At 43.2% G+C, this 72,089-nt stretch overlaps 3 long non-coding RNA genes across 3 annotated transcripts in view; 1 reads left to right on the top strand and 2 right to left on the bottom strand.

The window, feature by feature from the left end:
- LOC144989157 (uncharacterized) overlaps window positions 1-2,212 on the bottom strand; it is a 2,327-nt gene extending 115 nt beyond the window's left edge. The window contains exons 1-2 of the long non-coding RNA XR_013653306.1: window positions 1,999-2,212; window positions 1-1,740 (exon numbers count right to left, since the gene is read on the bottom strand). The exon at window positions 1-1,740 is cut by the window's left edge and continues 115 nt beyond it. This is a non-coding gene — a long non-coding RNA (uncharacterized LOC144989157). The remainder of the gene's footprint in view (window positions 1,741-1,998) is intronic.
- Window positions 2,213-43,239: 41,027 nt separating this feature from the next.
- On the bottom strand, window positions 43,240-43,870 carry LOC111946876 (uncharacterized). Its single transcript, XR_002872691.2, has 3 exons — window positions 43,747-43,870; window positions 43,488-43,643; window positions 43,240-43,381 (listed from the first exon to the last, which is right to left on the bottom strand). It is a non-coding gene; the product is annotated as an uncharacterized LOC111946876 (long non-coding RNA).
- A 15,943-nt stretch (window positions 43,871-59,813) lies between these two features.
- Window positions 59,814-61,394, top strand: LOC144988953 (uncharacterized). Its single transcript, XR_013653059.1, has 2 exons — window positions 59,814-60,557; window positions 60,631-61,394. It is a non-coding gene; the product is annotated as an uncharacterized LOC144988953 (long non-coding RNA).
- The last annotated feature ends 10,695 nt before the right edge of the window (window positions 61,395-72,089 follow it).

Below are 72,089 nucleotides of genomic sequence, written 5' to 3'. Positions count from 1 at the left end.
TCTCGCCCCGCTGGTTCTTCACCTCTCTTTCACCCCTCACGAGGGAGCTGCGGGGGGAATGCATGCCCACTGACGTCTGGACCCGGCACCCGAGCTCTGCGTTCGGGCAGCAGTGCCAGTGGACCGAGTGAACCTCTCTGAGCAGAGAAGCCGGATGTGTTTGAGGGGAGGGTGCTTTGTTACATGTGCGTTTTGTTGTTTTGTTATGTTTGAGCCAAACCGCCGCTCTGGGTTAGCGGCTGCGGTCCTGGGGCAGTGTGTGAGCTTTCCAGAGCAGAAATGCCGCTCAGTCCTTAGAAACTGTTCAAAATATCACATGGAATTGTGTTTCCAGTTGTGCCCCGACAAAATAAAGGCCGATGTCATTCCCACATATTTACGTGCAGCCAAGCTGCAGATTGCAGCATGCAGCATGGTCCTGGATTTTGTGTCCATCAAAAGGCTAATGTTGTTAAACACGTGTTGGTAGCCTCTCCTAACACTGGGTTCTAGTACCAGCTCCGTTCTTCCACAAAAAAGCACTGACCACTCGGATTAAATATAAGGTGATGAGCAAACAGGCGCTTCATAATGTTCAGAACATTCATAAAAGCCCGTTTGGAAGATCGCCTCGTATATTACCGAGCTGCTGCATAAATATATGTGACAGCAAAGGTTTGTTTAGAACGGGACACATCTCCCTTCCGGGTTTTGGACACTACTGTGCATGCCCAAATGATTTATTCCGACCCAAAGTGTGACCCATGTGAACGTTTCTTCTAATCGGAAAAAGGTTTTCTGTGCCCATGTGCACGGGTGAATTGTAACCCGACCATTGATCCGATCAAGATATTTTGCCCATGTAACCGCGGCTAGTGTGTGTATGTGTGTGGGTGTGTGCTTGTGTGTGTGTGATTGTGAGGATGTGCAGACTTCCGTCTTGCTGGTCCTTGGCATGAAGAGTCCATCAGCGTCTTCATCACTGCAGCTTCTGCTTTCCATCACCGGATGTAGAAAAGAGAACTCCTTTTAGAACAGAGCAGGAATTTTATCTGTTCAATGAGTTCACATCAGGGTTCCTGGAAGTTTCTTCAAGTTCAATTGAAGACTTTGAGAACTTTTTAAAAAATTCAGACCAATGTCTCAGCCTGTTTCCCAGGACCTTTGACAAAGAAAATGAAATCCTTCAATGTCCCATCAGGCAATTCTTCAACAAACAAAACCACAGCACTTGTGAAAGAGTCACAAAATCCATATAGTTGGTCAACAGCATGTTTGTAGTCCAGCCAGGGGTCAGACCTGGGTACCACCTCCATGTTGTATGATGTCATCACGATCAGCTCATCACTGTCATTATTTCTTCATGTCAGGTGTGTTTGAGAGATTCTTGAGTGTTATTTTTTAAATGACTTTTTATCTATTCCTGACAAGAGCTTTAATATGCAGAACTTCCAGGCTCGGCCATCACATTTTCAGACTTTAGAAGGCTTTTTCAGGTATAATGTCCACATACCTATATGTAATGTTTTTCAGACGTTTCAGGATCCCACAGGAACCCTGCTACACACTCACATCCACACATAACACAACCATGCTGAAAGTCTGCACTGCATGACTTTGGAGTGACCTGGTTCAGGAGTGCACACCTCACTGCTGTCCCCGTGTCACTGACACACGACTGTCCACAGGTGAAGGCCTGGGCTGAGGTCCGTGTGCTATTGGGTATAGGAGGGATCCATGTTCATTGTTAGATGGACAGATCTGAAGAAAAAGAATGGATAGAAATGACATCCATGTCCCACCACAATATTTCTGAGATGACAACAACAATTTCTATAAAAAATACAAAAGTGTTGAACAAGTACATCAGTAAATGAGATATTTAGCAAGTGTGAATTAAATGTTAGTAATATTTGGAAACAATGAATCTAAACTGTAAATGACAAAAAAGAGCAGTTTCAACATGAAATTGGTTTCTGCTTTTAAAAATTCTGCAACATGAGATATTTTGTTACATACTCTATGTTAATAAAGGGAGCCGGTTTAGCTCGTGCTGGTTTGCAGCACCTTCCGTCCGTGAAACCAGGGTTCGACTTCGGGCTGCTCCCTGTTCCCCTCTCTACCTCTGTGCCGGTTCCAAGCCCGGTTGCTTTGAGAGGGTTGCGTCAGGAAGGGCATCCAGCGTAAAACATTGCCAAGTTTACCATGTGACTCGTTCGCTGTGGCGACCCCTGATGGGAAAAAGCCAAAAGAGAAACAACAACACTCTATGTTAATATAGAAATTAGATTTGTTTATTAATCCCACAAATGAGAAATTTCCTTTTCACAGTAGCATGGAGTTTGGTACAAGTATGTACAGACAGTAATGACGAGTTAGACAGACACACATTTGAAAGAATATATACAAAAGTAAGAGTGTACTGATAAATAAACAGGGAAAGAGATGTGCAGGTATATAGAGGTCATCTGTATATACAGTTTTGTACAGTGAATAAAAAACAAAAACTATAAAAACTATTTACTTAGGCTGGCATTGAACAGCCTGATAGCAGCTGGGATGAAGGACCTGCGGTAGCGTTCCTTCTTGCATCGTGGGTGCAGCAGTCTGCCACTGCTGAGGTCTGAAACAGTCTGGTACAGCGGGTGAGAGGGGTTGTCCATGATTGATGTCAGCTTGGCTAACATCCTCCTCTCACCCACCTTCTCGATGGAGTCCAGGGAGCAGTCCAGGACAGAGCCGGCCCGTCTGATCAGCTTGTTCAGTCTCTTCCTTTCTCTCTTCCTTTCTCCCACTGCCCCAGCAGACCACTGCATAAAGGATGGATGAAGACACCGCAGAGTCATAAAAAGTTCTTAGCAGTGTCCTGCACACCCCAAAGGACCTCAGTCGTCTGAGCAGGTGGAGACGACTTTGGCCCTTCTTGTACAGGGCATTTGTGTTGTGTGTCCAGTCCAGTTTATTGTTTAGGTGAACACCCAGGTATTTATAGTCCTGCACGACCTCGATGTCCAAGCCCTGGATGTTCACCGGTGCAGTCAGATGTGGTTTCCTGCTGAAGTCGATCATCACCTCCTTTGTCTTGCTGGCGTTGATGTGCAGGTGGTTCAGGGCACACCAGTCCACAAAGTTGGTGATCAAGGTACTCCAGATCGTTTCCCTGAGATATCCGCCCGACAATGGCTGTATCATCAGAGAAGTTCTGGAGGTGGCAGCTGTCAGTGTTGTGTGTGAAGTCTGATGTATACAGGGTGAAGAGGTAAGGAGAGAGCACAGTACCCTGTGGTACCCCAGTGCTGCAGACTACCACATCAGACACACAGTCATGAAGCCTCACATACTGCGACCTGTTGGAGAGGTAGTCGATGGTCCATGCAGCCAGGCTACTGTTGACTCCAGCTCCCTCCAGCTTCCCCCTGAGCAGTGATGGTTTGATGGTGTTGAAAGCACTGGAGAAGTCAAAGAACATGACTCTCACAGTGCTGCCAGTATCGTCTAGGTGGGAAAAGCATCTGTTCAGCAGGTAGATGACAGCGTCTTCCACACCTATTCCTGGACGATAGGCGAACTGCAGCGGGTCCATGTTGTCGTTCACCAGATGATGGAGGTGGTCCAGGATGATCCTCTCCATGGTCTTCATCAGATGAGAAGTTAGGACTACTGGCCTGAAGTGGTTCGGCCCACAGGGATGTGCAGTCTTTGGAACTGGGACCACGCAGGATGTTTTCCACAGGGTCGGAACTCTCTCCAGACTGATGCTCATGTTGAAGATGTGCAGAAAAATCCCACAGAGTTGATCTGCACAGTCCTTGAGGAGTCTGGAGCTGATGCCATCTGGGCCAGTAGCCTTCCTTGGTTTGATCCTCCTCAGCTCCCTCCTCACCTGGTTCGTGGTTATGGAGAAGTTGGAGGGGTGATGTGAAGGGAGCCCTGTTATGTTGGGTGGGGGTTGGGGTGAATGGATCCCCCCAGCAGATTGTGGTGGAAGGAGGTGTGTTTCTGGTGACAGTTCAGCGGTGTTCTCGGGGGTGGGGGTGTCGTGGGGGGTTGAGGATAGGGGGTGGTTAATGGGTGCCGTTTGGTCAGGGCTGTGGGGGGTGGGGGAGGAAGCAGGAGCACAGTCAAATCTATTGAAGAACAGGTTAAGTTCATTGGCCCATTCACGGTTTCCCGCTTCCGGGCCCCTTCCGCTGTCCCTCCCGTGTCCAGAGATAGTTTTCAGACCTCTCCAGACCTCTCTGGTGTTGTTATTCTGGAGGCACTCCTCCAGCTTCCTCCTGTAGCTGTCCTTACCCCTCCTTATCTCTCTCTTCAGCTCTTTCTGGGTCCTCCTCAGCTCTTCTTTGTTACCAGTCTTGAAAAGCCTCTTCTTCTCTTTCAGCAGAGTTTTTAATTCTGGGGTCACCCAGGGTTTGTTGTTGGAGAAGCACCGTACCCTCTTCATAGGTACGGTGTTCTCCACGCAGAAATTTATATAGTCTGTGATGCAGGTTGTCAGGCTGTCGATGTCCTCCCCGTGTGGCCTGCATAGCACATCCCAATCTGTGGTGTCGAAACAGTCCCTCAGCGCCGCACTATTAGTTACTATAGTATACTATATACTTACTATAGTTACTATTTATGTTGATATAACAAAGATTAACACATTTTATTTACAAATACATTTACTTTTACTTATATAAAGATTTACATATTTATTTGCTCATAAGTTAAATAGAAATAATGTTTTCTGTCCCACAATTATCATTTGCTTTTTTTACTCTGAGTGTAGTACATTTTCTTGTCCACTAGATGGTGCCAAAGAGCAAACGAAGCTCAGATATTTTAAATATGCTTTTATAATTAGATTAGATTAGATTAGATTTTGTTTATTAATCCCACGAATGGGAAATTTCCTTGTCACAGTAGCATGGAGTTTGGCACAAGTATGTACAGACAGTAATGACAAGTTAGACAGACACACATTTGAAAGAATATATACAAAAGTAAGAGTGTTCTGATAAATAAACAGGGAAATAATGTCTTTGTGAGCACTGTAAATAAAAATATACAATAAACATGCATACATTTTAATCTTCACAAAACTTACCTTGGATTGCACATTTTTTCCAAGAATATTGAACGGAAATAACCGTGTTTGACGTCACGTGATGTTGTGTGTTACACCTAAACATTTCCTACGAGAAACTAACAGAGGTTCCTATTATCATATTGAAAAAATTCAGACACAAGTTTGGCTAAATAAATGTGGGGCTAACGTGGTTTAATGCATGTTTCAGATCAATTTGGCTTCAAGGCGGTTTTTAGGACAACTACTGAACCCAGAATTAGAAAGGATACGGAAAGGAAGTGGAGATTCGGAATGAATTAACCAGCGCAAGCCTTTGGTCACGGCAGACAGTCCCTGTGTCCGAATTACCGCCCTAACCCCTATATAGTGCACTATATAGTGCGGTCGCCATTTTGTAGTGCTGTCCGAATCTATAATTCAAAAATCTTGTGCACTAGAAATTTCCCAGAAGTCTGTACGAAAAACCAGTGTGGATCGATGCTCACCCGATTGGCGAATATTGACCAGAATGCACTGTGTTCGGATCAGAATGCACTGCGTATGAGCCACAATGCATTGCGTTTGAATTATTCGAAAATGGCAGCCGGTTGGGCAAGGAAAACAACCGAAACATTTAAGTATATTTAAAAGTATCTAGTATCTGTTGTAAAATACATTTGTAAATACGTAAGATGATGTGTTTAATATGTTATATTCCTCGATCGACAACCTACATTGTTTTGAAGCTCATCAATTTCGGTAATGCTAAGCTAACGCTAGCGCGAATTAGCGCCGATTCCGAAGGGTAAAAACAAATGCTAGCTATTACATCAAAAAGCAGTGACTTCTAACCGTATTCATAAGTTATTAACAGGTTTTAAATGTGTTTATATATGTAGGGACAGACGAGGATGAGGAAAATTTGATCCATCTGCGGATGGAGAAAGATAGCCTGTTTGTTTTCAGGCAAGCTCGTGCCGGATGGGAGTAAGAGACAATCGATGATCAGATTTGTCTGCATTTGTTAATAAACGGTTAATTGTTGTCATATTGGGGTAAATTTTTTTGTTGAAAGAGCCAGAAGAGAGGGGGAAAGACAAAGAGCAAGAAGGGAGGTACAGTGACAGGAGAGTCTGTTAAGCTTACTTGAGTTGAAAATATTATTCAAAAAATGTAATGTTGCCGTTGTTTTTCCAATTTGTTTAATAAATGCATGAACAAAGATAAATAATTTACATGTTTTATTTAAATCTGAGCCATTTTAAACAATCTCAAAAGGATTTTCATATAAATATCAAATGTACACATTCACAATTTCGTTTTATATGTTAACATTTATTTTTACACATGTTAACAATAATTGTGGTCCTCCAGAGTCATGTGTGGCCCAGTTGGAGCTGAAAGGAAAGCAGAGATTTGTCCTCGCAGACGGACGCTACTTTGCTCGTCCTGCTGGTTCCTGGTGTCATTCCTGCTGTGGCTCCAAGCAGTCTCCTTTGTTGATGCACAGATTGTGCAGAATTGAACTTCAGGCAATGATTTTCATTGCAAAGGTTGGTTTTATTCCCAGTGCCCCCAGAAATATTGCTCTCCTCCTCATCTTTATCATGCCAAATGCTCTCTCCACCACAGAGCGTGTTCTGGAGTGGTGCTGGTTGTAATGGGCCTCAACCCCATTCCTCATGGGTTCCCTGTAGGGTGTCAGCAGCATGATGGGATGTGCAATGCAGGGATACCCACCATCACCCAAAAGGATCCTTCAGGTGGGTAATGTTTTATTTACATAAATTGGGCTTTTACGTAGAACCTGTGAATTATGGATTAATCCTGGAGTCCCAACAAAAATATCTATAAATTTGGCATTAGAGTCACATACAGCATGCATTTGAATGGAATAAAAAAGCTTCCTGTTAAAATAACAAGCTGCATTTTCTTTTAGGGGCTTTATTCTAATGTGGCAGCCATCAATGCTCCCCACGACCTTTTGGAAGGTGGAAGACCAAGCAAGCTGCTAAAAAACCAGAGGTGACTAATGGCAGTTCATTCCCACTGGATGCTGGGTGACCCTGCTCATCAGCTGGAGGATGCGGTCTGCCGTCCTTTGGACAACGTCGCTCACAGTGGACCGTGGCATGTCAAAGGCCTTGGCTACCACACTGTAAGATGTGCCACACGCCAGCCAGAAAAGAAACACCAGGACCTCAGTCTCCTGTGACCCCACCAGAGTGTGAGGAACCCGAAGCTGCTCCACCAGATGCTCGATGGTCCTGCGGGTCAACCGAAAATCCGGTCTTGTGTCGGGCTGACTGTCAGCGTAAAGGGGCCAGGACAGAAACCTTTATGTTTGCACAGCAGGAGAGACGTGGAAGACCCTGTAAAATGGAACATTAATATATTTCATTTTTTGAATGTTTCTATTTATTTTTGATGTCTTACCTTTTAGTTTACGAAGTATTTTTTAATGCTGAAAAATCTCGTGTTTTTTTACTGGGTGAAAAATAAAAGTATTTGAAAAATGAAAGTATTTTTGTTTTAAACAAGTGATATGGATTGACTCTGAATAAAAAATACTAAACTTTGAATTCACAAGTGTTTCATGTAGTTAGACTATACACCTCCATAATCCAATGTTGAAAAAGAATGTTTAAGTCTTACCCAGCAGATTGTGTAACCTTGAGCACAATTAGTGACAAATGCTTAAGTTTAACTAAAAAAAAAACTTTAAGTTTAACTCCTCACTGTGCAGCTCCTTCAGCGTCAGACTGAGACATCCTAAGTGTCTGAAGGAGCGACACCGCAGGTCGTTTCTACCTTCTGCCATCAGACTTTACAACCTTAGCTGCTCCTAGTGAACCAACGTAATCAACGTCGTCGACTCTGTCGTATCTTACCCTGTGCAATAACCGATCATATGATCATCCTGTGCAATATTTTGGAATGTATGTGTGCATATTGTGTATATAGGTGTTTATACTTACTCCATAGACTTTTTCTTTTATATACTGCTCTCTGTTCCTGTACTGCTGCCGCAATAAAGAAATTTCCCCATCGTGGGACTAATAAAGGAATATCTTATCTTATCTTATCTTAACTCACAAGTTGTTCATGTCTGGTCAGGGGCATCCAGAGGAAATCTTCTGAGACGTCTGTTCCTCCTCCTTGCTGTCCTGTGATGCTGCATATCTGCTCGTTTACGGTTTGATCTCACGAAAAACGGTTGAATTATTGCCAGGAACACGGGAAAATTCATATTCAAAGCTATTTTCATTAAGGTAGAAGAGAAAACTGCTGAAAAAAATGCCTCCTCGCAAGAGCCTGTAAATCGTTCAGCGGCTAAAAAATAAATATTGCCATGGACTAATGACTTGAGGGTTTATTTCTGAACAAATACATTAAATCAACACAAATATGTTTGTAATTTTATTATTATAAATTTATTATTTATAAATCAGCCACGTTTTCCATGATCAGAACACAGCAGATTCATAAATAGTCTTTGTAAAAATATTCATATTTATTATGTTTTTACTTTGACAAATAGGTGTCAGTCTCCGAGTTAAATAGAAGTAGTTCGCCCCCAGACCAGGTGGTGGCGGTAATGCGCCACTTTGTTTCCGTGTCAAGCGCCACATGAAAACACCCGAAAGAGAAAAGTAGTGAGCATGGGTGTCCGAATTGCTTTGAAAATTCAGAGAACTATATAGAGAACTATATAGTGCCGCACTATATAGGGTTTTAGTAGTTAGGGGTTAGGGTAGGAATTCGGACACAGCCAGTGTGAGTTTTACAAACTAATTTTGCTATATTTGTCACCTTTAACAGTTTGTAACTGTAAGCTGTAGAGTTACTTTAAATTTATACAAAACTGTGAGTCACCAGAGATGCCGAGGTCAATGGTTTTTAATGACTATTATATTGAAATGCTATTACTTTAGCATTAGCATGTTATCCCGTAAGAAGATCTCCTAGTGGCTGTGTCCGAATTACCGCCCTAACCCCTAACTACTAAAACCCTATATAGTGCGGCACTATATAGCTCTCTATATAGTTCTCTGAATTTTCAAAGCAATTCGGACACCCGTGCTCACTAGTTTTCTCTTTCGGGTGTTTTCAAATGGCGCTCGGCACGAAAACAAAGTGGCGCATTATCGCCACCACCTGGTCTGGAGGGGAACTACTTCTATTTAACGCCGAGAATGACACCCATTTGTCAAAGTAAAAATATAATAAATATAAACATTTTATGAAGACTATTTACGAATCTGCTGTGTTCTGATCATGGAAAATGTGGCTGATTTATAAATAATAAAATTACAAACACATTGATGTAGATTTTATGTATTAGTTGATAAATAAACCCTCAAGTCATTAGTCCATGGCAATATTTATTTTTGTACCAGGGGGAAAATCTTACGTATTTACAAATATATTTTACAACAGATACTTGATACTTTTAAATATACTTAAATTTTTAAGTCCTCTTTCTCGCGCAACCGTCCGCCATCTTCGAATAATTCAAGCGCAGTGTATTGTGGGTCACACGCAATGCATTCTGGTATGAACGCAGTGCATTCTGGGCAATATTCGCCGATCGAGTGAGCATCGATCCACACTGGTTTTTCGTAGAGAATTCTGGGAAATTTCTAGTGCACATGATTTTTGAACTGTAGATTCGGACAGGATGGGAGGAGCTAAGATGGCGGTCCGTGCGGTCAACTTTTTGTGAGCTGCTACGGTCCGGTCCCAAAATATCCCTTTTGACCTCATTTTCAAACTGCTGAACTAGTTTTGCTTTATTTTTTCTGTATTACTCTCAAGTCTTACCACTGTAAAGAGACAAGAACGAAGTGAGAAAAACAACAACAGCAATATTAAGAGCTCCTAGAATGCCACGGGAAAAGCCTGCATCGGAGAAGCCGACTCCCGCATCCAAAAACCCAGAGATGACAACACATGACCACGAATACGCCATGGAAGTATCCTCGCTGTCTACTAAAAGAAAAACCCCGGTTACACCCACTAAACCCTCCGTTCCACCTAACAAGGTAGTCGTTTCTAACAAAAGTGATGCCGAGTTGTCAGCATTAACTGCCGCCATAGAAAAACTGACGGCGAGATTTGACGATTTTGACGGCAGACTTCGGGAAAACTCTGTGATTCTGGCTAATCTGACGAAGATCACTGAGGTAAACGCTGCTGATATAAAGGACTGTAAATCCAAAGTGCACAATTTGGGAAAAGAAGTTTCTGTGCTGAGGAAAGAAAATGATGACTTAAAAGAGAGGGTGGTGGAGCGATATAAACGGCGCTGGAACCTGAAGTTACAAGGTTTGAAAGAAAAAAGCGAGGAAAACACCCGCAAAGAAGTCCTGGGGATCCTGGCAAAGATGGCGCCACAGCTCACATCGGTGTTGGAAATGGTTGTGGATACAGTACATCGGCTGGGGAGGAGAGAAACCGGGAGGCACCGGCAAATCATCATCCAGTTCTCCATGAGGCACTACCGCCACATCTTCTGGAAGGTTTCTAAGGATGCAAAGGTTTGTCAAGAGATGGGAATCTTCTTCAAGCAGGATTTCTGCGAATTTGACCGAGAAGCAAGAGCTGCTGTCTGGCCCAAAATGGAGAAAGCGAGAGCTGCGGGACAGAACGTGTACTATCGGGGCCACATCGGGAACGCTAATGGAGTCCGTTTGTCTCCAGACTAGCTGTGTTTTATTTTATTCTTCTTTATACGTTTGGAGTTAATTATCATAAATGCTTTGTTATTTAAAGCATAAACCTCATTTGCTCCGTTTTTTCCACACCTTAAGTTCACAGAGGAAAGTGAAACTCTGTTGTTGTTATCTTGAAAGTTATACGTTTTAAAGTATTTTTTTCTAAAAGTTTGAGGTCTAGTTTTGCATTACAATGTTGTTTGGGATCTGAATTCCAACCGCTCACTTTCACCTTCAGTAACTAGCTAAGTCTTCTTTCTCTTTCGGCTTTTCCCATCAGGGGTCGCCACAGCGAATCATCCTTTTCCACCTCACTCTATCATGAACATCTTCTACCCTAACGTTAGCCAACTTCATGTCCTCTGTTAAGACATCCATATATCTCCTCTTTGGCCGTCCTCTTGCCCTCCTGCCAGGCAGCTCCATCTCCAACATCCTTCTACCAATATATCCACTATCCCTCCTCTGAACATGTCCAAACCATCTCAGTCTGGCTTCTCTGACTTTGTCGCTAACACAGGCAACATGAGCCGTCCCTCTGATGTACTCGTTCCTTATCCTGTCTAACCTGGTCACTCCTAAGGAGAACCTCAACATCTTCATCTCCGCTACCTCCATCTCAGCCTCTTGTCTCTGTCTCACTGCTACCGTCTCTAACCCATAGAGCAGAGCTGGTCTCACCACTGTCTTGTACACCTTTCCTTTGAGTCTTGCTGGCACTCTTCTGTCACACAACACTCCTGAAACTTTCCTTCACCCGCTCCAACCTGCCTGCACTCGCCTCTTCACCTCTTTTCCACACTCCCCATCACACTGAACTGTTGACCCCAAGTACTTAAACTCCTGCACCTTCTTCACCTCAGCCCCCTGTAACCTAACGCTTCTACCTTGATCCCTCTCGTTCAGACACATGTATTCTGTCTTACTACGACTGACCTTCATGCCTCTTCTTTCCAGAGCAAACCTCCACCTCTCTAGCTGTTCCTCCACCTGCTCTCTACTCTCACTGCAAATTACAATATCATCCGCAAACATCATTGTCCAGGGAGATTCCTGTCTTACCTCGTCTGTCAGCCTGTCCATCAGCATAGCAAACAAAAAAGGACTCAAAGCTGATCCTTGGTGTAGTCCCACCTCCACCTTGAACTCCTCTGTCTGACCTACAGCACATCTCACCACCGTCATACTTCTCTCATACATGTCCTGAACTACTCTGACATACTTCTCTGCCACTCCAGACGACCTCATACAGTACCACAGCTCCTGTCATACGCCTTCTCTAAATCTACGAACACACAATGCAGCTCCTTCTGACCTTCTCTGTACTTTTCCATCAACATTCTCAAAGCAAAAATGGCATCAGTGGTGCTCTTACGGGGCATGAAACCATACTGCTGCTCACAAATCTCCACCTTCTTCCTAAGCCTGGCTTCCACTACTCTTTCCCACAGCTTCATTGTGTGGCTCATCAACTTTATTCCTCTATAGTTGCTGCAGTTCTGCGTGTCACCCTTGTTCTTAAAGATCGGAACCAGAACGCTTCTCCTCCATTCCTCAGGCATCTTCTCACTCTCTAAAATCCTATTGAAAAAACTCGTTAGAAATTCCACTGCTGTCTCTCCTAAGCACTTCCATACCTCCACAGGTACGTCATCAGGACCAACGGCCTTTCCGCTCTTCATCCTTTTCAGAGCCTTCCTAACCTCATCCTTTCCAATCTCTGCTACTTCCTGCTCCACAACAACCACATCTTCCTCCCTTCTTTCCCTGTCATTTTCCACGTTCATCAGCTCCTCAAAATACTCCTTCCATCTTTTCTGTACACTCTCCTGGGTTGTTAGCACCTTTCCGTCTCTGTCCTTAATCACCCCTTATCTGTTGCACATCCTTCCCATCTCTGTCTCTCTGTCTGGCTAGCCTGAACAAGTCCTTTTCTCCTTCCTTTGTGTCTAACCTGTCATATAGTTCATCGTAAGCTTTCTGTTTGGCCACCTCTCTCTTCACTCTACGCTGCGCTTCCTTGTACTCCTGTCTACCTTCCTCAGTCCTTTCTACATCCCACTTCCTTTTAGCCAACCTCTTCCTCTGGACGCATTCCTGTACTTCCTCATTCCACCACCAAGTCTCTTTACCGTCTTTCCTCTTTCCAGATGACACACCTAGCACTTTCCTACCTGTTTCCCTGATAATCTCTGCTGTAGTTTCCCAGTCATCTGGAAGCTCATCCTGACCACCCAGACCCTGTCTCAACTTCTGCCTAAATTCCTCACAAGTTTCTTCATTCTGTAGCTTCCACCACTTGGTCTTCTTTTCTGTTTTCCCTCTCTTCTTCTTCCTGACCTCCAGAGTCATCTTACACACCACCATGCGGTGCTGTTTGGCTACACTCTCTCCTACCACCACTTTGCAGTCATTAACCTCTCTCAAATGACCTCGTCTACACAGGATGTAGTCCACCTGAGTACTCCTACCTCCACTTCTGTATGTCACTCTATGTTCCTCTCTCTTCTGGAAGTAAGTGTTGACTACAGCCATTTCCATCCTCTTCGCAAAGTCCACCACCATCTGTCCCTCCAGATTCCTTTCCTTCACACCAAACCTGCCCATCACCCCCTCATCACCTCTGTTGCCCTCACCAACATGGCCATTAAAGTCTGCTCCAATAACAACTCTCTCTCCTCTGGGGATACTCTCGATGACCTCATCCAACTCACTCCAGAATCTCTCCTTCACTTCTAACTCACAGCCAACCTGTGGCGCATACCCACTGACTACATTCACCATCACCCCTTCAATTTCTAACTTTAGGCTCATCATCCTGTCTGAGACTCTTTTCACCTCTAGAACACTGTTTACAAACTCCCCCTTCAGAATCACTCCTACCCCATTTCTCTTCCTATCAACACCATGATAGAACAGTTTGTATCCTCCTCCAATACTACGTGCCTTGCTGCCCTTCCACCTTGTCTCCTGCACACACAGTACATCTACCTTCCTTCTCTCCATCATGTCTGCCAGCTCTCTGCCTTTCCCTGTCATTGTGCCAACGTTAAGAGTCCCTATTCTCAAACTTATGTTCCTGCCTTTTCCCTTCTCTCTCTGGCCACGGACCCTTCTGCCTCCCCTCTTTCTTCCACCAACAGTAGTCAAATTTCCACCGACACCCTGTAGGTTAACAGCATCGGTGGCGGTCGTTGTTAACCCGGGCCTCGACCGATCCGGTATGTCTAAAGTGTTGTGGATGATTCGCATGGTTATTTTGGCAATTTTTACGCCGGATGCCCTTCCTGACGCAACCCTCTCTATTTATCCGGGCTTGGGACCGGCACAGAGGCAACTGGCTTGCAACCCCTGTGGCTAGATTTCAGTAACTAGCTAAGTAAGTAACTTTTTGTTCATTTTTGTGTTATTGTTTTTTTGTGTTTCATGTCTAATTTTAACTTTGTTTCTTTAAATGTTAGGGGTTTACGAGACAACGTAAAAAGAAAATCTATTTTCCTATTCTGTAAAAATGTGAAAGCCAGCTGCATTCTACTGCAGGAAACTCATTCTGTTAAAGCAGACCAACAGTTTTGCTCTAATCAATGGGGAGACAAAATCCTATTCTGTCACGGTACAAACAAATCTTCTGGAGTTGCTTTGCTCTTTAAAAACTGTCCATCAAAGTGATTACCCGGATCTCTGATGATGACGGCCACTGGTTCATCTGTGTTCTTAAAACTGATGATGGTTTTCTGATCCTTTGCAATGTCTATGGCTATAATATTCCTAGTCATAACAAGTCATTATTAACAGAAATTGCAAAACATATCAAACTTCTCAATCATAAGTAATGTACAAATACTGTAGTAATTGGTGGTGATTATAACATGGTTCTAGATGAATGGCTGGATAGAGGACCCTCAAAGTTCAATAGCCATCATATTAATCCAACTTTACGGGACTTTTGTCTTGATGTTAATGTTTCTGACCCCTGGAGGATCAAAAATCCTCTCAGTCAAACATTCTCTTGGTTCAAGCCTAATGGATCTTCAAAATCTCGGATTGACTTCTGGCTAGTCTCAAATAACCTTCTACAAAACAAAATAGACGATAACATCTCAGCAGCTCCCCTGACTGATCACTGTTTGATTGAACTTAATGTCAGCTCTCAAATCCAAAAGTCCTTTGGAAGAGGCGATTGGAAATTTAATTCTTCACTTCTCACTAATGAAACTTTCTGTAATGCTGTTATTGAATTATTAGAAACACTAAATAGTGATTCAACCCTAAAATCTTACACTAATAAGTGGGAATTCTTTAAATTCAAAGTACGTCAAACTGCCATTAAACATAGCAAATTAATTGCAAAACACTATAAGCAAAAAGAAACTGAAATTTTGACTGAGTTAAATCAGATTTGTTCCAAGCCTGTTTTCAATGAGGATGATAAACAACGCAGAAGCATTTGACAGTGTTCTCTTGACGATATTTATATTAAAAAAGCCAAAGGAGCCTTCATCAGATCCTGAGCAAAATGGGTGGAGCTTGGTGAAAAGAGTACTTCTTATTTCTGTAATGTAGAAAAGAAGAGGCAAGAGAAGAATGCTATAAAGAAACTTCATATTAATATTCAATTATGCTCTGATCCTCAAATGATCTCTAAAGAAATAAGTTCATTTTATAGTAATTTGTACTCGTCATCTTATTCCGAATCCCACAATAATACATTTTTCCAGACGATTAAAGATTTCATTCCCAAGATTGATGACAATTTTAGAAATTCTTGTGATTCAGAAATAACTTTGCAGGAATCAGAGAAGGCTTTAAGCTGTCTGTCCAAGGATAAAGCTCCAGGATGTGATGGACTGACCAGTAACTTTTATAAATTCTTTTGGGAGCATATCAAAGATTTAATTTTTGAAATGTTTAACGAAATTATTCAAAATGGGTCTCTAACACATACAATGAAACAGGGTGTAATCACCCTTATTCCCAAGCCGGGTAAAGACCCAACATTTCTAGATAATTTAAGGCCTAGAACTCTTTTAAATACTGACTATAAACTTCTAACGCATATGTTTGCAAACAGACTCAAGTCAGACATAATCTCTGAAACGCAGTCCGGTTTTATTAAAGGTCGCTCAATTCATAATAACTTACGGCTTGTTCTGGATATGATTGACTATGAACATCTCATAGATACAGACGGTTTTATTCTATTCTTAGATTTTTACAAGGCCTTTGATATGATTGAGCATAATTTCATGTTTCAAACTCTGCAATTCTTTGGTTTTGGTAACAAATTTATTAATACATCCCCAAGATTCTTAAAACTATTGACATCTTTTCAAAAGCTTCAGGCCTCAAATTGAACCTAAACAAATGTGAGATCTTACCCATTAAACCATGTACATTATTGAATGCTTATTATATTCCTATTAAATTCACAGTTAAATACCTCGGAATGCATATAACTAAAAACAAAACAGACTTGGAAAAACTGAATGTTTGGGACAAACTAGAGAAATGTTCGACTCTGCTGAATAACTGGGCACAGAGAGATCTTTCTGTTTTTGGTAGAATTCTCCACCAAAATTGAAAGCATATCCAGATTCATATATCCCACCTATTCTATAGGTGTCCCTAAACAAGCCATTAAATCTATTAATCAAGTCAATTTTAACTTCATATTGAAAAGGAAAACACACTGTGTTAAACAAGGTACGCTGAATAAAAAATATGAAGATGGAGGTCTTCAAGCCATAGACTTTAACAGCCTTAATGGCACCTTAGAAATAAACTGGTTAAAATCATTTATTAGGAATCAAAATAGTATTTGGTTCATTGTTCCTAATAAAATATTTTCCAATTTTTACTCAGTTGTGATTTTGACAATAAGAAACTTCCCATTCAACTTTCGTCTTTTCATCAGCAAGTTCTCATGTATTGGAAGCTCATTTATAAACACAATTCCAGTCCACACAACACTCCTCTATGGAACTGCAGATACATCACTATCAGAAACAAATCTATCTTTGTTCCAACATGGTTTCAAAATGGAATTTGGTCTTTAATGCATCTTCTTAATGACAATTCCACTCTCATGTCTGTTGATGATTTCACAGTTAAATATGGTTCACTAACGAATAGAAAAGATTTTGAAAAAATTATCAAGGCCATTCCTCAAAATGTTGTGAGCTCAGTTTCTGATCTGTCTCATGATGACATCTACAGACGTCCTACTGTCCCCAAGCTTCTGATTAATGGACACAATATAGCAACGTCCAAACTCCCAAACCATCAAATCAGAGAATATTTGAATGAAACGTCCTTTCCCTACATCTCAAATCCAAATTATATAACCCAATATTTTAATAATTCAAAAAAGAAACAAATACGAACTAAATACTTAAAACCCCCCATTCCTCCTAAAGCCAAGGAAGTCCACTTTAAAACTTTTTCAGGTATTTACCCGTCCAAGGAATTATTAAGAAAACGGTTTGGAATTCCTGAAAACTGTTGTTCTTTTTGTCATGTGGAGATTGAAACAACTGAGCATCTTTTCTTTGAATGTTTTTATTCTGATGTCTTTTGGAATAGTTTACATTATTCGCTTTTCCCCAAGATTCCACTTTTAACATACTTTTCTATTAAGGATATCATTTTTGGGTTTATTTTAGAAAACAAAAGCACAGAACTTATTCTGAATGTTGTAATTATTTTGGGTAAATTCTATATACATAAATGTCGTTTCCTTAAAATCAAACCTTTTTTTTCTACGTTTCACAAAGAACTCTGCTCTTTTTTTTCATCTGTAAATTTCATGGAAAACCAACTTGCTATGGAACTTCAAAGTTTCATATGTAAATTGCAGCTTTTTGATAGCCCCCTAAACTAAGAATCATTACAGTGTCTATGTAAACCCCTTCCCCCCCTTTTTTTTTTAAATTTACTTTTAATTTATTTTTTATTTTATTTTGATGTCTTGTATTTATTTTATTTTATTTTTCTGTATCATTGAAAAAAAAATTATATTGTTTTATTCTGCATTTGTTGTTTGTACATGTCCAGTATTTTTTCGATGTTTCTATACTTTGCATAATTGTATACAATTGTCTCAAACTGTTAACCTCAATTGTCTTTTTCAATAAAAAAAAAAAAAAAAAAAAAAAAAAAAGATTCGGACAGCACTACAAAATGGCGACCGCACTATATAGTGCACTATATAGTGCACTATATAGTGGTTAGGGCGGTAATTCGGACACAGCCCTTACCTAAAATGCTAATTATGCTAGCTATGCTAAAGTGGCTAAAAGTGCTAGCATAGCGATCAGCATCATCAACTGACTCAGAAAAACACATTGCTCCATTGGTGAGAGCTATATATCATAAGTTAGTAAAAAAAAAAACACTTTTTTCAATTGGCGGCTTTTCTGTTGATTTTATCTCCATAGCAACCATTTTGTGTTTTGGTCGCCTTTTGATGACGAACAGATCGATGTCAGCTTCAGACGAATCGGATAAAGTAAACTTTTTGTTGTCGTTAGCAACAGTGGTTTTATGCTAACCACGCCCACATTCCTTATATGTCCATTTCCAGTCTTTTTCAATGTATTCAGTTTCAGGCATGAATGCATGCATTCAATTTTCACTGTATTGTATTTAAAGGCATGAGAGTAGAATCGCTCCTTGCTTCTACGCACCCCCCCCCCCTCCTCCCCTGCCTCTACACTCCACCCGCCCCTGCTGCCCTGGTGTAGGCACCACCAGTGCTCTCACCACCCACCATTAACCAGACCCCACTTGCTAAGCAGCCACTTCATACCCCTGACTCCCCCTTCTCTTCCTGTAAGTCTGATTGCATGTGCATGTGATATAAGTGAAGTCCAGGGTGTAGCCTTAGCCCAAAAGTAGCCAGACTCTTGCAGCTCTCTGTCCCCACAAAGGATCAAACTGGTGAAGAAAAATGGATGGCTGGAGAGAAACTTGACTTTCTAGGTTAAACATCCTCAGCAGGTCACATTTTTCTTGTGTTGTCGCATCTTTTGACTGTAAACGTGGTAACTCCAGTATGAAAGTATGAAGAGTTTGTTTGAATTTATGAACCCATTTTTCATTATGTGTTACTGTCCAACAGTGAAAGTTTTCACATATTTGACAAGAATGTGTCTTTGAGTCAAAGCTTTTAAAATGAAGGGCCAGAACTTGAGTGAAGAGATGAATGCATGAATCTTCCATTCAGATAGTAGTTCATTTGGCTATAGCTCATAGAATCAATGTTATTTTAGGTATAATGCTAATTTGTGAAAACTGACATGAAAAACACCTGTTCATTTCTCCAGTGTGAAGAGACTTTTATTTCTGCAACACAGTTATTTACAAGATTTTTACTTTCATGACTGACACAATCTGAAACCACTATGAACAAAAAAGCCTCGTAAACACAAACGTCAGTGTAAATGTATGTGTGTGTGATTGTGAGGATGTGCAGACTTCCGTCTTGCTGGTCCTTGGCATGAAGAGTCCATCAGCGTCTTCATCACTGCAGCTTCTGCTTTCCATCACCTGATGTAGAAAAGAGAACTCCCTTTAGAACAGATCAGGAATTTTATCTGTTCAATGAGTTCACATCAGGGTTCCTGGAAGTTTCTTCTAGTTCACTTGAACACTTGAGAACTTTTTAAAAAATTCAGACCAATGTCTCAGCCTGTTTCCCAGGACCTCTGACAAAGAGAAGGAAATCCTGCAGTGTCCCATCAATCAATTCTTCAACAAAACCACAGCACTTGTGAAAGAGGAACAAAATCCACTTGGGGGGTCAACAGCATGTTTGTAGTCCAGCCAGGGGTCAGACCTGGGTACCACCTCCATGTTGTATGATGTCATCACGACCAGCTCATATCACCGTCGTCATTTCTTCATGTCAGGTGGGTTTGAGACATTCTTGAGATTTATTTTTTAAATGACTTTTTCCCTTTTCCTGACAAGAGCTGTAATACACAGAACTTCCAGGCTCAGCCATCACATTTTCCGAATTTTGAAGGCTTTTTCAGGTATAATGTCCACATTCCTAAATGTAATGTTTTGAGACATTTTATGAGCCCACAGGAACCCTGCACATAACACACATAACACAACCATGCTGAAAGTCTGCACTGCATGACTTTGGAGTGACCTGGGTCAGTAGTGCACACCTCACTGCTGTCCCTGTGTCACTGACACATGACTGTCCACAGGTGAAGGCCTGGGCTGAGGTCCGTGTGCTATTGGGTATAGGAGGGATCCATGTTCATTGTTAGATGGACAGATCTGAAGAAAAAGAATGGATAGAAATGACATCCATGTCCCACCACAATATTTCTGAGATAACAATGGCAATTTCTAAAGAAAATACACAAGTGTTGAACCATTACTGGCTATTGTTTGAGTCGAGAATTGTGTATTGAGTGTGAATAAAATGTTAGTAATATTTGGGAACAATGAATCTAAACTGTTCTGAAATCTGTACTAAATGACAAAAAAGAGCAGTTTCAACATGAAATCGGTTTCTGCTTTTAACATTCTGCAACATTAGATATTTGTTTAAAGACTCTATGTTAATAAAGTTAACATTTATTTTGATATCACAAAGATTTACATATTTATTCGTTCATTAGTTAAATAGAAATCTTTTCTCTTTGGGTGTAGTACATGTTATTGTCCACTAGATGGACAATGCCAATGAGCACACGAAGCTCAGATATTGTAATTATTGTTCATTGTCTTTGTTAGCATTGTAGATCGTCATACTAGTGATCAAAATATAGAATAAGCACGCACATATTTCATCCTTCATTAAACTTACCTTGGATTGGACATTTTTTCCAAGAATATTGACCGAATCAACCGTGTGTGACGTCACAGGATGTTGTGTGTTACACCTAAACATTTCCTACGAGAGACTAACAGAGGTTCCTATTAGAACATTGAAAAAACAGACACAAGTTTGGGTAAATATATGTGGAGCTAACGTGGTTTAATGCATGTTTTATATCAATTTGGCTTGAAGACGAATTTTAAAACATCTACTGGGCCCGGAAGAAATACAGACAAAAAACAGGAAGTGGATTTCAGGAGTTAATTCGTCAGCGCACGCCGGTGGCTGTGTCCGAATTACCGCCCTAACCCCTATATAGTGCACTATATAGTGCGGTTGCCATTTTGTAGTGCTGTCCGAATCTACAGTTTAAAAATCATGTGCACTAGAAATTTCCCAGAATTCTCTACGAAAAACCAGTGTGGATCGATGTTCACTCGATCTGCGAATATTGCGACCCGGCTGGGATGGCGGACTGAGCGGACGTCTCTCGCTAAGCTCTCGCCTTTTGCCCCGATCTGCATGGTAAATGTCAGAATTTGAAAACTGAGAGAGAACGGTTTAACTGGAGAGCAGTTGCACGTTAACTTTATCTTCGTTTTGGAAAAAAAAACATCTTGGTGAGTTCCCCCTTTTTTCTGCTTAATGACGACGAAAAAAACAAGTCCGAAGCAAGCTCCAACTTTGCAGCCGTCGGCCATGATGAGCGAGCATGACTATTCCCAGATGGACGTCGCTTCTAGTGTGAAAAGGAAACCACCACCTACTCCCACAAAGTCCACGGGACCACCTTTGAAGGTGAAAGCGGGACAGGAGTCTACTTCGAGATCTGAAGATGCTATTTTGGCTGCAATTGAAAGGCTAACGTCCAAAATCTTCTATTTTGGACGTCAGCTGCGTGAAAACACCGTAATGGTGGCAAACATCTCCCGGCTCGTTGAGATGAACGCGGCTGAAATAAAAGACTGCAAAACGAAGATCGCAACGTTGGAAAGAGAAATCCCAAGGATAGTGAAAGAGAACCTAGAACTGAAGGAAAAAGTTGCAGATCTGGAAAGATACAAACGAAGATGGAACTTGAAAATTCATGGACTGAAAGAAAAAGATGACGAGAACATCAGGGAACATGTGGTTGGAATCCTGTCCAAAATCGCACCACAGTGGGCAGACGTGATGGACACGACGGTGGACACGGTTCATCGACTGGGGAGGAGGGAGGAAGGAAGACATCGCCAGGTGATCCTGCAGTTCGTCACGAGGCGCCATAGAGATGCTTTCTGGAAGATCACCAAGAACTGCAGACCTGCAAAGACCTGGGGATCCGCTTCAAGGAGGACTTCAGTAAAGCAGACCGAGAAGCGTGATGCTGTAGTATCGCGACGTGATGCTGTAGTATCGCGAGAGCCGACGAGAGGAGTGTGGTGAGTTTACTTGGCGGCGCGTAAGTTGTGAACAAACATTTTTGATTTATTTAATTACACCGCCATATTTAAATAATCCAGAAAGTTTAAAAAATAAAAATCTGAAAAAGTTTGTCAAGCATTTGCCAGCCTGGATGACCTGGAGGACCTGGAGGATCTGGAGAATTACATCGACGAGTGTTTCAATACCTGCCTCATGAAGAAATCCAACACCGCCACTCCGTCCACCAAACGCAACCGTCCCGAAGACTCCCCCGGGGCTGCCTCCTCCCCAGGCAGCAACATGAGTGATATCCTGGATTCAATTGATAAAAGGCTCTCCAGCCTTGATTGCCGTTTAAATCTGCTGGAGATCCTCCATAAGGAATTCCAAGGTCTGCGAGAGTCTCTGGAGTTCAGCCAACAGCAGGTGCAGGAGCTCGCAGCGGAGAACCAGGCCCTCAGAGAGACCGTCAAGACCTTGGGCCACGACACCGCCCGTCTCTCTGAGGAAAACCGATCCATCAAGGAAACCCTCCTGGATCTTCAGGCGAGGAGCATGAGGGACAATCTAGTGTTCGCAGGGATTCCAGAAGAGGCAGGGGAAGACCCGGAGAACATTGTTAAGTCCTTCATAGAGGTCCACCTGAAACTCCCCAAGGAAGAAGTCCAGAAGATCTCCTTCCACAGGGTTCACCGGCTCGGAGGAAAAAGGCCGGACAATCAGCGTCCCCGTCCTATTGTTGCTAAATTTGAACATTATAAACAAAAGATGCAGGTAAAAAGCAGAGGGCGAGAGCTGAAAGACACACATTACAGCGTGAATGATCAGTTTCCAGGCGAGATCCTCCGCCGGCGGAAAATCCTCTTCCCGCTGAGGAGGAAGCACCTGTCTGCTGGAGCCCGTGCGGTGGTTGCCGTTGATAAACTTTTTGTGAATGGCAAGCTGTTCCGGGACCCAGAGGTAACACCCTGGCTGTGCTGAAGGCTTTCAGAGGCGCACTGACATCTGCGCTGCCCAGAAGAAACCCGCAAACTTATTTAACTAGGAAATAATCGGATCATCAATAATCCACACCTCTCAGGAAAAGTGTTTTTTCTTTCTCTCACATTCATGTTTCTGTTGTTGTTTCGTTGTTTTTGTTTTTTGTTCTTTCTCTTTCCCTCTCTCTTTTCTCTTGTCCCCCCCCCCCTTCCCATGTCCTCATATGTGAATCAGGTAAAGTCAACGCAACCACGGTGAGTATTTATTTATGCACGGAACGGGCGCGCGCGCATACTAACCCTAACCCTAACCCTAACCCATGACCCGGCAAAAATTAATAATGCGTTTAAAGACTTTTATCAAAACTTATACACTCCACAGATCAATCCATCAGAACAAAGCATCAACTCATTTCTCAACAATATAAACCTGCCCAAGTTAAACGAAGATCAAATCACAAATTTAGACTCTCCGCTCTCGTTGTCTGAGCTTCATGAAGCTCTGTTACTTATGCCTAATGGTAAAGCACCAGGGCCTGACGGCTTTCCTGCAGAGTTTTATAAGGAATTCTGGGAACAACTGGCACCAACGTTTTATAAAACGGTAAAATTTATCAATGAAAGCCAATCTCTACCACCTAACATGAACTCTGCCAACATTATCCTTCTTCTAAAACCAGACAAAGACCCCACGAGTCCTTCAAGCTATCGCCCCATTTCTTTAATTAATGCAGATGTAAAAATTATCTGCAAAGCACTAGCACAGAGAATAGAAAAAGTCACTCCTCACATTATTGACTTTGATCAAACTGGATTCATCAAAGGCAGACACTCGGATGACAATGTCCGCAGACTCGTTAACATAATAGACTTTGCCACCATCAAAAACCAGGAAATGACTATACTATCACTGGATGCTGAAAAAACCTTTGATAGAGTAAACTGGAAGTTCCTCATTGCTGCCCTCCATAAGTTTGGGTTTGGAGAATTATTCATCAATTGGATCAAAATATTATATCACAACCCCAATGCATCAGTTAGAACTAATAAACAGACTTCCAACAGGTTTTTTCTTGGAAGAGGAACTAGACAGGGTTGCCCACTCTCCCCCTCTCTTTTTGCAATATTTATCGAGCCTCTAGCTGCAGCAATAAGACAGAATGAGAGTATTAAAGGAATTAAAACCAAACACAGCCATCATGAAATTAGTCTCTATGCAGATGACATATTACTGTTTTTAAGTAATATACATTCTGTAAATGAAACGGCAACAATCATTAATGAATTCTCTTCTATATCAGACTATTCCATTAATTGGAATAAATCTGTTTTATTACCACTGAACAGTAATGCGGAGCAAGGACTCACAATACCAGTTAAATCAGGCAATATAAAATATCTAGGTATTTATTTTTCCCCCAAAATATCAGAACTGGTGCTGCTAAACTACACCCCATTACTGAAAAACATACAGGACGATCTAACACGCTGGACCAACCTGCCTTTGTCCCTTATGGGCAAGGTAGCCACGGTTAAAATGAAAATCTTACCCAAAGTTAATTATCTCTTCTCAATGATTCCCACACAACCGCCATTAAAATGGTTCAAAACATTAGACTCATCCATATCAAGCTTTCTATGGAACAATAAACCTGCAAGAATTAGTCTAAAAACTTTAAAATCTGCAAAAAGCTGTGGAGGATTAGAATTACCTAACTTCCACAATTACTTTCTTGCAAATAGATTACAATACATCTTAAAATGGTTAAAAAATAATCCAGAAACAAACTCATGGTTAGACTTGGAACAGGCGTTATGTGGAAAGATCAACCTGTCAGATCTTCCATTTATTAGTCAAATAGTTAAAAGACAGGATTGTTTCAAAAGTATTAATATAAATGCCACTTTAACAGCCTGGTGGGAATTTCTCAAAATATCAAAATCATCAATTCAACTGTGCAAAATGACACCCATCTGGAACAACCCAGACATCCTCATAAACAAAAAAATTATCCACTTCCCAGCTTGGCAAGCAGGGGGCATAAAACAACTAGAGCACATAATTATTAATAGAAGATTCATAACTCCCCAGGAACTTCAAGACAAACACGGAATATATAACTTCTTGGAATATCAGCAACTTAAATCAATTATTACTAAAAAGTTTAAATACAGAGACAACGATTTAAAGCTACCAGATGTAGTTACCACTCTGATCAATTTCTCAATGAATAAAACTCTCTCCAAAATATACAAACTTTTATGTAATTTAGATAACAATATTTCACTTCCGACAACAAAATGGGATGCGGATTTGAGCATCAGCACAGATGAAAGTTTTTGGTCAGAACTTTGTCTAAACACCTTTAAAATGACAAAAAATCCAAATCTGCAGCTAATCCATTTCAAAACTCTTCACAGAATTTACTACACTGGACAGAGGATGTTCAAGATGGGTCTCAGTAACTCAGACATTTGTCAGCACTGTGACAGTAATCTACCCGACAATTACATGCATGCACTATGGTTCTGCACGCCTGTCCAGGCTCTCTGGCAGCAGGTATGTGCCGATCTATCAGTCTGGCTTAAGGTTTTTTTTTTTTTTTTTTTTTTTTTTTTTTTTAAACTTGTCCTGTCCAACAGCTAGGCAAACAGATGAGAGCTGAGGGCCTCTTGTGTTGGACATATTTTATTTTAACAAGAGGGGTTATTCATCTTCAGACAAACCAAAGGTATGTCTGAATAAACCCCTTTTGTAATTGAGGCCAAAATTTATTAATTTCAATCATGTTTGAAAATCTTTGGTGTTGGACCGGACGGAAAATGAAAGAGGGGAAGAAGAGAGAGGGACGTTAGAGAGAGGGGGGGGTAGGAGGGTGATAATAGGAGGGGAAGGGGGGTAAGACCATGAAGCAGCATAGAGCAGACAGGTTTACTGGTTGTTTATCGTTACGGTACGGTTCAAATGTAGTACAAAAAGGGCGGGGCCTGTTCACACACACTCAAATATTATCAACACACCTGCTAGCCGCAAAAATGTCCACATGTCAACATGCACACAAAACAGATAGTGTTCACGAACGCATACCTATGCCTTTAAACCAACTAGTGTGAAATCTTTCATTCATTCAATCATGCAAACTATTAGTGCAAAGGTGAGCTAACACCTGTGCTCAGGTGAGTGTTTATGTTCTTCTAAAATGGATGGTGGAATGTGAAAAGAAGGAGGAGGAGCGCCCAGCCACCCCCACACCCATACCCCCGCCGCAGCAGCAGCGGCAGCCGGAATTCCCCCAACGCCACACGGGAACAGGCAGGGAACAACCGCCCCCCGGGCGACCAAGACCGCCACCCAGGCCAGGGCCAGCCGGACCGCCGCGAGGCCCCCAGAGCCAGAGAGCAGGGAGGCGCAGAGGGAAAGAGAGCGCCGCCCCAGCCCAGCCAGGAAAGCAGCCCCCCGCCGCGCCGGAAGAGCCCAACGCAGGGCCCCACCGGAGAGGGACGCCCACAGCCCCAGACGAGCACCCCACCACCACCCAGGAGTTCCGGGCATCCCCCCGCCCCGACCCCAGGTACGAGCCAGGACCCCCCAAGGGAGACCCGCTCCGCACTCCAGGCAGCCACCCACCCGCCGCCCCCGCCCAGGAGGGGGGAACCCCGGGGAAAAAAGGGCGGCCCACAAGGGATGTTATAAATATGGCCCGACCAGGCTCGGCCATGTTGGAAGTTTGGCGGGGCCCAGCGCCCAGGGGCAAGGACCAGGACCCACCCCCCAGGGACACGAACACCCCCGGCTCAGGTGTAATATGAACCCCCCCACCGTGCGGAGAGAGCACCGCCGGGCCCAGGGAGCCGGCACCCAAGGGACACAGCCGCCATCGCCAAGGGGCCCGCACCCCCCACCAGGGACGGGGTAGGGGACAGATGGACCCAGGTCCCACCTTCCTTGTAAAATGTGTGTGCGTGTATGGGTGTTTGAGAGGGTGTTTGTGTGCATGTGTGTGTGTTTATGTTTGAATGTATATATTGAAGGGGGAGGGGTGTGTGTACTAAGGGGGGTGCAGTTAAAATTGGCGAGTAGGGCACTAAGGGGACATCTCCTGATTACTCACAGTGATGTCCCCTCACCCTCCACACCAAGGGGCCCTAAATGTCTAAGGTGCGGTTAAAATTGGCGGGTAGGGTGCCAGGAGGACATCTGCTGCTTGCTTGCAGTGATGTCCAAGCACCCCCCCTACCAAGGACCCTACATGTCTAAGGTGCAAATAAAACCGAAAGAGGGGGGGCCCACTCCATACGGCAACCATAGGAGGGGGGCCACTCCCAAGTAGCCCCCCCCCAAGGCGCATCGCAGGCTAGACCCCCCACCCCCTCACCCTAATATGAGGTTATATAAGGAAGGGGGTAAGTTGGGGACAGCTGGTAGACTGTCCCCCGGTGGTCAAACAGCCGTCCCCCAGCCCACCCCCAGCAAAGGGGCCAGGGCCACCCAGCCCAGGGGCCCACCCCCGGAGGCGCCGACACCCCAGGCCCGGCACCACCCACCCCACACAGAGAGAGAGGAGCCAGAAAGCGTCGCCCCCCCCCGGAGCAAGCCCAGGCCCCCACCCCCAGACGCCGGCCCTAGAAGAGCTCTGGTCAGGCCTCGACGGGACCGAGGAGGCCAACCGGCCGAGGCAACCACTGATTGCCTCAGCGGAGACCCCGACCCGCTAGCCCCCCCGACCCGTACTAATAATGGGCCCCCCCTCCCCCCCAGAACGCCCCCCCACAGGACAGGGCCGACAAGCCCCCCACCCCACCCCACCCCAGACCCCGCAGCCGAAGCGGGTGACACCCAGAGCGACCGGGGGCCCCGAGAGGGTTGTCCCGTCCCGCCCCAGAGCCAGGGAAGGGCCGATCCCAGCCCCAGGTGCAGATGGGCAGCCCATCCGGCGCCGCTGGGCCCCCCCCACCCGAGCAGGGCCCCCCGCCAACCCCCCCCAGCACAGGCAAAGGGACCACCCCCCCCAAGCCAAGCCAGACCACCACCCCACCCCCCCACCACGCACCCCCACACCCAAGCCCAGAGGACCACGCAGCGCCCCAGCCCGCCCCACCCAGGCACCGGACCCGACCCCCCGACCAACGGAGCCCCCCACCGCCCCCGCCAGGCACCGGAAGCCCCGACCCCCACCCCATACCACGGCAGAAGGGCAAGGAGCAGCGACGACCAAGCCCCCCACCCCCTAAGTCATGGAGTCAACCACAGGAGACCAGAGAGACTGAATTCTTTCAAAGTTACTTGAGCTTTGGGCTGACATTTTTTCCAAGCTGATATGATCAAACAGCAGATTTCTGTGTTGACTTATGTTTATATTTTTCTTGTTTTTCCAATTTATTAAAATAGTTTTTTTGGCAATACAAAGAGTTATGAAAATGATAGATGCTAATCCTTCTTCTATATCGATGGCACTCATGTCACCAAGCACACAAAGTGACGGTGAGGCAGTGATTGAAACCTTAAGCCAGACTGATAAATCGGCACATACCTGCTGCCAGAGAGCCTGGACAGGAGTGCAGAACCACAGTGCGTGCATGTAGCTGTCGGGTAGATTATTATCACAGTGCTCGCAAATGTCTGAGTTACTGAGACCCATCTTGAACATCCTCTGTCCAGTGTAGTAAATTCTGTGAAGAGTTTTGAGATGGATTAGCTGCAGATTTGGACTTTTTGTCAGTTTAAAGGTGTTTAGACAAAGTTCTGACCAGAAGCTTTCATCTGTGCTGATGCTCAAATCTGCATCCCATTTTTTTGTTGGAAGGGCAATATAGTTATCTAAATTACATAAAAGTTTGTATATTTTGGAGAGAGTTCTATACATTGAAAAATTAATCAGAGTGGTAACTACATCTGGTAGCTTTAAATCGTCGTCTTTAATTTTATACTTTTTAGTAATACTTGATTTAAGTTGCTGATATTCCAAGAAGTTATTTATTCCATGTTTGTCCTGAAGTTCCTGGGGGGTTATGAATCTTCTATCAATAATTACGTGCTCTAGTTGTTTTATGCCCCCTGCTTGCCAAGCTGGGAAGTGAATCATTTTTTTGTTAATAAGGATGTCCGGGTTGTTCCAGATGGGTGTCATTTTGCACGGTTGAATTGATGATTTTGATATTTTGAGAAATTCCCACCAGGCTGTTAAGGTGGCATTTATATTAATGCTTTTGAAACAATCCTGTTTTTTAACTGTTTGGCTAATAAATGGTAGCTGTGACAGGTTGATCTTTCCACATAACGCCTGTTCCAAGTCTAACCATGAGTTGGTTTCTGGATTATTTTTTAACCATTTTAAGATGTATTGTAATCTATTTGCAAGAAAGTATTTGTGGAAGTTAGGTAATTCTAATCCTCCACAGTTTTTTGCAGATTTTAAAGTTTTTAGACTAATTCTTGCAGGTTTGTTGTTCCATAGAAAGCTTGATATGGATGAGTCTAATGTTTTGAACCATTTTAATGGCGGTTGTGTGGGAATCATTGAGAAGGGATAATTAACCTTGGGTAAGATTTTCATTTTAACCGTGGCTACCTTGCCCATAAGGGACAAAGGCAGGTTGGTCCAGCGTGTTAGATCGTCCTGTATGCTTTTCAGTAATGGGGTGTGGTTTAGCTGCACCAGTTCTGATAGTTTGGGGGAAAAGTAGATACCCAGATATTTGATATTTCCTGTTTTAACTGGAATTGTGAGTCTTTGTTCCATATTCCTGTTGAGTGGTAATAAAACAGACTTATTCCAATTAATGGAATAGTCTGATATGGAGGAGAATTCATTTATGATCATTGCTGTTTCATTTACAGAATGTAAATTCCTTAAAAATAGTAATATGTTATCCGCATAAAGACTAATTTTATGATGGCTGTGTTTGGTTTTTATTCCTATAATGCTCTCATTCTGTCTTATTGCTGCAGCTAAAGGCTCAATGAATATAGCAAAAAGAGAAGGAGAGAGTGGGCAGCCCTGTCTGGTTCCTCTTCCAAGAAAAAACCTGTTTGAAGTCTGTTTATTAGTTCTAACTGATGCATTGGGGTTGTGATATAATATTTTGATCCAATTGATGAATGCTTCTCCAAAACCAAACTTCTGGAGGGCAGCAATAAGGAACTTCCAATTAACTCTGTCAAAGGCTTTTTCAGCATCCAGCGATAGTACTGTCATTTCCTGGTTTTTAATGGTGGCAAAGTCTATTATATTAACTAGTCTACGGACATTATCATCCGAGTGTCTGCCTTTGATGAATCCAGTCTGGTCGAAGTGAATTATGTGAGGAGTGATTTTTTCTATTCTCTGTGCTAGTGCTTTGCAGATAATTTTTACATCTGCATTGATTAGAGAAATAGGGCGATAGCTTGAAGGACTAGTGGGATCTTTGTCTGGTTTTAGAAGAAGAATTATGTTGGCTGAGTTCATGTTAGGTGGCATTGATTGGCTCTCATTAATAGATGTGACAGTTTTATAAAATGTTGGTGCCAGTTGTTCCCAGAATTCTTTATAAAACTCAGCAGGAAAGCCGTCAGGCCCTGGTGCTTTACCATTGGGCATAAGTAACAGAGCTTCATGAAGTTCAGACGGCGAGAGTGGAGAATCTAAGTTTGTGATTTGATCCTCATTTAGCCTGGGTAGGTTTACATTATTAAGAAATGAGTCAATACTTTGCTCTGACGGATTGATCTGCGGTGTGTACAGGTTTTTATAAAAGTTTTCAAATGCGTTATTAATTTTGACCGGGTCATGGGTGACATTTCCTGTTTGGTCCATAATAGAGGTGATTGATGATTTTTCTCTGTTAATTTTAAGCTGATTAGCCAGAAATTTGCCAGATTTATTAGAGTTTTCAAATCTTTCAAGTCGTAGCCTTTGTATTTGAAATTGTGTTTGTGGCTTAAGGCTGGCTTAAGGTTTCAATCACAGCTTCACCGTCACTTTGTGTGCTTGGTGACATGAGTGCCATCGATGTAGAAGGAGGATTAGGCTCTATCATTTTCATAACTCTTTGCATTGCTAAAAAAACTATTTTAATAAATTGGAAAAGCAAAAAATATATAAATATAAGTCAACACAGAAATCTGCTGCTTGATCATATCAGCTTGGAAAAAATGTCAGCCCAAAGTTCAAGTAACTTTGAAAGAATTCGGTCTCTCTGGTCTCCCATAGCTAACTCCGTGACTTAGGGGGTGGGGGGGGCATGGTCGTCGCTGCTCCTTGCCCTTCTGCCGTGGGCCGGGGTGGGGGTCGGGGCCTCCGGTGCCTGGCGGGGGTGGTGGGGGGCTCCGTTGGTCGGGGGGTCGGGTCCGGCGCCTGGGTGGGGCGGCCTGGGGCGCTGCGTGGTCCTCTGGGCTTGGGTGTGGGGGTGCGTGGTGGGGGGGAGGGGTGGTGGTCTGGCTTGGCTTGGGGGGGTGGTCCCTTTACCTGTGCTGGGGGGGGTTGGCGGGGGGCGCTGCTCGGGGGGGGGGGCCCAGCGGCGCTGGATGGGCTTCCCGTCTACACCTGGGGCTGGGATCGGCCCTTCCCTGGCTCTGGGGCGGGACGGGACAACCCTCTTGGGGCCCCCGGTCGCTCTGGGTGTCATCCGCTTCGGCTGCGGGGTCTGGGGGTGGGGTGGGGGTCTTGTCGGCCCTGTCCTGTGGGGGGGCATTCTGGGGGAGGGGGGGGGGCACTATTGGTACGGGGCAGGGGGGGTTGACGGGTCGGGGTCTCCGCTGAGGCCATCGGCGGTTTCCCCGGCCGGTTTGCTGCCTCGGTCCCGTCGAGGCCTGACCAGAGCTCTTCTAGGGCCGGCGTTTGGGGGTGGGGGCCTGGGCTTGCTCCGGGGGGGGCCGGCGCTTTCTGGCTCCCCTCTCTCTGTGTGGGGGTGGTGGTGCTGGGCCTGGGGTGTCTGCGCCTCCGGGGGTGGGGCCCCGGGGCTGGGTGGGCCTGGCCCCCTTGCTGGGGGGGGGGGGCGGGGGACGGCTGTTTGACCACCGGGGGACAGTCTATCATCTGTCCCCAACTTACCCCCTTCCTCATATAACCTCATAATAGGGTGAGGGGGTGGGGGGCTTAGCCTGCGATGAGCCTTGGGGGGGGGTTTACTAGGCAGTGACCCCCCTCCTGTGGTTGCCGTATGGAGTGGGCCCCCCCTCTTTCGGTTTTATTTGCACCTTAGACATGTAGGGCCCTTGGTAGGGGGGGTGCTTGGACATCACTGCCAGCAAGCAGCGGATGTCCTCCTAGCACCCTACCCGCCAATTTTAACCGCACCTTAGACATTTAGGGCCCCTTGGTGGGGAGGGTGAGGGGACGTCACTGTGAGTAATCAGGAGACGTCCCCTTAGTGCCCTACCCGCCAATTTTAACCGCACCCCCCTTAGTACACACACCCCTCCCCCCTCAATATATACATCCCAACATAAACACACACACATGCACACACACACTCTCTCAAACACACATACACGCACACACATTTTGCAAGGAAGGTGGGACCTAGGACCATCTGTCCCCTGCCTCTTCCCTGGTGGGGGGTACGGGCCCCTTTGCAACGGCGGCTGTGTCCCCGGGGTGCCGGCTTCCTGGGCCCGGCGGTGCTCTCTCCGCGCGGTGGGGGGGTTCACATTACATCTGAGCCGGGGGTGTTCGTGTCCCTGGGGGGTGGGTTCTGGTCCTTGCTCCTGAGTGCTGGGCCCCGCCAAATTTCCAACTGTGGCCGAGCCTGGTCGGGCCATATTTACAACACCCCTTGTGGGCCCTCTTTTTTCCCCGGGGTTCCCCCCTTCTGGGCGGGGGCGGCGGGCCCCTGCCTCGCTCCTCCCTGGACCAACCGTGGGCCGGGCGGATGGCTGCCTGGAGTGCGGAGTGGGTCTCCCTTGGGGGGTCCTGGCTCGTACCTGGGGTTGGGGCGGGGGGATGCCCGGAACTCCTGGGTGGTGGTGGGGTGCTCGTCTGGGGCTGTGGGCGTCCTTCTCCGGTGGGGCCCTGCGTTGGGACCTCCCGGCGCGGCGGGGGGGCTGCTCTCCTGGTTGGGCTGGGGCGGCGCCCTCTTTCCCTCCGTGCCTCCCTGCTCTCTGGCTCTGGGGGCCTTGCGGCGGCCCTGCTGGCCCTGGCCTGGGTGGCGGGCTTGGTCGCCCGGGCGGCGGTTGTTCCCTGCCGGTTCCCGTGTGGCGTTGGGGGGATTCTGGCTGCCGCTGCTGGTGCAGTGGGGGTCTTGGGGTGGGGATGGCTGGGCACTCTCCCTCCTTCTTTTCACGTTCCACCATCCATTTTAGAAGAACATAAACACTCACCTGAGCACTGGTGTTAGCTCACCTTTGCACTAATAGCTTGCATGACTGAATGACTGAAATATTTCACACTAGTTGGTTTTAAAGTGTGGATGCCATGCTTTGAACAACTTTGTCAAATAAAAAAGCCCTTTAAACGCTGATTCTATTGATACCAATAGTTCGCGTCGAAAAAAATCCGAAGCATATGAATAATAGACATCTTTCGAAGGAATCAGAGATTTGGATCTGCCGCTAGAGCGCAGGCTGGAAGTGAACCCGATATGACCTGTGACGTCATGAAAGGCGTTGATTTTCGCAGTTCCGCTTCGGACAGCATGTAAACAAAACCGGTAGTCTTCGTTTCTCTCGTGTTTAAATCTGTTAATCATCAACATGCCAAGTCGTTGTGTGGCAGCTGGATGTAGCAATACATCTACTGAAAGTGTATCTGTGTATAAAATTCCCAAACAAGAAACGCTGCTGAAAAGGGGAAAGTTCAAGAAGGTGGACGGCGAAGGATTTTTCCCTCCAGATCTGCAGGAGAGAAGTCTGCGTTTTCGAAGGGACAAAAACCGGGACACAAACGAAGAATTTTGAACGGAGAGTTGGGAGGAGGATCTTGGCTTCTGAGTCGAGGAAAGGCGGGTGAGCTGGAAGCGAGCGAGCCGTTTTCTGGGTCGGAGAGGACGGCGCTGGAGTCGGGAGCGGAGGCTGCTAAGCTAGTGTGCATCACGATGGATCACATTGAGGCGAAGTAGTCGTGTTTTCTGTTGTCCTTGGATCCAACTGGAGTATTTCAACGCACTCAATGTTTTGCAAGAGAAGCAACAGGCCTGCAACGTTTTTTTTCTTTTGCTTTTGAGGTGCCGGTACCGTGAGTAAACTGAACTGTGTGTGTGTGAGCGCGCGCGCGCGCACGAGAAAAGGTTTCAAACGGGTTCAAACGGGTAAAACTGTTAATGTTCCACAGTTGTTAATGGTATACAGTGACTTTGTTAACTAAAGAGTAGTACCATCTGGGAAACTTTTATTTTGTGACATTTATTTTGTAAATTGGGTTGAAAACCAGTGTTTACCTTTGTTTAGATTAGGCCAAAAGGGGACATTTTGAGTATATTTTAGGGTAAGTGGAGTAATTTAATTTTATACATTTTTTAGACTTACTGGAGTCTAGCCGAATCTTCATGCTGGCTATCGTCATGATCGGCATGATCACTAGACCTACTACTTTCTGCTATATCCTCCTCACTTTCGCAAAAGGGTTCGAATCGATACGGTTGCAAAAGTGACTCATCATCATGATAATCTCCGCAACTTTCCTCTTCATCTTTCTGTTCATCTGATGATAAATCGCTAATAGAGACGGTAGCATCACTCTGTGCTTCGCTATCGGTGCTAGCCATGTTGTCTGCCTTGTCTTCCTTTCGTTACGTCACAAACAGGGCGGCGCGAATTCGGCGGAATGCGTGAAGCCGGCGGCCGTCCTCGTTGTTTATATTGCGTTTTTCGCTATTTATTCTTTTTCGAAAAATATTAAAAACAATCGCAACATGAAATAGAAACTATTTACTATATTTTGGCTTATTAAAATAGGCCATGTCACCCACACTTTAAGGCATAAGTATGCGTGTGAACACTATCTGTTTTGTGTACATGTCGACAGGTGGACATTTTTGCAACTAACAGGTGTGTTTATAACATTTGAGTGTGTGTGTGGACAGGCTCCGCCCTTTTTTTTAGTTTTTTTTTACATTTGAACCTTACCATAATGATTAACAACCAGTAAACTTGCTGCTTTATGCTGCTTCATGGTCTTATCCCCCTTCCCCTCCTATTATCACCCCCTACCCCCCCTCTCTCTAACGTCCCTCTCTCTTCTTCCCCTCTTTCCTTTTCCGTCCGGTCCAACACCAAAGATTTTCAGACATGTTTGAAATTAATAAAGTTTGGCCTCAATTACAAAAGGGGTTTATTCAGACATACCTTTGGTTTGTCTGAAGATTAATAACCCCTCTTGTTAAAGTAAAATATGTCCAACCCAAGAGGCCCTCAGCTCTCATCTGTCTGCCTAGCTGTTGGACAGGACAAGTTAAAAAAAAGAAGAAAAAAAAAAAAAAAAAAAAAAAAAAAGCAGACCGAGAAGCTCGAGCGGCCGTCTGGCCCAAGATGGAGCGGGCCCGAGCAGAAGGGAAGAACGTCTATTACAAGGGCCATGTGGGATCCATCAACGGGACTAGAGTCACTGTGGAGTGAAATATTAACAAGGAGGTGACAGACCTATTCTGCATTAAAGAGTTCATATTGTTTTGTTTAAATTGTTTTTTATTCTAGTTATTCTAAGTTTTAACATTTGAGTCATTTTGTTACAGCAAATCTAAGTTAAGTATTTTATCCTTTATTTTTACATTTTACCGTCTTTTTTTTTAAGTATTTTTTCTAAGATGCGAAAGGTTTTAATTAATATGGTTATATAATTTGTTATAACAATTTATATTGTTTTCCAGTGAAACATTTTCATGAAAATCATCATACAATGGTAAAATTCTCAGTTTCATATTTAGTAAATAGTTAGGGGCGCAGTTACCCTTAATTTAAGACACCAGCTTCTTTTATCTTAAATTTTCTCGTTTTTTTTGTTTACATCCTTCTGTGTTTTATTTTATGTCTTTAAGTTCTGTGTGGTCTTTCATTTCGCTAAATACTAGGGGTATTAGGGATTCTGTTAAAAGAAAATCACTTTTTTTATTTTGCAAAAATCAAAAAGTTCAATGTTGTTGTTTACAAGAAACTCACTCCAACGAGAATGATGAAAAGTTTTGGGCCAATCAGTGGGGAGATAAAATCCTTTTCTCTCATGGCACCAATCGGTCAGCAGGGGTCGCTATATTACTGAATAGTTTTTCTGGCAAGCTTTTAGTTACAAAAACAGATGGTTCTGGTCACTGGTTTATTTGTGTTTTTATGAAAGATGATAAATTCATTATTCTGGGAAATGTATATGGATATAACTCTGCAGCGCAAAACAAAATCATGTTTTCAGATTTTACAAATTCTGTTAAAGAGCTAAACCAAAGATATCCTAGCAATAATCTCATCATTGGAGGTGATTTTAATATGGTGGAAGATGAATACCTCGACAGATTTCCCTCAGCATTTCAAAATCATCATTATAATCCAGTTCTTCTTCATTTATGTAGAGATTTAAATGTTTCTGATGTCTGGCGCCGTGATAATCCTGATGTTCGAGCGTTCACCTGGTTTAAACCGGACGGATCTGCCAAATCTAGGTTGGATTTTTGGTTAACAAATGAAAATCAACAGAACTTTACACCAATAGCCAATATTTCTGCTGCACCATTAACAGATCATTCTATGATTAAACTTATTATTCAACCTCGCAATAATCCTAAAAACAAAGGTTACTGGAAGTTCAACTCTAGTCTATTAGAGGATGAAGTTTATTCTCAAGCGATTATAAATGAAATCCAAAAGATACCTAAAGACAGACAGTTTACCACTCAGAGGGAGAAATGGGAATTTTTTAAATTCAAAGCAAGACAGATTTCCATAACTCACAGCAAAAGATTGAGTAAAGATGGAAAACAAAAAGAAATGGAAATTATCAGAGAAATTAACTCTGTGTTGTAAATCTCTGTTGAGTGAAGGTGAGAAACAGAGACTTTCATTATTGCAAACCTCGCTGGATAACATGTACGTCTCTAAAGCCAAAGGTGCTTTTATTAGATCCAGAGCTAAATGGGTTGAAGAGGGAGAGAAAAGTTCGGCTTACTTCTGTAGACTAGAAAAAAGGCGACAAGAGAAAAATGCTGTTAACAAATTGGTAATTAATGGCAGGGAAAGTACAAATATGGAGGAAATTAAGAGAGAAATTTTCCAATTTTACAGCGGGTTGTACTCTTCCTCTTTTTCATCTCAGGATGCTGATAGCTTCTTTAATCACATCATGGACTTGGCTCCTAAAGTAGATGAAAACTTTAAACAAGTGTGTGAAGCAGAAATCACTATGGAAGAAGCAGAAAAAGCCATGAGAAGTTTAGCATTAGATAAATCTCCAGGATCTGATGGTCTTACTATTAACTTTTATAGACATTTCTGGGATCACTTGAAAGAGCAGTTTCTGTTGGTCATAAAGGAAATGATCCTTCCAACTACCATCAAGCAGGGCGTCATCACCCTGATTCCTAAACCTGGGAAAGACGCCAGACTAATTGATAATTTGAGGCCAATATCCCTCCTTAATAGTGATTATAAAATTTTAACCGACATTTATGCGTCTAGATTAAAAACAGGACTGAATCAGATCATCTCAGACACACAATCAGGATTCTTAAAAGGACGTTCAATTCACAATAATATCCGGTTAGTTCTTGATCTGATTGACTATAATCATTTAATTGAAGATGATGGCTTTATTTTATTTTTAGATTTCTTTAAAGCCTTTGACACGGTTGAACACAAATTTATGTTTCAGACTTTAGAAATATTTGGATTTGGACCTAATTTCATAAGTTTTGTTCAAACAATCTATAACGATACAAACAGTGTGGTTATTTTACCAAACGGCATTTCTCCTAGGTTTTTAATTAACAAAGGAATTAAACAAGGTTGTCCAATTTCACCGTTACTTTTTATAACAGCAACAGAAATGTTATCAATACTTATTAAAAACTCTGGTTTCAGTAAACTCAATGTTCTGGGAGAACAGTTAGCCATCACTCAGCTGGCAGACGACACGCCCACATTCATGAAGGACAGTCATCAAATACCTGAGATCATTCAGACCGTGGATTTCTTCTGGTTTAAAACTAAATCTCAGCAAATGTGAATTATTACCAGTTCACCATTCTGATCAGTCAGTAATTCATAACATACCTGTTAGGACTGTTGTGAAATATCTTGGTGTTCATATCACCAAAGACAGCAAAACAATGGAGGAAATGAACTTATGGAAAACTTTAGAAAAATGTAAAGTCAATCTAAACATGTGGTCACAGCGAGACATTTCTATTCTGGGCAGAGTGTTTTTAACTAAATTAGAATGTTTATCCAGATTCATTTATCCAGCATATTCACTCCCAATTCCTAAATCTGCAAGGAAAGCAATAAACCAGGCCAATTTCAACTTCATCTGGAAAAACAAAACCCATTACATAAAAAAGGAACAATAATTCAGGATTACAGTGCAGGCGGACTTAAAGCCATAGACTTTGAAAGTTTGGATGGTATGATTAAAATAAATTGGCTTAGGTCTTTTCTGCAAAATGAAAGAAATATTTGGTTTCATATTCCCTCAAACATCTTTTCTCGTCTAGGGGGTATTGAGTTGCTTCTAAAATGTGACTTTGATTACAGAAAACTTCCTATTAAACTCTCTACTTATCATCAGCAGGTGTTACTGTACTGGAAACTCACATACAAACATAACTTTAGTCCAGACAACACTCCCATATGGAACTGTCGGTGTGTTTTATGTAGAAACAAATCTTTATTTTACAAAAATTGGATTGATAACGGCATTTGGTCATTACTACATATTATGAATGACAATGGAAACATTATTTCTTTTGAAACTTTTTCCAGTAAGTTTAAATTAAATGATAGAAAACAATATAACAATGTGATCAAAGCAATCCCTCAGACTTTGATCCAAATGTCCTCCAGTTTGGCTCAAAATGTTCAAGTTCAGCTTCCATCTCTGCTGTTTGATGGTCGACCGGTTAATTCAAAACTTCCAAACTCATTAATACAATCTTTATTTGTTAGAGAACTGTTTCCAACATTTGACAAAAATCATTCTATGTCACAGCATTACACAAGAGAGGAAATAAGCAAGTTGAGGTCTCAGTTCATTAAATATCCAATTTTCCCAAAATACAAAGAAATCCATTTTAAAATAATGAATGCAGTCTATCCGTGCAAAGAACTGTTACACATACGTTTTGGTTTTCCAGAAAATAACTGTTCTTTTTGTGATATAAATATTGAAACACTTGATCATTTGTTTTTTGAATGTATGTATGTTTACAGTTTTTGGGAGGATTTCTTTTTTTGGTGCTCTTCAAAGTTTCCCTTTCCTATTTCTATTCACTTACAAAAGCACATTATATTATTTGGAGTAGTTTCTATTTATTTATCATTAAACTGTAATCGTTGTCATGTTGGGGTAAAGGTTGTTGTTGAAAGAGGAGAGGAGGAAAGAGCACGAAGGGACAAAGAGTGACAGGAGAGTCTGTTAAGCTTACCTGAGTTTATATTGTTCACAAAATGTAACGTCGTTGTTGTTTTTGCAATTTGTTTAATAAATGCATGAACAAAAATGAATTATTTACATGTATTATTTAAATCTGAGCCATTTTTAACAATCTCAAAAAAAAATTCATATAAATATCAAATGTACATATTTACATTTTCGTTTTATATGTTAACATTTATTTTTATACATCTTAACAATAATCCTGGTCTTCTAGAGTCATGTGTGTCACAGTTGGAGCTGAAAGGAAAGCAGAAATTTGTCCTCGCAGACGGACGCCTTTGATCTTCTGAGGCCATTTGGTTGTAGGTCTAACTTGGATCATAAATCAATCATCTCTGAGACTGAGACTCCATCCCTGGGAATCGCCACAGGCATCTGCTCACGTGTGAAGAACAAAGCTCTAGGATCGACTTCCTGCTGTGACAGTTCCTGCCACCCATGGGGATTCTGTACCGTGTCTATCTGTGAGGTTCCCCGCAGAGACCAGATGCTGTGATTCTAAGGATGGGCTGAAGGAAGTAGGCGGGCTCCTCTGTCAGCCAATCTCTAGCGACCAGAGGCGGAGATTCGGCGGCCATCTTGCTCCCGGGGGAGGATAATAATAATAATAATAATGGATTGGATTTATCTGCGCTTTTCAAGACACTCAAAGCGCTTACAGTGTGTCCATTATTCATTCACTCCTCATTCATACTTAGTGATGGTAGCCACAGCTGCCCTGGGGCAGACGGACAGAGGTGTGGCTGCCATTTCGCGCCTACGGCCCCTCTGACCATCACCGGGATCATTCATACACATCCACACACCAGTGGAGCCACACTGGAGGCAAGGAGGGTGAAGTGTCTTGCCCAAGGACACAACGACATTTTGGCTGGTGGGAGCGGGGATCGAACCGCCAACCCTTCGATCATTGGACGACCCGCTGAACCACCTGAGCCACTGTCGCCCCGATGTTCTGACCACATGCTTAAAAGTCTGAACTCAAGGAACTTTTCTGTGTCTCCAGACAAGCTGCATGTGAATTCGGAATGTAACCTCTTGCGTATTGCAGGCCTTGGTTTTGGACACCCAGATCGATCTGTTTTATTCTGTTTTATTATCTTTTACTTTTTAGAAATATTGTTAGGGAATAAATTTGTTAAACTTAACCCGGCCGAATCCCGTGGTTTTCTTCTTCTCGACCTTTTTGAACATGCAACAAGGAAAGTAATCTCAAAGCGACAGATTATATTTTCCAACAGGGGTTAGGGCGGTAATTCGGACACAGCCAATGTGTTTTTCTGAGTCAGTTGATGATGCTGATCGCTATGCTAGCACTTTTAGCTATGTTAGCATATTTAGCATAATTAGCATTTTAAGTAATGTGTTTTTCTGAGTCAGTTGATGATGCTGATCGCAATGTTAGCTCTTTTAGCCACATTAGCATAGCTAGCATAGTTAGCATTTTAGATAATGTGTTTTTCTGAGTCAGTTGATGATGCTGATCGCTATGCTAGCACTTTTAGCTATGTTAGCATATTAAGCATAGTTAGCATAATTAGCATTTTAAGTAATGTGTTTTTCTGAGTCAGTTGATGATGCTGATCGCAATGCTAGCTCTTTTAGCCACATTAGCATAGCTAGCATAGTTAGCATAGTTAGCATTTTAGATAATGTGTTTTTCTGAGTCAATTGATGATGCTGATCGCTATGCTAGCACTTTTAGCAACATTAGCATAGTTAGCATAATAAGCATTTTAGGGAATGTGTTTTTCTGAGTCAGTTGATGATGCTGATTGCTATGCTAGCACTTTTAGCCACATTAGCATACCTAGCATAGTTAGCATAATTAGCAATTTAGGAAATGTGTTTTCCTGAATCAGTTGATGATGCTGATCGCAATGCTAGCACTTTTAGCCAAATCAGCATAGCTGGCATAATTAACAAAGGCTGTTTTGACTAGCCTTTATCAAAAGTGGGCGGTGAGGGAGGCGTTGGTGCGTAGCATTATTAGCAAATGCCATTTTTTGGCTAGCCTTTATCAAAAGTGGGCAGTGAGGGCGGTGAGGGAGGTTGTGGTGCGTAGATTTGGGCGTGGAAGGCGGGTTGCGTCTGCGGGCCATTCAACGCCGCTTGCGGCTTTAATTATTTTTACGTTTCTTCTTTCTTACGGATCCATTGATCGCAAATTTGACCCCCGCCACATACCCGAAAACTCACCAAAATTGCCACACAGCTGTGATAAATTGAAAATGAATTTTCGGCAAAGAGAACGTCACCCCCCCCACGATGATGACATCACAGCGAGCGTCCCCATAAAAAAAATGAATGGGCCGAAAATCGTTTATGCCCAGCCAGCAAAGCCAAGTGGGCCCCATATGGTTTAAAAATGGGCAGAAAATGTGGGCCCCGAATGGTTTTGTCCGCAGTTTCCGTGGTGGCCCCAACTGTGTATGCCCACATAGGCTTGAAGTGGGTGCTGAGTGGGTGTCAGATAGGCACCAGGTTGGTAAATAATATGAGAACCCATGTAGGGCCCATATTTTTGCCCATGTGGGCTGGAAGTGGGATTGAAACAGCGCCCATGTGGGTCCCAACTGGTTAAACTACCCAAGACCCACTTTGGCCCCACTAATGTGTCTATCAGTATCTTATATGGGTTTTATGTGGGACCTAAATGGGCTATAATGTGGGCTATAAGTGGGTTTGTCCGCAGTTTCCGTGGTGGCTCCAACTGTGTATGCCCGCATAGGCTTGAAATGGGTGCTGAGTGGGTGTCAGATAGGCCCCAAGTTGGTAAATAATATTAGAACCCATGTAGGGCCCATATTTTTGCCCATGTGGGCTGGAAGTGGGATTAAAACAGGGCCCATATGGGTCCCAACTGGGTAAACTACCCAAGACCCACTTTGGCCCCACTAATGTGTCTATCAGTATCTTATATGGGTTTTATGTGGGACCTAAATGGGCTATAATGTGGGCTATAAGTGGGTTTGTCCGCAGTTTCCATGGGGGCCCCCAACTGTGTTTGCCCACATGGGCTTGAAGTGGGTGGTCAGTGGGTTTCCTGTGGGCCCCAAGTGGGTAAGTAGCATTAGAACCATACTCATAGTTAACCATAACTCGTAGTTCTTCTTCTGTGGGCTGGAAGTATGATTGAAACAGGGCAAAGATGGGCCCCAATCAGGTAATCATCCATGACCCATTTTGGCCCCACTTATGCATCAATTAGTATTGCATATTGGGTTAATGTGGGACCTAAATAAGCCACCATATGGGCCATGAGTGGGTTTGTGCAGTGTTCCCATGGAGGTCCCACCTGTGTTTTCCTACAGTGCTATATACCAGTGAACCATTATAGGGTCTTCTTTTCCATCTAGCTTCCCTAAAACCCAAATGAGAAGATTCTGTAAAATCCCACTGTTTCATAACATAATTTTCCAAATGACGTCAACAAAATGCTTTTAAAATGTTTCAATTTAATAAAAGAAAATAAATTATCCTGATCCTGCATTATGAAAACGAGATACAAGACCATGGCAAGGTCACCCAAAGGTTTAACAGATAACACACAGGATCTAACATGCTACAGTTACTTAATAAAATAAAGAACAACTTCACTTGGTACAGTACAATATCAACAACCTTAATGTGTGCCGATTATGTGACGAAAAAATAAATAAATCCAGTAAAACAAAATACTCATGGCATCCTTGACGGTTCCTGAGTAGAAGCTCCATCGGCTTGTTATTCAAGCTCTCTTTGAGTCCTTATAGCTCGGTTTCCTCCCCTGTCACGAGCTCCAACAAACCATTTGGAGAAGCCTTTCTCCTCTTCCTTTAGTGGGACTGGTTGGGTGATGGCATTTTTCTTCACTGCCCCTAAAAAGAAATCACAAAAAACAAAGTATTCATTTTAGCCTGGGATTAAATTTACTAAATCATTTGTCAGTGATGAATATAGATTAATAAATTCAACTCTAATTACCATAGAAGACATCAAAAAGACGCAGCTAGCAGAACTTATTCTCTCCATGACGTCCAAACAGGTTATATTGCAGAGCCAACTCATTGGACATGAGGAAGCCCATCATTCGTCTGGTTGCATCATCCAAGAGTCCCCAATTACTCCAACCACAGCAACCTTTTTAAATAGAGAAAATATCACAAGATAGAAAGATGTAGTTAAACGTTAACATCTTAATTACATATATAAATAATAAAATAAACTTTAAGTATAAACTTACAACTGCTGACATGAAATCTATATCGGCGAGTCTGTCACGACAACTTGAGTGAAGCTACAGGTGACCTGACCGACACAAGGGACAAAATAACTAAACTCTGAAATAACCATTCCCTGAAGCAAGTATTCAAGTAACTCTAGGATAATATATATATATATATATATATATATATATATATATATATATATATATATATATATATATATATATATTAAGCATAATTAAAACTATTAAATACTTCCAGGAACTCAATAATGGGCCTATTATTTTTAATCCCTTAATAGTTAGCAACATCCATATTGTAGGAAAAGATCTTTCGCTCTGAGATTTTTCCACGCATGTTCTATTAGTCGGGAGAGATATAAGACCAAGATTCAGCCGGATAAAGTCACAGAAGGTTTATTCCCTAACAAAAGTTCTAAGACAGAATTAAAACAGATCTGGGTCCTCATTTTAGAAGGCCTTCAAAACGCAAGAAGTTACAGGCGTTTTACATGAAATGCCACAAGAGAGAAGAAGACAATAAAATGATGCTCTGCTCAGACTTTTAAAGACAATTCGGGTTTCAAAGTTCAGTCTTTTGTTCTTCTTGAGAACTGGACATCCAGAGCGGTTCTCACAGACATACTCTATTCTTCAGGTGGTTTAGATTAGAGTGCTGGCTCCATTTCTGCTGGCCAGTGCCCGAGAGGTCAGCATCCCCCTCCTCTGTAGGGGAATGAGTGACAGCTGCTGTCCATAGGTCACATCTCAGGAATGTGAGGTCAGGATGCACGGAGTTCAGTTAAAACACACACTTTAGCTATGGAATAAACTAAAGGTGATATATGTAAAACAGAAAACGTAATAAAATAAGACAGAGAAACCCTTCTAAAGTGAGGACCAAAAATATAATTTCCTTCAATATATATGATAGTATTACCTTTGGCACACACACAAAAGGATTTTTAAAATTAAATATCGGTTATTATCCTGAGTTTCTTTCCAAACTGGAAATAACAGGACTCATCCTCTGAGTCACCGGCTTTCGCTCTGTGTGTGTGACGTCAATCTCTGCAGATGGAGCCGGCCTCAGCAGCGTGTCTGCGTTTCTCCCAGGAAAACAAAAAAACATTCAAACTTCTGCAAAGGTGGATGTGCATATTGTGAATATAAAATAAAGCGCTTTTGACAAACATTCTTGCTCTGCGGAGAAAGTGGGTGTGTGTCTGTGGGCGGGGCCGGCAGCGCAGACTCTTCATGAACGGGACAGTTCTCAAAGTGTTCTTCACGTCACCTCATGAGAACCCGCTCGATTTTAGCGGAATACTCAAATGCTTGAATGGGTCGAAATACCGCTTAGGTGTCTTTTTGTGAGGAATCAACATTATAATACACTGAAAGCTAAAACAAAAAAGATTTTGCATTTTATGGATCTAAACTCGCCGCTGGACTGATTAGTTTTCATTCATTTTTACCGAGAAATTCCGGTCATTTTTCAAAATAAGATCATTAAGACTCATAATAAAACGAACTAAAAAACATTTCACACAAAACCTGGCCAAATTATATCTGACCAAAACAAGTTATCCCCGCAAGATCCAAATGGAAACCACTAAATTGGACGGAAACCCGCCGAATCTGGCAACTCTGTTACTAGGATGCGCTTCCTTGTTTGACGCCTCGGTGAAACGCCGACACACACTGGCTGGATGATCGGTGACGCGACCCACCACTACTTGTCATCATGTCTGCAAATAAACCTGCTGCACGTGGAAACTAGTTGTCTGCCCGTTTGTGACACCGGCTTCTTTCAAATGCAAAAGCCGCTGTAACGTGGATGGATTCAACTGCAGAACAGAACAACACTCCCGAGCTGCGCATGCTTTTATGAACCACATTTATCATTGCCAGTTAGAGCTGTAAGCGAAACACAAAACCAAAAAGGTATCTTACCTTGATATCAATAAATGGCCTGGATGAACGGTGCGACAGAAGTGCAGAATCTCCTTGCGTTGACGGACTAGGACGACTGACTGAATCCGTATCAGGAAATGAGCGGCAGATTCAAAACGCGGCAACCGTCCAATCAGCAACGCCTGCTTACCACTTTGAAATCCTTAAACCACCCTGCTTGCCCTTTGAGAAAAATTAAAACTTTAAATCTATTTTTTTTTACTTTTCAAAAGTCAAAATAGGTTTTTGTAATAAGGCAGGTTTCTACTCCAATATAAAAGTCATTTTATTTAGATATTAAAATTTTCAATAAAAACTAGACCAAACCAATCCAGCATATGTATGGAGTCCTATACTGTTCATAATTAAATAAATAAATATTTGATTAAATAAATAAATGTGACCTCATGCAAATACACAATCAACCAATAAATCTCTCATAAATATATAAAAAGATCATGAAAAGGTGAAAAACCTGCACACTGATTTTAAATTAGCCATTATATCATTCAATATATTTCATTTTGCTTTAAAAACCTGTTTATTATTTTAAAACAGCATTTTAAAATATTCATTTTTAATCATGTGGAATATTATTATAAATCTACTTCTTTTTTCAGAACCTTAGATTTCAAAATCAATATTTTCCAAAGTAGCTTTGTTTTATTTCATGTTACAGTTTTTCACCATGGCGTATTTATTTCATGAAGAGCTTTTTCAGCAGAATGTGTCTATCTGTCAATCAGTGAAAGTGGGCGGGATCTAAACGCTCATTGGCTGATCCATGGAAATCGACTCTTATTCCTCGATACCCGCTCAGCGGTGTTCCAGTCAGAGAGATGACATGTTTCAGTGATATCTGCACGGCTTTGCTGACATTAGAGATCAAATATAGACAAACAATCTGTCTGCTGCAGAAGATGCAAACATGGACCACTCTGTTTTTGTAGTTTGAGGGTTTGTGTGGACCAAAGGAGCTCCGGTCGTCCACGTCTCGAATTCCCCGTGAAACACTCTTGAATCTTACGCAATTCACTCAGCTCTCCTTTGCTCTGCAGCTAACAGCTCTGCTGTCTGAGCTCACAGATCCAGTCGGACGTCATCGTGCCTTATGTCGGCTCGCAGGAGGCGAGCTGGCGGACCGACAGACAGTCGGACCAGACAGCAGTGGATAGGGGAACAAGCCCGCTCGGGCCTCCTGAACCTTATGATATTTTTTCTTTTTTCATTGAGACAGTGATTATAAATCAGGTCCTCTGTTTTTTTTTTCCCCTCTTGGGGAAAATGTTGAACCTTTCCTGCGAAAGTTTCTCTTTCTGGTTGTAAAACGCGGCGGAGATCCGGGGTTTGATTTGGGATCACTTCCCCGTTCAGACCTCTCAGAGCTGGTTATTAAAAGATTCAGTCTCTATACTTTGGATATACTTTTTTATTATTACTTTTCCGGCGAACTGAACAGACCCTTAACTTAACTTGCGCTCACACACACACACACACACACACACTTTTTGCGCTGGGCGCTCTGATTTACAAGTTTGACTGCAGGAGCTGAAGACTCTCTGGGATGATCTCATGAACTCAAACATGGAAACATTGTTGTGGAACTATTCCAAATAAATAAACCTGATCTCTTAACATTCTCCATGTGCATTGTAAGTGAGATAAACACAGGCAATCGCTCCATGTGGCTATCAGGCAAAAGCATTAGCTGCTAGCTCCTCCCACACGCGACATGGTGCGTTTATTGAACTCCAGTTCACAGAAGTTTTGTGAAAGTCCAACAGCCACTCAGCCTAACTTAGACCACTACTAGATGTTCATGAGAAGATGAAAATTGCAGAACCGACCACAAAATCACCTGAATTACGCACACTCGCCCAAAGCCACTTTTATCCGCAAATTTAGAACCAAAACTGCCCAATTTCGTGTAACACTGTGGATGTGTTGAGGTGCATACTCCCCCTAGTGTTGAGGAGTGGGCATCGCGCCGTCACGTTCACTGAAGCATCTTCGATCGATGTAGTCAGGGTGCTGCTGCTCATGTCTGAGTAAAGGAGTAGCCAATCACAAAAGTGTCTCCGCCTTGTCTGGTTTTATTGACAGACAGACCCAGTCTCCTGAAAAAGCTCTTCATGAAATAAATAAACCATTGTGAAAAACAGCAACATGAAATAAAAACAAAGCTACTTTGGAAAATATTGTTTTTGAAATCCAAGGTTCTGAAAAAAGACGTAGAATTATAATAATATTCCACATGATCAAAAATGAATATTTTAAAATGCTGTTTTAAAATAATGAACAGGTTTTTAAAGCAAAATGAAATATATTGAATAATATAATGGCTAATTTAAAATCAGTGGGCGGGTTTTTCACCATTTCATGGTCTTTTTATATATTTATGAGAGATTTATTGGTTGGTTGTGTATTTGCATGAGGTCACATTTATTTATTTAATCAAATATTTATTTATTTAATTTTGAACAGTATAGGACTCCATACATATGAACACATTTTATTTCAGTAGTAGTGTCAGGTAAGTTTGCATGACAGATGTTAAACTATTTTTGTAAGCTAACACAAGTAAAAGAAAAAATAGCAAATTGCTCTTTATGCTCATTGTGATTAAATGGGAAATGGTGTATACTTATATAGCGCTTTCTACCTTCTTTCGAAGGCCCAAAGCGCTTTATAGTCACAGTCCCATTCACCCATGCACACACACATACACACACTGATGGCGGCTCCGCTGCCGAACACTGGCGCCAACCTCCCACCAGAGACAAGGTGGGGTTCAGGGTCTTGCCCAAGGACACTGCGACATATGGGCATGCAAGGCGGGAATCATACCTGCAATCTTACGATCATGGGTCGACCGCCCTACCGCTGCACCACGGCCGCCCCATATTAGTGCAAAGGTTTTACTACAAAGGGGAATATTCTGCTGTGTTCCAACCAATTTCACATTTAAACACTTTCAACATAATTCCAAAAAAAATTAATTAAAATTGCATGCACTAAATTAGATGAACTAAGGGAATTATTAGATATTCACCTCACCCAGCTCACTCTGTTAAGACAGAAACACTGCAAAGCGTGAGACACAGCGCAGAGGACAGCATCATGACACATTCACCTTTTCCACAGCTAGACTGCCACAGTTAAACTAATGTCAAAAATTAATAACTGAAATGCAACCAAAGACCACCATCCAAATAAATGTTTAATGTCTTGTAATCTGCAATCTAATTGCCTGCAATTCTTATTCAGCTGGCCTGAGCCCACTGATGGGTTGCAAGTGCCCTTCTGCAGGGCCCTGAGATTAAATCTGTGTTGTTTGTTGATTGCACATTACAGGGAATAAAAGTCTTGGTTCATTTTGTATGCACTAAAACTGGGTGGATTAAAAAAGGTTAAAAACTGCTATGTTTCACAAAACATACTGTATACAGCATTAGTTTTCTGTGTTTTAGAATTTAAGGTAGGGTATGGTAGGTGTAGGTACCAAAACTATTCAGCCTGCAATTACCGTTGGAGGTTCTTCAGGGTCCTGGGACTAATGCTGACGTCACATTTTTTTGATTGGCTATCCGTTGGTCCGGTGACGTGTCAGATTGTGATAGGACAAATTACAATACTGGTAAATGGTAAATGTCGTAAACGGATACAGAGCTTTTCTACCTTCCTTGAAGGCCCAAAGTGCTTTACAGTCACAGTCCCATTCACCCTTTAACACACATTCACAGACTGGTGGTGTCTCCGCTGCCGAACACTTGCGTCAACCTTAAAAAACAGAGTTAAGGTGGGGTTCAGTGTCTTGCCCAAGGACACTTCGACACATAAGCAGAGCACAATGATTCTTCTTTTTCAAAACGTTACCTTGAGACCTTTGCACCCCTAAGTATTGACTACATATGCATACATGGCCAATAAAAAACCTTGAAGCCAGGCTTGTTCTGAATAGGACAGCAAAACAACAAATGTGTTATGTTCAAACAAAGTTACCACTTCATTTTAAACTGTGTCGTTAAAAAACTTGAATCTGTGTTGGATCCACTGAGCACCAATGAAAAAAGTAAATATTTTTAATAAATAGGAAAGCCAGACAGAAGACTAGATGGCTGTATGGTGCCAAAATTGGAACAAGTGGTCACCCTACTTGTATCTAATTGCTTACTGCTACATCCTCAAAATCTCAGCACTTCCTCTACAAACTACCAAAACTCTGGACAGGAAAAAATAAATGTCATAATTGTCCAATATTGCAAATGCAGGTTGGTCTGGGTAAAACATGGTAAAATATTAAAATGTATGTCTATTTGTGGTTCATCAATTTAGCCAGTGTTAACAGCTGGACTGATCAGAATTAGAAAAGCTGTGATTCATATTCAATTTGGAAAGAGTCTTCAGGGGTTCTGTCATTTTGCTCATCTTCTTGGATTTTAAGCATTTGTCTAGTAACAGAATACAAAAATAACCTTTTAAAATACCTGCCCATATGGTTAACCCATTAGCCCTCTTAATGTGGTACTCATTCGTAGCAAACCATGTGGGTCCTACATACAGTGGCCCAGTTACAGACCAGGTCTTCTTCGCCCACCTAGATCCTTTATTGGGCCTATATGGTTAGCCCATGAGGGCTCCTCACGTGGGACCCATGAAAGTTATACCACATGGGTCCTACATACAGTGGCCCACTTACAGACCAGGTCTTCTTCGCCCACCTAGATCCTTTATTGGGCCTATATGGTTAGCCCATGAGGGCTCCTCACGTGGGACCCATGAAAGTTATACCACATGGGTCCTACATACAGTGGCCCAGTTACAGACCAGGTCTTCTTCGCCCACCTAGATCCTTTATTGGGCCTATATGGTTAGCCCATGAGGGCTCCTCACGTGGGACCCATGAAAATTATACCACATGGGTCCTACATACAGTGGCCTACTTACAGACCAGGGCCTCATTTATAAAACTTTGCGTAGGATTTGCGTCAGAAGTGGTGTACGGATGAAACATAGGACGTGCGTACGCACAGAAATATTGGGATTTATAAAACCGTGCGCACGCACATCCCACGCATCTTTCCCTTAATAAATCACAACCAATTCTAAATGCAGTGCAGCTTTTGCGGCTTCATGACACGCCCATAGTTGCCTATAAATAGTCCGTGAAACGCCCACAAGTTAATATTCATTGATTGCAAAACCATGGCAAACACCGAGAGGAAATCAAAAAAACGTAACTTTCTTCTAGGACACTCATGGAGTAGAGCCAGAGGACGGACGTGCTAGGTGGCCGCTCCTCAAATAACTATTAAAACTGCCCACTAAGAACTCGCACAAATCAACAGCTTTCAAACTTAGAACGCGTTACTGGGTGGAAAGGAGAGTAAATAGGAGAGGCGAGCAAAACGCTATAATGCCAAAAGGGCAAGAGAAAAACAGCTCAGCGTCGAAGACCAGCAACACAGCCGAACAACAAGCTAATCCGAACGACAACGCCAATGTAACGCCGAGCCACTTACTGAAAGCCATAGAAACGCTCAAGTTTGAGCTGAAAGAGGATAATGACAGCATAAGAAAAGACATAAACTCATCACGCCAAGAGATGAGAAGTAAACTTGATAATATAAGTAAAGAAATGCAAGGACTAACGGAGAGAGTGGACGAAGCTGAGACCCGCGTGGGGCAAGTCGAGGAAGTATCAACGGAGCTGACCCGCACACTTCTTCAGTGGATTAAACGCCAAAGGATCACTCAAACTAAATTAACCGACCTCGAATCAAGATCCAGGAGAAATAATATTAGATTGTTTGGAGTGGAGGAAGGAGCGGAAGAGAAGTCCGTACTCCAATTCATTACCGATCTCCTCAGACGGGAGTTACTATTACCCTCGGAACTGGATCTAAAAATCCAGTGGGCTCACCGAACCCCCACACGCAAGCCAGGACCCAACGCTCCCCCGAGACCAATCATCATCAACTTTCAAGAATTCACCACCAAAGAGCTTGTTTTGAGACAAGCTTGGAAAAAGGGACTGATCCAGATAAAGGGCAGGAGCATTTATTTTGATCACGATTACGCACCTGAGATTGTCCAGAAGCGCAAAGAATACCAAGCGGTGAAGAGGGCTCTGAAGAGCAGCGGCATACAGTTCCAAACACCTTATACAAGCATGCGGATCCACTGGAGGGATGGCGTTCAGGTGTACAGCAGCGCCCACGCAGCCGGCCTAGAGCTGCGCAGACGGGGATTCGATGTGGAAGTGCCGGTCTCAACAGCGGAGGAAGAGGCGGGGGAGTCCCGTCTGCAGGAGATCCTAGGATGGCAACGAGCAGCCCCCCCACCACCGGAGAGCAGACCCTCCACCAGGCAAAGAGTAAAGGAAAAGCTAAGAGAGTTCGCCAGAAACGAAGATAAGTGATATAATTGGAAGATGTTAATAACCACGCCTCCTTAAATTCACTGGATTAAATGGGGCGGCACCAGAAGCGCAGGTGAGGACTTCATCGCTGGACAATAAGGATGGAAGGGACTTTTTGTTGCCCCAAACCCTTCATAGGACCCTCTCCTACCGGGAGAGTTAACCCTAGACCTGCCAGCGGGGCCCAGGTGGGAGAAATACTTCACCCACTGCGTGGAAGTTTCAGGTACTTCCTATGTACCTGTAATGTTTATGTTTTTCTTATTCACCATTTTACGTTCCCCATACTCACAGTTCTGTTTAGTTTTTCAGCGGGGCCTACTGTTATTATGTTTAACGGAAATGAATGAGCAAGGAAATTATAAAATACTCTCAATAAATGTGAATGGCCTTGGTAATCCCATTAAAAGAAGCAAAGTGTTAACAAAACTTAAGAAAGATAAAGCGCAAGTGATATTTATACAAGAAACTCACCTGTCCAAAGCAGAACATAGGAAGTTTGTTAAATTAGGGTATACAAACTGTTTTTTTAGCTCTTATAAAAACAGTAGAAGGAGGGGTGTACGAACATTAATATCGAATAATGTTAATTTTGAAATGATTGAAGAAAACAAAGATAAAGATGGGAGATATGTTATCGTTAAAGGAAGAATAAATAATACCCTTGTCACATTAGTTAACGTGTACGCCCCTCCAGAAGAGGGCCCACACTTCTTTAAAACATTATTCAATAAAATTATTACTATAAGCGAAGGAATCTTGATTTGTGGAGGAGATTGGAATACAATCTTAAATACATCTAAAGACACAACAAGCCTTAAAAAATATAAGAATATAAAATCAAAAAATCTCATTTCTATTCTCAAAGACGCAGGTTTATGCGATGTGTGGAGAGAACTACACCCCTCAGAGAGAGATTATACGCACTATTCCGGAGCTCACAAGGTCCACTCAAGAATAGACTTCTTTCTGATTGATAACCGGGACAGACACAGGGTCTTAAACTGTAATATAGGGACAGCAGACATATCTGATCATAACTCTATAAATTTAACAATACATCTAGATAACCAACAAAGAAGATCTCTTTGGAAAATGAACACTAGCATCCTCAATAATGAATCTGAAGTGCAAAAAATTAAAAAAGAAATCACAGACTGCATTACCATCAATAATGATGGTCATATAGAACCAATAATGATATGGGATACTGTCAAAGTAGTGATGCGAGGGAATCTGATATCAAGGATGTCGTACCTCAATAAAAAGAAAATGATTACACAGACTGAGCTTGAACCACAGTTAAGAAGGCTAGAGAAACAACAACACTCAGATAGAAGTAATGAGTTGACGAAAAGTATAAAAGAGGTTAAAGAACAGCTGTCCAGTATATTAGAACAAGAGACCCAGAAAAAATTAAGATTCACAAAACAATTTTTTTATGAATCAGGCCCAAAAGCAACAAAGATTCTGGCAAAGCGCTTAAGGTCACTGCAAAAGAGGAACTTGATTCATAAAATCAGAGATCCTGCCACCAACAATATAAATTATGAACCAGAAATAATTCAACAAATATTCCTAAATTATTATAAAACTCTATATGCCAGTGAGCCAGTCAATGAAGGAGAAGTTACAGACTTTTTGGCTAATTTAGATCTGCCTTCTATCGGATCCACTCAAAATAAGATTTTAACCTCCCCAATTACAAAAACTGAACTGGATAAAGCCATTAGGAGACTGAAAAATAACAAAAGCCCAGGAAGCGACGGCTACCCAAATGAGTGGTATAAAGTCTTTAAAGAAGATCTAGCTCCTCTTTTACTAGATTCGTTCAACTGGACACTTAAAAATGCCAGGATTCCACCATCTTGGAAAGAGGCAGTTATCTCTGTATTACTAAAAGAAGGGAAAAATAAGGAATATTGTGAGTCCTATCGACCAATCTCAATTTTAAACGTTGATTATAAATTATTCACATCAATAATAACAAGACGACTGGAAACTTTTCTCCCTGATCTGATAGATGAGGACCAGACAGGTTTTATAAAAGGACGACAGACACAGGACAACATAAGACGCTCACTGCACGTCATAAACGAAGTTAACAAAGTCAACACTCCTGCAGTCTTAATAAGTTTAGACGCTGAGAAGGCCTTTGATAGAGTCAGCTGGTGCTTCCTAGTCGCTGTCCTGAGGAGCATGGGCTTTAGCCCCCTCCTCATTAAATGTATACAAGCATTATACCATAAGTCGACAGCCAGAATTAAAATAAATGGAAACTTGACAGAGAACTTTGAGCTGTTCAGAGGAACACGACAAGGATGCTGTCTGAGCCCTGCTCTTTTTGCTCTGTTCATTGAGCCTCTAGCCCAGTATATCAGACAGTGTGACGAATTAAAAGGGGTGACGATAGGAAAGGAAGAACAAAAAATAGGGCTCTTTGCAGATGATATTATTATTTATCTACAGAACCCAGACCTAGCATTCCCAAAACTCCTGACAATTCTGAAGGATTTTGGAAGGAAATCCGGATACAAATTGAATATTTCTAAAACGCAATTACTCTGCATAAATTATAAACCAGCAGATTCAATCAGACAAAGATATAAGTTGAAATGGGATGCAGTAAATATAAAATACTTAGGAGTTTTTCTGACAGTAAAACTTGATAAACTTTATGAGATTAATTATAGTAGGATGAATAATGCAATACAAAAAGACCTAACAAAATGGACTAGTCTGTTCATGGACCTTAGCTCCAAAATAGAGGTTATAAAAATGAATGTGCTACCTAGATTGTTGTATCTTTTCTCATCATTGCCAGTGCAGATCCCAGAGGATCAATTTGTAAAATGGGACAAACAAGTGAGTAGATTTATTTGGGAAGGGAAAAAACCAAGAGTGAAACTGAAAACACTCCAACTAGAAAAAGAAAGAGGAGGATTAGGCCTCCCTAGCTTTCGAGAATACTACTTAGCAGCCCAGTTAAGATACATAGTATGCTGGTGTACAACAGAATATTACTCCAAATGGAAACAAATCGAGCTGACCTATAGTAAATGTCCACCACAAGCAAGACTGGGTGAGAAAATACAAATAGAAATCACAGAACAAAACCCTATTATTGAAACAACATTAAAGATCTGGTGGAGCATGGTCAATAAATACGACATAGGTGGAGATTACAAACTACTTATCTGGCCCTCACAATCTCAAAAATACAGAACGGGCAGATGGACAATATTTTTAAGAAATGGAGTGACAGAGGAATGACGGCAGTGTGCATGTTAACAGACGGAAAACTGTTCAAGTCCTTTGAAATGCTCAAAGAGGAGTTTCAGCTGGATACGGCTGACCTATTTAGGTATTTTCAATTAAGGCACTTCTACAATACGGAGATTAAAAAATATCTTAGTCAAGATGGAAGCAAGTTAATAGAAATGCTGATGGGGTCTTATAAGAAGTTACATTTAAGGGTCATTTCCAAACTGTACAGATGCTTGTTAAACTGTAATGGATATAACTCTCTGTATATAAAACAAAAGTGGGAATCAGAATTACAAATTTTACTGTCAGAAGATAAATGGCATTCAATCTGTGGACTACAGCATAGCTCCACATGTTCTAGAAAATGGAGAGAATTTGGATGGAAAATCTTGACAAGGTTTTTTATTAGTCCTCACATAAAGAGTAAACAACTGGGAACCTCACAACAATGTTGGAGGCTATGTGGGGACTTCAACGTTAACCATTCACACATCTTTTGGTCATGTGGAATTATTTCTCCTTTCTGGAAAATTATGGTTAAAACCTTTCAGGATATCCTAGGATGTGAGATAGTTATGGACCCTAAGACATTGTACTTTGGCCTATCGATGGACGTTATTCGTCCAGAAGACAAATACCTGTTCAAGGTGATGATACTAGCCTGTAAAAAGGCAATAACAAGAAATTGGCTGAGAAGTGAAGCACCGACACTGCAGCAATGGAGAGACATTATGGAGGAAATTTTCTCCATGGAGAAGATTACGTATTACTTAAGGCTGGATGCACATAAACTCGAAGATCGATGGAAGAAATGGACACAATATTCAGCTCCCTCGGTCCGGTCTTGAAACAATGTCTTAGTTGCGCCCCGCTACTAACGTCTGTTTTTGTCCCCCCCACCCTTTTTTTTCGTTTTTTTTTTTTCTTCTTTCCCCTCCCTCTCCTTCTGTTCCCATTGCTTTTGTTCTGAAACGAAAAACTGTATTCTGTGTTAAGAAAATTATCTCAAAAAAAATAAAGTAAAAAAAAAAAAAAAAAAAAAACGTAACTTCACTCAATTTGAAGTTGAAGTTATCGTTGGCGAGGTGGAAAAGAGGAGAAAAATGTTGTTTGGAGGGCACAGTGTGGGCACTACTAATGCTAAAAAGGCACGTGATGCCAAACGGTGGCAGACGCCGTAAATGCTGTAGCCTCACAACCTCGAACCGTGGCCGAAATAATAAAGAAATGGTCGGACATCAAAGTCGAGGCATAAAAAACGTCTAGCGCTCCATCGGAGGGAGCACCGGAGCGCCAGATGCACCGGTTGACACGCGTGGTTCCTCCGAGTGCTCCTCTGTAACGCAGAGCCCAAAAGCCCGCAGAGGTCCAACAGGACGGCTCGAGGAAGTCGGAACCGGCTCATAAGCCACTCGTCCTCGTTTGCCAGCAAGTCTTCTTGCTGTCTAAAGATCCGTTCACTCCGAATTCTTCCATTTGCCACATCTTCTAAGTGCGCAAGATCAGCCATTGTGCGTCATTATGCATTGTGATGGGGCATTTTATTTCCATCCATTTATTGCATCTGACAAGCTTCAGATGTCGGTAATATTATCGACGTGGAAATGGGAAATTGTTCCACGCAAATGTAGTAGTTTTAGGGGATGTCATCTGGACTTGGTTTTAAAGTTGGAAGACGTTTCACCTCTTATCCAAGAGGCTTTGTCAATTCTGAAATAGCTGGTCTAAGCGCTGGTATATATGCGCTCATGGGGGAGGAGTCAGACCTGAAACTGGAGGTGTTGTCCACTTAGCCTACGTGGTTTCGGGTCGTTAATAGTCCTTTGTCCTCAGCTGGGGGTTGGGGAGTCAGTGACTCCCTCTCCAAATGGTCGTCTCTTTCAGCGGTTAACGACTCAGGTGGAACTGGTTTGGTTTGTTTAGGTTTCAAAACACTGCCGTAGATGGATGGAAGAATAAACCTGAGACCACCATTCTTATTAAGAGGTTTATCCTTCTTGACGAAGATGGCTTCTTTCACTTCTCGCTCAAACCATCCTTTCTCTCTGGCTAGAATTCGGACTTCACTGTCCTCGAAAGAGTGGTTAGTGGCCTTCAGGTGGAGATGTACTGCAGACTCAGGTCCACTTGGGTTGGCTCTGCGATGTTGGTAAAGCCGCTTGTGTAGCGGTTGTTTGGTTTCTCCTATATACTGTTCATTGCAGTTCTCTTTGCAGTGGATAGAGTTCACAACATTACTCTGTTTGTGGCTGGGAATTTTGTCCTTTGGATGAACCAGTTTCTGTCTGAGGGTATTGACTGGTTTGAGATGAACTGGGATGTTATGTTGTTTGAAAATCCTTTTAAGTTTTTCAGACAGGCCTGAGATATATGGAATTGAAATACTGTTCTGTTTTGTCTCTTGTTCCTTCTTGTCTTGTTTTCCTGTACGATGAACTATATAACAGGTTAGACACAAAGGAAGGAGAGAAGGACTTGTACAGGCTAGCCAGACAGAGAGACAGAGATGGGAAGGACGTGCAACAGATAAGGGTGATTAAGGACAGAGATGGAAAGGTGCTAACAACCCAAGAGAGTGTACAGAAAAGATGGAAGGAGTATTTTGAGGAGCTGATGAACGAGGAAAATGACAGGGAAAGAAGGGAGGAAGATGTGGTTGTTGTGGAGCAGGAAGTAGCAGAGATTGGAAAGGATGAGGTTAGGAAGGCTCTGAAAAGGATGAAGAGCGGAAAGGCCGTTGGTCCTGATGACGTACCTGTGGAGGTATGGAAGTGCTTAGGAGAGACAGCAGTGGAATTTCTAACGAGGTTGTTCAATAGGATTTTAGAGAGTGAGAAGATGCCTGAGGAATGGAGGAGAAGCGTTCTGGTTCCGATTTTTAAGAACAAGGGTGACACACAGAACTGCAGCAACTATAGAGGAATAAAGTTGATGAGCCACACAATGAAGCTGTGGGAAAGAGTAGTGGAAGCCAGGCTTAGGAAGAAGGTGGAGATTTGTGAGCAGCAGTATGGTTTCATGCCCCGTAAGAGCACCACTGATGCCATTTTTGCTTTGAGAATGTTGATGGAAAAGTACAGAGAAGGTCAGAAGGAGCTGCATTGTGTGTTCGTAGATTTAGAGAAGGCGTATGACAGGGTGCCGAGGGAGGAGCTGTGGTACTGTATGAGGTCGTCTGGAGTGGCAGAGAAGTATGTCAGAGTAGTTCAGGACATGTATGAGAGAAGTATGACGGTGGTGAGATGTGCTGTAGGTCAGACAGAGGAGTTCAAGGTGGAGGTGGGACTACACCAAGGATCAGCTTTGAGTCCTTTTTTGTTTGCTATGCTGATGGACAGGCTGACAGACGAGGTAAGACAGGAATCTCCCTGGACAATGATGTTTGCGGATGACATTGTAATTTGCAGTGAGAGTAGAGAGCAGGTGGAGGAACAGCTAGAGAGGTGGAGGTTTGCTCTGGAAAGAAGAGGCATGAAGGTCAGTCGTAGTAAGACAGAATACATGTGTCTGAACGAGAGGGATCAAGGTAGAAGCGTTAGGTTACAGGGGGCTGAGGTGAAGAAGGTGCAGGAGTTTAAGTACTTGGGGTCAACAGTGCAGTGTGATGGGGGGTGTGGAAAAGAGGTGAAGAGGCGAGTGCAGGCAGGTTGGAGCGGGTGGAGGAAAAAGTCAGGAGTTTTGTGTGACAGAAGAGTGCCAGCAAGACTCAAAGGAAAGGTGTACAAGACAGTGGTGATACCAGCTCTGCTCTATGGGTTAGAGACGGTAGCAGTGAGACAGTGACAAAAGGCTGAGAGCTAACTCCATGACTTAGGGGCCTGGTCGTCGTTGCTCCTTGCCCTTCTGCCGTGGGCTGGGATGGGGGTCGGGTCCGGCGCCTGGGTGGGGCGGGCTGGGGTGCTGCGTTGTCCTCACCTTGGGTGCTGGCTCCCTGGGCCCGGCGGTGCTCTCTCCGCACGGTGGGGGGGTTCATATTACACCTGAGCCGGGGGTGTTTGTGTCCCTGGGGGGTGGGTCCTGGTCCTTGCCCCTGAGCGCTGGGCCCCGCCAAACTTCCAACATGGCCGAGCCTGGTCGGGCCATATTTATAACACCCCTTGTGGGCCCTCTTTTTTCCCCGGGGTTCCCCCCTCCTGGGCGGGGGCGGCGGGCCCCTGCCTTGCTCCTCCCTGGACCAACCGTGGGCCGGGCGGGTGGCTGCCTGGAGTGCGGAGCGGGTCTCCCTTGGGGGGTCCTGGCTCGTACCTGGGGTAGGGGCGGGGGGATGCCTGGAACTCCTGAGTGGTGGTGGGGTGCTCGTCTGGGGCTGTGGGCGTCCTTCTCCGGTGGGGCCCTGCGTTGGGCGCTCCCGGCGCGGCGGGGGGGCTGCTCTCCTGGTTGGGCTGGGGCGGCGCTCTCTTTCCCTCCGTGCCTCCCTGCTCTCTGGCTCTGGGGGCCTTGCGGCGGTCCTGCTGGCCCTGGCCTGGGTGGCGGGCTTGGTCGCCCGGGCGGCGGTTGTTCCCTGCCGGTTCCCGTGTGGCGTTGGGGGGATTTCGGCTGCCGCTGCTGCTGCGGTGGGGGTCTTGGGGTGGGGATGGCTGGGCACTCTCCCTCCTTCTTTTCACGTTCCACCATCCATTTTAGAAGAACATAAACACTCACCTGAGCACAGGTGTTAGCTCACCTTTGCACTAACAGTTTACATGATTGAATGACTGAAATATTTCACACTAGTTGGTTTTAAGGCATAAGTATGCGTGTGAACACTATCTGTTTTGTGTACATGTCGACAGCTGGACATTTTTGCAGCTAGCAGGTGTGTTTATAACATTTGAGTGTGTGTGTGGATAGGCCCCGCCCTTTTTGTACTGCATTTGAACCTTACCATAATGATTAACAACCAGTAAACTTGTTGCTTTATGCTGCTTCATGGTCTTACCCCCCTTCCCCTCCTATTATCACCCTCCCACCCCCCCTCTCTAACGTCCCTCTCTCTTCTTCCCCTCTTTCCTTTTCCGTCCGGTCCAACATGTAACCCGGGTGATTTTCAGCTGTTTTTCGTTCTGCTCTCTCTCTCCGTTCTGTCCGGCTGCTTACGAACTATCGCGAGACTTGCGCGGTTCCGGGAATTCCCACGTGACCTTCGTGTCTCTTTAAAAATGGCGTAGTACAGACTGTTGCAGGAAGCTAGTTGGAGCTACTGCTACAGGTACGCCCTTTACGCCATTCCTAACTGTATTTCGACTTTCTACTATTAAGACTGATATGGCTTCAACTTCTAGGAACGTCTATCTGTGTGTCCAGATATTGTGCTACCGCGATTTGTTCAATCTAAGAGGGACCTGGTAAGTTCAAGCCTTGTTTACATTTTTCGGAGCTAGCATGCTAGCGCTAGCCTCTGAGATAACAGAACTAAACTCAAATTGTTTTGTATTTATTTGTGCCAAGACTTATTTTGTAAACTCTGCATTTTATATCGAAATGTTTAAACATTATCCTGATGACAAATGGATTGCATTTAATGTTATGGTGCAGTATTTATTTGATCATTTTTGAACTTAAGAGTACTCTGCTGAATTGTTTATTTAAATTGTACATGTACTTGAATTATTGAAACCGGACAATTGAATGTTTGAATCTACTCATGTGAACTTGACATATGTTTATGTTGGTCCTGTCCCATACAGGCCAGGTTCCATTCCATCTCCATTCCATCTCCATTCCATTTCCATTCCATCTCCATTTCTATGAGAGTCCTTTCTTTGGATGGTGAGCTGCCTGGAATTGCCTAGAACCTGTGTGGTAAGAGGCCCAGTAGCCCTGTCCTCTCCCTATGTAACACCACACCTTGCCTTCACAAAAGGCACAGTGGAACTGTTCTGATTCTTCTTGGACCATAAAACCTGGATTGAATTCTGGAATTACAGCAACCAGCTCTCTTGGAACGCATGAACTGTTTGTTTAAAAAGAAACATTGTGAACATCTTGTGTAAATATTGTATATGTCTTTTGGGGTTAACTATAAAAAATTTCACTTTTTGCACCATAGCCGTTATCTTTGTCTTTGTGTGTTGGTTGGGCCTTTCACCTCCCTCCCTGAGACGAAACCATAGATCATCTGACACTAGCCTAAACTCAAATATCGTAAAGATCCCAATGAGTATATCCATTTGGGCTACATGTTAAAAACACCAAAGATTTTCAAACATGATTGAAATTAATAAAGTTTGGCCTCAATTACAAAAGGGGTTTATTCAGACATACCTGTGGTTTGTCTGAAGATTAATAACCCCTCTTGTTAAAGTAAAATATGTCCAACACAAGAGGCCCTCAGCTCTCATCTGTCTGCCCAGCTGTTGGACAGGACAAGTTAAAAAAAAAAAAAAAGGTTTTACCTTAGCAAGTTGACAAAGGCTTAAAAAGCTTAACTTCACTACAGAGCTTATCTGTTGGTCCATCCTAAAATTACTCTCCAATTTAACACCCAAGTTAGAAACAGTTGATTTTAAGAAACCAGTCAGAGAGCCCAGATCAATCGGGGACGGTCCACTAAAATCATTCGGTCCAAAAATTACAACTTCTGTTTTCTTTTCATTCAAACTCAAGAAATAAGGGCCAACCAGTCCTTAATGTCATGGAGACATGACAGGAGCCGCGTCACAGAGAGATTATCCTTTTTAAGCGGCAGATAAATCTGACTGTCGTCAGCGTATAAATGAAAGGAAATGCCGTGTTTTCTTAGAATGGACACTAAAGGTAACAGATATAAAGAAAACAGAAAAGGTCCCAAAACCGACCCTTGTGGGACCCCATAGGAAACCCGAGCTGTGGTGGATTCATAACCACCTAAACTGACACACATGGTTCTTTCCGCCAGGTAAGATTTGAACCAGTCCAGTGCAGTACCTTGAATCCCCACCAGGTTCTGGAGCCTAGAAATTAAAGTGCTATGGTCTACGGTGTCGAATGCTGCAGTTAAGTCCAGCAGAACTAGAACAACATAGTCTCCAGCATCATTGGCCAAGAGAATGTCGTTGCTGACTCTTAGCAGTGCTGACTCCGTGCTGTGCAGGGGTCTAAACCCAGACTGGAAGACTTCAGGAATTTTATGTTGGTTTAAGTAAAATCCTCCAGCTGTGAGTAGACCACTTTCTCCAAGAGTTTAGAGATATAGGGCATCTTGGAGATGGGTCTAAAATTGGCCAGTACAGCACTGTCCAGGCTGGGTTTTTTAAGTATCGGCTGAAACGTTGTATGTTTAAAGGTGGAGGGGACGACACCAGCAGCCAGACTGCTGTTGATAATAGAGAGGACAGTCTGTGCAACGCTGGGGAAGACCTCCTTGAAAAACTTAGGAGGTATGGAGTCTAGGGGAGAACCTGATGGTTTGCTTTGACTGACTAATTCATTTAAAAATTGAAGAGACGCTGGCTCAAATTCTCTGAATACAGCTGGGCAGAGAACACAGGTCGATGGGTCGGAGGAAGGTAGAGTAATGCCAGCCCTTATATTTGATACCTTATTGTTAAAAAACTGTAAGAACATATTGCACAGGTCAGTGGAAGCTTCTAAGGACCCCGCCTGTGGAGGATTAAGAACAGAGTCTATCATTTTAAAAAGCACCCGTGGGTTATGCTGATTAAGAACAATAATATTAGCCAGGTACTCTTGTTTAGCAAGTTTTACAGTACCCTGGTAAAAATGCCAACAATTCTTCAAGAGCACCTGCAGAGCTGTGTGTCTGAAACCCTGATAAGCAACACAGGAGCCCCTCAAGGAACCGTGCTGTCCCCCTTCCTATTCACCACCCACACAGCCGACTTCCAGTACCACTCTGAGCTCTGTCACCTCCAGAAGTACTCTGATGACACAGCTGTAGTGTGTGATAGATGTACGGGAAGAGGAGTAATGGAGCCTTGTGGAGCGTTTCGTCAGGTGGTCTGGGGAAAATTACCTGCAGCTAAACGTCGCCAAGACTAAAGAGATGGTGATTGACTTTAGCAGGAGAAAGTCTCCGCCCTTCACAGTCTGTATCGGTGGGACGGACGTGGAAATTGTCTCGTCCTACAAGTTCCTGGGTGTACATCTAGACGATAAACTGGACTGGTCCACAAACACTGAGGCGGTCTACAAGAAGGGCACGAAAAGACTTTACTTCCAGAGGAGACTCAGGTCCTTCAATGTTTGCAGTAGGATGCTCCTCATGTCCTTCCAGCCTGTCATGGCGAGCACCATCTTCTTTGCTGCAGTGTGCTGGGGTGCTGGTATCAAAGCAAAGGACGCCAACAGACTGAACAAACTCATTAGAAAAGCAGGGTCTGTTATTGGCTTCAAGCCTGCCAATCTGGAAGAGGCAGTGGGGGACAGACTACTGGCTAAACTGGGGACCATCATGGACAATCCCTCCCACCCCCTCTTCAGGGAGGTGGAAAACCTGAGAAGCAGTTTCAGCGGCAGACTTATACACCCCCGCTGTGCCAGAGAACGATACAGGAAGTCATTCCTGCCAACAGCCATTAGACTCCACAATTCATCTGGCAGACTTGGATGTAGACAAGAATTCTAGAGTTACAGACTGTACAGTTATTCTATTATTATTTTATTCAAATTTTTCCTCTTTTCTTCCCTGTATATTTTGTGTCTGTGTATGTCTTTATCCCCCTATTTCCTTAGTGTTGGTACTGCAACTAAAGTTCCCTTCGGGGATCAATAAAGTTGTTCTTGAATCTTGAATTTATTTAAAAATTAGACTTAAGGGCAGGCAAAGAAATAATTTATGGAGGCTGAACACAGGAATTTTAAACAATAAAACAGTGACCAAACAAATTAAAATAGATATACAAAATTATTTTGAATTAAACAATAATGAGGAATCAAATCCAGCTATTATTTGGGATGCACTGAAAGCAGTATTATGAGGGAGATTTATTGCAATTGGAAGTCAGATGAAAAACATATTGTGAAACAATATGAGACACTTACCTCAGACCTGAGAAGAATGGAACAAGCCTTTAAAGACAACGCAAACCAAACAACAAGACAGCTAATCAGTGAAACAAAAAAGAAGATTAATGACTTACTTCAATACGAGACCGACACAAGAATAAGATACTTACAATAGAACTATTATGACTCAGGCCCCAAAGCCACAAGGCTGTCAGCTCGACGAATACGGGAAAGACAAGTGGAACTAAACATTAATAAAATACGAGACCCAAAAACAAATCAACTAAAATATAATCCAGAAGAAATTGAGAATATATTTAGGGACTATTATGAGGACTTATACACTGAGCCAATGACTGCAAAACAAGAGGAGACGCAAACCTTACTAGACTCATTAGACCTACCTTCAATAGGAACGAAACAAAACGATCGCATGACAGCCGAAATTTCCACGGAAGAAATTAAAAAAGCAATTGGCAAGCTGAAATCAAACAAGGCACCTGGGAGTGATGGCTTTCCATCAGAATGGTATAAAGAATTCGAAGAAATAATTATCCCACTGCTTCACTCAACTTTCAATTGGATTTTATCAAGTGGACAAACTCCACCCTCCTGGAAGGAGGCAGTCATTACAGTACTTCCTAAGCCATTAAAGGACAAGGAATATTGTCAAAACTACAGACCAATTTCTATCTTAAATGTTGACTATAAAATATACACCTCTATAATTTCAAATAGACTCCAATCATTTATATCAAACTTAATAGATGAGGACCAAACCGGATTCGTCAAAGGCAGGCAAACACATGATAATATAAAGAGAACACTTCAAATCATAAACAGGATACATAAAAAAAATATCAGCTGCTTTAATAAGTTTAGATGCCGAAAGGGCATTTGATAGAGTCAATTGGGAATTTCTATATTTAACATTGGAGAAAATTGGATTCAGTGAAAAGTCAATTAAGTGTATCAGTTCTCTCTACTACAAACCAACAGGTAGAATCAAAATTAATGGCTCCCTCACAAATAGATTCAGTCTCGGTAGGGGGACCAGACAGGGCTGTTGCCTTAGCCCTGTTCTCTTTGCTCTTTATATCAAGCCATTAGCCCAAATGGTGAGACAAGACACAAGGATAACAGGAATAAACATCGGTGGACAGGAACATATTATAGGCCTGTTCGTGGATGACGTTATGGTCTATTTATTAGGTCCAGTCAAATCATTTGGTAATTTGATGAAGATTTTTCATAGATTTGGTCAAAGCTCAGGATACAAAATAAACATAAATAAAACTCAGATACTCATGTTTAATTGCGTTGCAAATTAAGGTTTAAAGGAATGGAAGATAAAATGGGATGCCAAATCACTTGAGTACTTGGGGGTGAATATACCTAAAGACCCAGCAAAACTATATCAGAATAACTATTGTAGACGCCTTAATGCCAGAGATGACCATTTGGCATTCAGTGTGTTATTCAGTTTACAGCCAGTAGGGGGAGCCGGGGTTTCACTCTGTGGTTCACTGGTGGTCACGCAGCAGATGCATGTCAGTCTCAATTTTGGAATGGAGTCAAACAGTTTTTTGACCTCGCTAAGTTCGTCTCGTTAATTTGCATATTTTCTTTATATTTATTCAGTTTTCCCTTAAGTTCACTGTGGATTATTGTTCACTTTCAACCTGAAGAAAAGGAATTAAAGATTTTTCTCTTTTACTTTTGGACTGTGGATTTTTATTGGATTGTTGGATAACGAGGAGAGCTGCAGGAACGTCAAAACTGAGGACTTAACACTGGAACTATACAACTATGAATGTACAAATATCAATATCAGAAAAGATATAGAAAGATGGTCCACAACCACGCTAGGATTAAGTGAAAGAATAAATGTTATAAAAATGAATATACTACCACGCCTCCTTTACCTCTTTTTTTTTTTTTTTTTTGTTTTTTTTTTTTTTTCAACTTGTCCTGTCCAACAGCTAGGCAGACAGATGAGAGCTGAGGGCCTCTTGGGTTGGACATATTTTACTTTAACAAGAGGGGTTATTAATCTTCAGACAAACCAAAGGTATGTCTGAATAAACCCCTTTTGTAATTGAGGCCAAACTTTATTAATTTCAAACATGTCTGAGAATCTTTGGTGTTGGACCGGACGGAAAAGGAAAGAGGGGAAGAAGAGAGAGGGACGTTAGAGAGAGGGGGGGTAGGGGGTGATAATAGGAGGGGAAGGGGGATAAGACCATGAAGCAGCATAAAGCAGCAAGTTTACTGGTTGTTAATCATTATGGTAAGGTTCAAATGAAAAAAAAAAACAACAAAAAAAAAAAAGGGCGGAGCCTGTCCACACACACACTCAAAAGTTATAAACACACCTGTTAGTTGCAAAAATGTCCACCTGTCGACATGTACACAAAACAGATAGTGTTCACACGCATACTTATGCCTTAAAACCAACTAGTGTGAAATATTTCAGTCATTCAATCATGTAAACTGTTAGTGCAAAGGTGAGCTAACACCTGTGCTCAGGTGAGTGTTTATGTTCTTCTAAAATGGATGGTGGAACGTGAAAAGAAGGAGGGAGAGTGCCCAGCCATCCCCACCCCAAGACCCCCACCGCACCAGCAGCGGCAGCCGGAATCCCCCCAACGCCACACGGGAACCGGCAGGGAACAACCGCCGCCCGGGCGACCAAGCCCGCCACCCAGGCCAGGGCCAGCAGGGCCGCCGCAAGGCCCCCAGAGCCAGAGAGCAGGGAGGCACGGAGGGAAAGAGGGCGCCGCCCCAGCCCAACCAGGAGAGCAGCCCCCCCGCCGCGCCGGGAGAACCCAACGCAGGGCCCCACCGGAGAAGGACGCCCACAGCCCCAGACGAGCACCCCACCACCACCCAGGAGTTCCGGGCATCCCCCCGCCCCAACCCCAGGTACGAGCCAGGACCCCCCAAGGGAGACCCACTCCGCACTCCAGGCAGCCATCCGCCCGGCCCACGGTTGGTCCAGGGAGGAGCGAGGCAGGGGCCCGCCGCCCCCGCCCAGAAGGGGGGAACGCCGGGGAAAAAAGAGGGCCCACAAGGGGTGTTGTAAATATGGCCCGACCAGGCTCGGCCACAGTTGGAAATTTGGCGGGGCCCAGCACTCAGGAGCAAGGACCAGAACCCACCCCCCAGGGACACGAACACCCCCGGCTCAGATGTAATGTGAACCCCCCCACCGCGCGGAGAGAGCACCGCCGGGCCCAGGAGGCCAGCACCCCGGGGACACAGCCGCCGTTGCAAAGGGGCCCGTACCCCCCACCAGGGAAGAGGCAGGGGACAGATGGTCCTAGGTCCCACCTTCCTTGCAAAATGTGTGTGCGTGTATGTGTGTTTGAGAGAGTGTGTGTGTGCATGTGTGTGTGTTTATGTTGGGATGTATATATTGAGGGGGGAGGGGTGTTTGTACTAAGGGGGGTGCGGTTAAAATTGGCGGGTAGGGCACTAAGGGGACGTCTCCTGATTACTCACAGTGACGTCCCCTCAACCTCCCCACCAAGGGGCCCTAAATGTCTAAGGTGCGGTTAAAATTGGCGGGTAGGGTGCTAGGAGGACATCCGCTGCTTGCTGGCAGTGATGTCCAAGCACCCCCCCTACCAAGGGCCCTACATGTCTAAGGTGCAAATAAAACCGAAAGAGGGGGGGCCCACTCCATACGGCAACCACAGGAGGGGGGTCACTGCCTAGTAAACCCCCCCCCCAAGGCTCATCGCAGGCTAAGCCCCCCACCCCCTCACCCTATTATGAGGTTATATGAGGAAGGGGGTAAGTTGGGGACAGATGATAGACTGTCCCCCGGTGGTCAAACAGCCGTCCCCCGCCCCCCCCCCAGCAAGGGGGCCAGGCCCACCCAGCCCCGGGGCCCCACCCCCGGAGGCGCAGACACCCCAGGCCCAGCACCACCACCCCCACACAGAGAGAGGGGAGCCAGAAAGCGCCGGCCCCCCCCGGAGCAAGCCCAGGCCCCCACCCCCAAACGCCGGCCCTAGAAGAGCTCTGGTCAGGCCTCGACGGGACCGAGGCAGCCAACCGGCCGGGGAAACCGCCGATGGCCTCAGCGGAGACCCCGACCCGTCAACCCCCCCTGCCCCGTACCAATAGTGCCCCCCCCCCCCCTCCCCCAGAATGCCCCCCCACAGGACAGGGCCGACAAGACCCCCACCCCACCCCACCCCCAGACCCCGCAGCCGAAGCGGATGACACCCAGAGCGACCGGGGGCCCCAAGAGGGTTGTCCCGTCCCGCCCCAGAGCCAGGGAAGGGCCGATCCCAGCCCCAGGTGTAGACGGGAAGCCCATCCAGCGCCGCTGGCCCCCCCCCCCCCCGAGCAGCGCCCCCCGCCAACCCCCCCCAGCACAGGCAAAGGGACCACCCCCCCAAGCCAAGCCAGACCACCACCCCACCCCCCACCCCGCACCCCCACACCCAAGCCCAGAGGACCACGCAGCGCCCCAGGCCGCCCCACCCAGGCGCCGGACCCGACCCCCCGACCAACGGAGCCCCCACCACCCCCGGCCAGGCACCGGAGGCCCCGACCCCCACCCCGGCCCACGGCAGAAGGGCAAGGAGCAGCGACGACCATGCCCCCCCCACCCCCTAAGTCACGGAGTTAGCTATGGGAGACCAGAGAGACCGAATTCTTTCAAAGTTACTTGAACTTTGGGCTGACATTTTTTCCAAGCTGATATGATCAAGCAGCAGATTTCTGTGTTGACTTATATTTATATTTTTTTTGCTTTTCCAATTTATTAAAATAGTTTTTTTAGCAATGCAAAGAGTTATGAAAATGATAGATGCTAATCCTCCTTCTACATCGATGGCACTCATGTCACCAAGCACACAAAGTGACGGTGAAGCTGTGATTGAAACCTTAAGCCAGACTGATAGATCGGCACATACCTGCTGCCAGAGAGCCTGGACAGGCGTGCAGAACCATAGTGCATGCATGTAATTGTCGGGTAGATTACTGTCACAGTGCTGACAAATGTCTGAGTTACTGAGACCCATCTTGAACATCCTCTGTCCAGTGTAGTAAATTCTGTGAAGAGTTTTGAAATGGATTAGCTGCAGATTTGGATTTTTTGTCATTTTAAAGGTGTTTAGACAAAGTTCTGACCAGAAGCTTTCATCTGTGCTGAAGCTCAAATCCGCATCCCATTTTGTTGTCGGAAGTGAAATATTGTTATCTAAATTACATAAAAGTTTGTATATTTTGGAGAGAGTTTTATTCATTGAGAAATTGATCAGAGTGGTAACTACATCTGGTAGCTTTAAATCGTTGTCTCTGTATTTAAACTTTTTAGTAATAATTGATTTAAGTTGCTGATATTCCAAGAAGTTATATATTCCGTGTTTGTCTTGAAGTTCCTGGGGAGTTATGAATCTTCTATTAATAATTATGTGCTCTAGTTGTTTTATGCCCCCTGCTTGCCAAGCTGGGAAGTGGATAATTTTTTTGTTTATGAGGATGTCTGGGTTGTTCCAGATGGGTGTCATTTTGCACAGTTGAATTGATGATTTTGATATTTTGAGAAATTCCCACCAGGCTGTTAAAGTGGCATTTATATTAATACTTTTGAAACAATCCTGTCTTTTAACTATTTGACTAATAAATGGAAGATCTGACAGGTTGATCTTTCCACATAACGCCTGTTCCAAGTCTAACCATGAGTTGGTTTCTGGATTATTTTTTAACCATTTTAAGATGTATTGTAATCTATTTGCAAGAAAGTAGTTGTGGAAGTTAGGTAATTCTAATCCTCCACAGCTTTTTGCAGATTTTAAAGTTTTTAGACTAATTCTTGCAGGTTTATTGTTCCATAGAAAGCTTGATATGGATGAGTCTAATGTTTTGAACCATTTTAATGGCGGTTGTGTGGGAATCATTGAGAAGAGATAATTAACTTTGGGTAAGATTTTCATTTTTACCGTGGCTACCTTGCCCATAAGGGACAAAGGCAGGTTGGTCCAGCGTGTTAGATCGTCCTGTATGTTTTTCAGTAATGGGGTGTAGTTTAGCAGCACCAGTTCTGATATTTTGGGGGAAAAATAAATACCTAGATATTTTATATTGCCTGATTTAACTGGTATTGTGAGTCCTTGCTCCGCATTACTGTTCAGTGGTAATAAAACAGATTTATTCCAATTAATGGAATAGTCTGATATAGAAGAGAATTCATTAATGATTGTTGCCGTTTCATTTACAGAATGTATATTACTTAAAAACAGTAATATGTCATCTGCATAGAGACTAATTTTATGATGGCTGTGTTTGGTTTTAATTCCTTTAATACTCTCATTCTGTCTTATTGCTGCAGCTAGAGGCTCGATAAATATTGCAAAAAGAGAGGGGGAGAGTGGGCAACCCTGTCTAGTTCCTCTTCCAAGAAAAAACCTGTTGGAAGTCTGTTTATTAGTTCTAACTGATGCATTGGGGTTGTGATATAATATTTTGATCCAATTGATGAATGATTCTCCAAACCCAAACTTATGGAGGGCAGCAATGAGGAACTTCCAGTTTACTCTATCAAAGGCTTTTTCAGCATCCAGTGATAGTATAGTCATTTCCTGGTTTTTGATGGTGGCAAAGTCTATTATGTTAACGAGTCTGCGGACATTGTCATCCGAGTGTCTGCCTTTGATGAATCCAGTTTGATCAAAGTCAATTATGTGAGGAGTGACTTTTTCTATTCTCTGTGCTAGTGCTTTGCAGATAATTTTTACATCTGCATTAATTAAAGAAATGGGGCGATAGCTTGAAGGACTCGTGGGGTCTTTGTCTGGTTTTAGAAGAAGGATAATGTTGGCAGAGTTCATGTTAGGTGGTAGAGATTGGCTTTCATTGATAAATTTTACCGTTTTATAAAACGTTGGTGCCAGTTGTTCCCAGAATTCCTTATAAAACTCTGCAGGAAAGCCGTCAGGCCCTGGTGCTTTACCATTAGGCATAAGTGACAGAGCTTCATGAAGCTCAGACAACGAGAGCGGAGAGTCTAAATTTGTGATTTGATCTTCGTTTAACTTGGGCAGGTTTATATTGTTGAGAAATGAGTTGATGCTTTGTTCTGATGGATTGATCTGTGGAGTGTATAAGTTTTGATAAAAGTCTTTAAACGCATTATTAATTTTTACCGGGTCATGGGTGACATTCCCTGTTTGGTCCATAATCGAAGTGATTGTTGATTTTTCTTTATTAATTTTAAGCTGATTAGCTAGAAATTTGCCAGATTTATTTGAGTTTTCATATCTTTCCAGTCGAAGCCTTTGTATCTGGAATTGTGTTTGTTTATTGATGATGTCATTTAACTGCAGCTTTAAATTTTTCAGGTCCCCCAGTATGTGTTCCTGTGCAGAAGCAGCATAAGCAGTCTCCAGAGTTTTTATTTTATTTCCTAATTCTAATAAATCTGCTTTCTCCTTGCGTTTTTTATGCGTTGAATAAGAGATGATTTTCCCTCTCATGACTGCTTTTGCTGCTTCCCAAAGAATACTTGGTGATATTTCAGAAGTATCGTTGAATTCTAAGAAGGTTGCCCACTCTTTTTTAAAGAATTCAATAAATTCCTGGTCTTTTAACAGAGACGTATTAAACCTCCAGGTTGAACCCGAGGGTCTGGGTACTTCCCTTGAAATAGTAACAGAAACTGGTGCATGGTCACTGATAATAATTGGATGAATGTTGGAACTTTTAATTTCTTTCAAAAGGGAGTTACTGACTAATAAATAATCTAAACGAGATTGTGAATGGTGAACTGGAGAAAAAA

This window comes from Oryzias latipes, chromosome 22 (genome assembly GCF_053564925.1).
Source record: "Oryzias latipes strain Hd-rR chromosome 22, Olatipes_Hd-rR_3.1".
Classification (NCBI taxonomy): domain Eukaryota; kingdom Metazoa; phylum Chordata; class Actinopteri; order Beloniformes; family Adrianichthyidae; genus Oryzias; species Oryzias latipes.
The sequence above is the reverse complement of the archived record's forward strand: the minus strand, read 5'-3'. Positions and strand labels throughout refer to the sequence as shown.